The 72089-nt window shown below is 39.1% G+C and overlaps 2 protein-coding genes across 2 annotated transcripts; one reads left to right on the top strand and one right to left on the bottom strand.

Moving 5' to 3' along the window:
- The first annotated feature begins 31356 nt into the window (after positions 1-31356).
- Positions 31357-33524, top strand: LOC122034240 (DELLA protein DWARF8-like). Its single transcript, XM_042593398.1, has one exon. The coding sequence runs from the start codon at positions 31512-31514 to the stop codon at positions 33327-33329; it is 1818 nt and encodes a 605-aa protein (XP_042449332.1). The 5' UTR covers positions 31357-31511; the 3' UTR covers positions 33330-33524.
- Positions 33525-63109: 29585 nt separating this feature from the next.
- On the bottom strand, positions 63110-65694 carry LOC122035376 (transcription factor bHLH30-like). The gene is made up of 3 exons (XM_042594784.1): positions 64754-65694; positions 63797-64272; positions 63110-63424 (listed from the first exon to the last, which is right to left on the bottom strand). The coding sequence occupies exons 1-3, from the start codon at positions 65345-65347 to the stop codon at positions 63349-63351; spliced, it is 1146 nt and encodes a 381-aa protein (XP_042450718.1). The 5' UTR covers positions 65348-65694; the 3' UTR covers positions 63110-63348.
- Between the last annotated feature and the right edge of the window lie 6395 nt (positions 65695-72089).

The following is a 72089-nucleotide window of genomic DNA, read 5'->3' as shown; positions in this document are numbered from 1 at the left end:
AGGCCAGCGAGGGCGTTGATTCTTGGTGCACATGATGGACGAAATGACATGGAGGGATAAAAGGAGCGAGGAGGAGAGCCGAGGCAGGGGAATCAGGTGTGGTGAGCCTATTCCATCACCCAGATTAGATGCAGGAAGAAAAAGGAGGCTGGAATGAGGCTACTTGAAGGCCGAGCTTGAGGCTGGAGGCACCCTCAATTGGAGTTCTGCTGACAGAGGCCCGAAGGCGCCTCCACAAGGCGCCTGGTGCCTTAGTTGTGCCTAGAGGCACAGGTGCTGCTTGTTAGATTAATTAATCACCGACCGATTCATGGTTGCTAGAGTTTTATCCGCGCCTGCTTGAGATCATAGAGCGCGCCGGACTGTGTAGGGGCGGTGCTCGACTGAGATGAGAGTCGGTCGAGAGCGAAATGACATTCGAGAAACTATGTGAGCACTAAAAGAGGCCTCCGCCTACAAAGGAACTCTTTAGAGACGACGCTAGCATTTTCAATCTATTAACAAACCGGCTGACTAACTGATTATTTCAACAGCCTGTGGTTGTCTTCACTTTCATATCTGTTAGTGTAATTTCTTGAATTTATCTACTATTTTAATTGTTGCTCTATTGAAAATCCGGATATTTCACCCTCATGGGGACTACCTTATTACCAGCATCTGTGCCACCGGGTATACCTGAGCCTGGTATTTATTTAGCTAGCTTAAAATCGTTAATACTTTCGTTTTGCGCAGCATTCAGAGCCTCAGATGAGGTCGTACCCGGCCGCACCTACTACGAGCTATCACCGTATGACAGCTGAGTTAAAGTATTTCAGGCGATGGCGGGCCAGGCGAGCGACAGGTCTTTAATTATTCGGCGGACTTCGCTTCTACCACGGGAAATAAGGGATAACGATGGATTCGTTTTATTCTTTTATTTCTTTTAATGGGCGATTTCATTTGAGAGATGGGAGCGAGAAGAAGGATCAATTGGTTTCCTTGGAGCATTTCGTTGACGAAAGGCAGCACCCAAGAGCCGAGTAAACATGAAGTGTAGGTTAAGGTTGGTTGCAGTAGTCCTAAATCTTTATAAGAGATGGGTTTATGGGTTGCAAAGTTGACGTCCAATTGTGGATAACAAACCAGTCAATGTGTGTGCCCAAAGTGGACAATCCTACGTAGCTTCGAGCTTGGATCGGAATGGCTGTAGGTGCGAGAGCGGTAAAGAGCTATATTGATTGGCTCTATCCACGATCCCTAACCTCGAACAAAAGTGGGGCTCAAGATGACCTGACGGAGGGTGAAGAAGTCGCGCTGCGAGTCCTAGTGGCCTGTGGTCGGACAGAAGGAAGACACCGATGACCGGACTACGACGTGAAACCCTATGGTCCTTTGTTTGAGGGGATTGTTGAGGTTGCAGGTTGTAAATATAGTCCCGTATTAGCTTATGGGAAGGATCTGTGGGTTTATAAGAGAAAAAGATATCCTCCACGTTGACATGAAATTATTTTGGGTAGAGCCTAAGAGCAAACCATGAGGCTTAGGCCCCAAAAGTGGACAATATCATGTAATTATGGAGATATCTAAATTTTTTCGATCCTACACCCAGAGATGATCGGATCCCGGAGTACGACTCGCCCAGACCTTTAGGATAAATTCATGGGCTCACGAAGGCACCGAGTGAAAGCTGGCGGGCGTGACATCCTCCGGACTGGTGGCAGATCTCGGATGAACACCGACGAGAGGTGGCCTTGACTCAAGTGAGAATCAAGGGCGATACTGCGCAATGACAAATCTCAGCGAATGGGTATTAAATCAGTTCCATCGGGTTATGCACTGGCGCCTTCCAAGGACTCCCGGTGAGCGCCCTTAGTAGATGCTTACTGCATCTTTAAGGACTTTGGGTAAAGTGGTTTGAAAGTTTATTCTCTACCTTGAACTTCTGAGTCTCGAGCTTGCGAGCCTCGACAAATGAAAATCGAGACCTCGATATTGCCCTCTGGTAGAAAAAGAACAATCCATCCCAGCGTCGATTGGCCCAGAAGCAGAAGTGAAAACTCTTTTGGTAAGCGTTTCAGCCATTTCATAATAAATTATTAATACAAGTTGTGACGTGGCTTCCTTGACAGGTGGAGATTTCACACTTTGTATCGGATGAGCATATCTAAAATAGTTGCTATAATATGTGGCGGCCTAATCCACTAACACTGAGGTGTATCCGCTAATCTTGAGTTGCTACACATTATAGTAATTATATTTGAAGAAGCTACACCACAATTTGTAACATTATCTGCACTAACTTCTACGGTGGGCGAGTTACTCTTGAGCGCTACAGATTCAGGAGAAACTCCTTTGTCACGGATCTTGATAAATTTCAGCTTATAATTATCTTTTGTTGTTGTATTCTAACAACCGACCATTGAATTAGCAAATAGGGTTATAGTAATGTCGGCGGTTATTAGATTAATAGGATAGATTTGACAACCTTGTTAGTTATTATAGATCAATTTGAAAACTTTGGTCACCTTATCGATATCATAATAGTCAAAAAGTGACATTTTGTATGTAGAGCAGCGTATGTATATGATCCCTTGCCTATAATGAGAGATTAACTATTATAAAAGAACATTCACAAACATTTTCATTCCTTTTCTATTCTTAAGGCTTCCTCTTTTGATCTTTTAGACAAGCAAGATTTATTCATAAATCACCTTTTCCTAACATAATGAGATTGGTATGATTTCTCATTCTTGATTTCTACACTATTATTACAATATGTCGAGATGTCTTACATAATGCCTCCCTGCATATTGCCAGCGACTCACGGATAGATAGGCACTTCTGACATGAAAATCGTATGTTGTTGTACTTACGAATATAATTACTACAACATCAACTTAATTATAATTAAATTTCACCGACCCTATCAGTTGTTACATGGGTGTAGTAGCTAATACACTCTAACTGCTACAACGTAGACCTCATGTTCCTTGTTCATGAGTTTGATAATGGCTCATGAGTCCACTTTAATTTACCGCATCATCATATCACAACATAACTAAGAATTAAAAATCGAATAATACATTTATTGTCAATATGGAAGAGATTACATCGTAAGTGTAATATTGTCAATCAAAGATTACATTTCCCTTACATTGTAAGTGTAATATTGAACACAGTGATCATAGTGTTCTAAACCCCCATGACCGCTCACATTGGTCTCTTATTGTTTTCCATTTCCCTCGCATCATTTGATAAGGATGGGAGAAGTTCGTCTAGGCGAGAATCCTATGGTTACTCCATGAGGATTCCTTAGTGCATTCCCAAGGTTCTTTGTCATGAACATGGGATTTTGTACAGAATTTAGACCACTCCATAAGCAGCCTAACCTCATGCACGTACATTGATCAGGGCTAGACAATGATGTTCGTATTAAAGATATTTCTTTACGAATATAGAAGCTTACACTAGATCGTGGAAGTCAACATGGACGCTTTCTCATTCATTCTTTTAGAGCAAGAAACACTTGAAGATGTAGACTAGATGCCATAAAAGAAATGGTGAAGGTGGTGTCGAGAAAATGTCGCCAATCCATTTATAGGCTACTCATTTATCTTTGAATGTCATGAAATGAGCCTGGCTACCTCTGTTATATAAGAAAATAGAGGCGCTTACTATTCAATCTGGGCATAGTTGTATTCAAGCATCCATAGTTGACCTTTTGACAAAGTAGGTTTTTGAATTCTTCATGAGTCATGATTTATGACAGGTATGACCTATCATAAATGATGACTATGAGTGGTCATTCTATGGACGTCACGGATCAATGGACCAGATGTTGTAGGTCACCATTAATTAATTACATAAATTTATAATTTTTAAAATATATAACTGACCATTGAATTATTAATAGAGACTAGGGCTTGTTAGTTGCATCACCAGTAGCTGCTATAGCTTGTAGCAGCTCACATCTCTGGAGTAGCTGCTACAATGTGTAGTAGCAAATCCATAGCAACTGCTACATGTTGTGGTAGCACACGTCTCTGGAGTAGCAGCTACAATGTGTAGCAGCTAATCTGTAGTAACTGCTACACGTTGTGGTAGTACACGTCTCTGGAGTAGCTGCTACAATGTGTAGCAGCTAATCCACAGTAACTGTCACACATTGTGGCAACTCACGTCTTTGGAGTAGTTGCTACAATGTGTAGTAGCTAATCTATAGTAACTGCTACACAGTGTAGCAGCTACTCTTGAGAAGCTGCTACACGTTGAAGCAACTTCTGACAACTAGCTGCTACAAGGTGCTATAGTAGCTGCTACAACGTGTAGCAGTTTCTAACTATTTATACATTAACTGATACAACATATAGAAGCTCATTTAATTGATCTAAATAAAAAACTGAGATTGATAGAGTAACATCTTGTTGAGCATAAATGAAGAAAGACTTGGAGACTATAGTTGAGTTTGATATACATGAATAAAATAATATTAATATTCTAAACAAAGATAATAACATAAGACAAACAAGATCTTAAGCCAAAAAGTTATTACAAACTCTAATGCTATAATCATTTGATTTATAACATTTTCTAATGCTACATTAACTTGGGATAGTTATCGTTGCACTTGGACAAATTCAATTTGATTCTTTTTTTCTTGTAGGTGCAAAGACAGAACGAGAATGATATTTCACTCATTAATTTGAATGATATTTCACTCATTAATTTGCTAAAATTAACATAATAGATTTTGGGTTTGGTTCATTGGTTCTCGACAAAGACTTCATTTCACTATTCTCACTGATGTACGTGGCTTCTGGTTAGGGATAATATAATACTGTGGGCTTGGTGAGAGGATTATAAAAATTTATAAATTCCTATAAAGAAAGATATATATAATAGAAGAAGAATGGAAATGTCACAGAAAGAAGCAGCTGAGAAGCAGCATGACGAGTTTATAGAGATGGACTTTGAAAGGAAGAAGATATACCTATGATAGTCTTTAACACCACCGAGAGTAGGTGTCACTTTAAAGACATGTTTCTGACTCTGCAGCTCTACAATAAGCAAATGTATAAAGAGAACGTTGAAGAGGATATGGTTGGCATTTGCGAGAATTGGTCTAACATCATTAACTCTTGATAAAGAAGAGTTTCAGGCAGATCCAATAAAAAAGAGGTCATCATTGAAGATTATAGATGGTACACACATAAAAGTAAAGAAGTATAAAACAGGAACAAAGAACAAGGATAACCAATGCTGGCCAGTTATAGAGCCAGATTCTTCATCGCGCAATGATACTGGCAATAATCGAATCGCTGTCGCTAGAGTATACTATATTCGCTACATAGCTATTAGTAGCCAGAGCTATTATTCCAAATTTGCCAAAGTCGACTGCCATGGTGAATGGATAGGACGCCCTGACATAGTTCTGAGTTAGGCCCACTGAGAGCGCTTATTCTGTAATCGCAGCTGCCGATATGTAGTAATTCATGGAATTAATTATCTTTTTATCATGACATCCAATAAAGATAATCGACAATAGTCGCCAGATCCATAGCAATAGTCGTCGTAGGCGTTAGAGTCAGGTGTAGCGCCACTATAGTCCTCAGCTTCATCACACACTGCTATACTCGAAATGCGTAATACTCCAGTCAATTATCAATCTCAAGACTACAGACTAGCTTATCCATGAGCTCTAGGAGATAGCTCTAGCGACTCTGATTCAGCGAGCTCATGAGCACTTCTGCACTGTGGACTCACTAGCGTAAAGGATACCAATTAAAATTTACTCTCTCGTACTTCCCAAATTAATTAAAAAATCTTAAAGTCTGCGTCATAGATACGACCACCATAGTATTATATGTGATCTTGTCTCACTCTCTACCGTCTTCTGTCAAGGGCTGTCAGCAACTATTGGGCATGATTGAATATATTTTTATTCATATTGAATTGTATACATATTGTGTTCCTATATACGAGACTCGTCATGATATCGAATGGAAATGGGTAGCTTATTCATGGATTGCCGACATTTTCTCGACAACATCTTCGTCATTTCTTTCATGGCATCCACTATAAATCTTAAAGTGTATCTTGCTCCCAAATCAGGAATGACAAAGCGGTCTTGTTGCCTTCCACGATCTAGTGTAAGCTTCCATATTTGTAAAGGAATTTCTTTAAAGTGACCACTAGCATCTAGCACCAATGAGTGTATGTTGATGAGGTTAGGCCGCTCATGGAGTGTTTTAAGTTTGTCCAATATTCTATGTTGGCGACGAAGAGCCTCAGTAATGCCTTGAGGGATGCTCCTGGATTAGGGAGAGGATGATCGCCTCGACGAACTTTTCCCAACCACAACCAAAGGATGCGAGGGACATGAAAAATAATAGAAGCTGTTTGGTGTTCACAACACTCTGTATGTTGATCAAGGGGGATCGCTCATGGAGATCAAGACTGTGGACGCAGCTCGGCTAATATGAAAATGACGTTGTACAACTTATGAGAACAATGTGAGCGCTCATGGGGGTTCTGAACACTGTGTTCAATATTAAACTTACGATGTAATCGAAATATAAATTTATTGACAATATTTTGTCAAGAAAGGTATAAATGTATTTTATAACTACTACACCTTGTTTCTTACCTCACAGTTATTCATGAGTCTGAAGAAATTCCACGATGCCATCGCCATTTATTGAACAAGCAACTGCCAACTTGCTAACTATGAAATATTAAACACCATGTTAAACTTGCGAATTTGTTCTAATAAATCACCCAATATTATTTATATATATTATTAATTGTATATGGTAAATGTTAAAGAGGACTCAGAGTCTTGATCGTAGACATGGGGTCATCTTCTGTAGACCTCTATACACAGCAACTACTACTACTAAATCATTTCTAGATACACACAAGAGAGAGGGAAAATTCAATTTTAATCAAGTTGATGTTGTTAGTATTGCGCGATCATCAATTAACATCACGAAGCAGACTAAGCGCTCACTCGTACACTTTATCAAGTCCACCGAGTGTTAGAAAGCTAATATGATTTACACATATACTGTCTCTCATATAAGGTCAGAATTAGTCATTAGGCGAAGCTTGTATGCGAATAATTCGACAGCCAAGTAATATAGTGTACGGATCGCAATCCTAGTATCCTATAATTCAAATAGCAATAGCACACAAATCTGAATGCGTCGTGAAAGCATGGCAAAGCATAATGATTATATTAAACATGTAGGAGACTTTGTAATACTTTCAGATGATTAATGGACTAGTGTAAGGTGTATGTATCGAGGTAGATTAACAGATGGTAGAAGTTGAGAAGCTAGTTCAGTTTCACTCGAACACTTGAAACGCAACTGAAACGTAGCAGTACTATATTTATTGATCACCCTTTCTCGTATTCTCGCGCCCTTCGCTGACCGGCGCTTATTATCACTCATCGTATCGGCTCAGATAATGTCATCCGGGTTTGCTGCGCTCAGTGTTGGCCCTTTTCTGGTGAGTTTTTCATGTTATGTTGATGGTAGCATTTTTTCTTTCCACAACCAAGTGTTCGGTCACTAGGACCCTATTTCACGGGTAGTCTAAACCTCGAAGTATTGGGTTTAATGGAATGATCTGGTAACTAACCAAGTGGATGATGATGATCCTAATACCAGTATGCCCGTTTGATTAATGACCCACCTGTGTAACCAAGCTTTGCTGGATCTCGACTCTCTGACAGTTCTCATACCCGTCGTAGATCGGCTGCCATCATAATATGAGACAAAATATCGAGGCCATAGAAGCAATGGCAATCGACACCAAATACTGTCGATACGTGAATGGGCATGAATAGAGCGCCAAGAGAATATTGGAGCAAATGTCTCGATGACACAGAGTAATAGACGAGTAGTACATCGGCTTTGCAGATTGGCGTGTTACTTGTTAAGTGAAGGCCTAGTGGAATTACCGACGGAGATGTCCTCTATAATATTCAAGCGATAATAATATGAATAGGGGAGAGATTTACAATTTTAAACGACTACATAAGGTGTTATCATCTTCAGTACTAGACTTAGCGAGTCAGAAAGACTACGTTATAGATTATAGTCAGTACACTCATTCAGTCTCTAGACTCATAGCAAGGTGTACATCGTGTTCTAGTGTGTGATTAAGCAAGGCTATAGCGATTCTGCGATTTCCTACTGCTGATTAGCTCAAGCTAATGTAGGCCAAGTAAGGTCTAGTAGCTTTAATTCCACCTCGGTAATAATGACTCTCGAATCCTCTTGACGACCAACATTGAAGGCGCTTATTTCTGAATTTCTTCTTAAGCAAAACAGTATATCATTCTAGTAGTTGCTAGTAACAAACAAAGCGACTTGCAAGTAGCAAGTGAAATATTTTCGATAGTAACAAACTATAAGCGAGTACCTACCTCATTATATAAGCAAAAAACTAGTAGTATAGTAGCTGCTCAGCTTGCTCAGGCGTAGGATATATATATAAAATAGAAATGCGAGCTAAAATATAGACAAATGGAGAGAAAGATTTGACACAAATTTGCTGATAAATCTGAGCACTCTGATTGTAGCACTAGCATGCTCGCTATTACTGTGTCAGTTAGCGAGATGTTAGCAGAGTAGCTCAGTGTCGAACACAGAAAATGCTTGGAGGCGTAGAATAATTAATAGTTTACCACAGCGGCGTTGAATAAAGATATTCCGTATAAATAGTATATAATAGGAATAGGAGGAGAAATTCAACTTAAAATGAAGCTAGTATGCACAGATTGGCATGTAGTAGGCAGGTGACTAAGCGTGTTACACTATCAACTATCAACCATAGCTTAGCACATGATAGTTAACTATGGCGCCGATGAGGCCTACTACTACATTCTGTGGCACTGGTCGACTGACCGGGGGTTGTTCGAGTGACATGGTCGATCGGTGAGAACGTGACACGACAACATTAATCTGCCGTGCCGTAAAATTGTTGTGGTTGTTTAATTACTGATTAAGGGACAAGTGCAGAGAGTGCAAACTTCTGATTTTCGCATGCGGAACCGAGAGTTTTTAGTGGATTACTAACAAGTATACATGGACATGGGATCCTTTCTGTAGTAGGAGTGAAGAGGCCGGCCCAGACAGTATTATACACGTGTGTTTTACGCCTATTTTCTTATGCTACATACCGTCGGTTTTCAAAAAAAATAAGTTTTGAAAACCGTACCCCTCGCCTCGTCGTATGATCAGATAGTAGTATCGAACAAGCGTTATTGCGAATTCAATCGTGCAAATTAGATTATTTTAGATTTTTTACGTTTTAGTTTTATTGAATTTAGATCGTTTTTAAATATATCTCGAACACGCTTTCTTTGCTAATCAAGACCAAGTCTTGGTACTCCATTAGTTTTCTTTCTGTTGTCGGTCCCGCCATTATGACTGATGAACGAAGGATACACCGTCCAACCGTCCTCCCTATTCAATGGTGATGACTTCTATTATAAGGCCGGAAAGTATGATTGAATGAGTGGTTGTGTAGAGGTTTACAAAGGCTCGACGACATGACAACGAATCCTGGAGATATTAGAATCAGAAAATGAAGAAAAAGATGAAAGATCACTTTCGTCCCTCGACAAATATCGATAAAAGGTTGAACCCTCCAATCTGAGATATAGCCTACAAGACATGGTAAAATGATCATGGAGTAACAAAGAGAGATTTATTTTAAATAAACTATTTAATGTCAAAAATGCGAGTGGAAGGTAAGTCGTCTGTTCGATTCCTGCGTGAGGATAAAGGGATATCTCAACTTCTCGATTAGACTCGAGAACTGTATGTAACCTTAAAACATCATGCAATCGCATGTGCATCCATCAGTCGTGCTAAATTTTGAGAACATCACAACAACATTAAAATTAGATGAATTATTATGTGAATTAGAACTACACGAGTAATTCACTTTTCCCCTACCTTATTATATGATAGTTTAGGATTTAGGAGGTTAGCATGCCCATTTTGTGTTACCCTAGTAGGGATCCATGGCCCTCATTCTATATATTCTATATTACATTATTACATAGATAGTATCTGTTATTTTTTCGGGGGTGTGACTACCTGTGATTTAGGTGACTAGGGTCTTAGGGTCTAGGACTATATTCTCATCGTCCACTCATCCACATTTTGCCCGGACACATCTCGCGTGACGACGTGGCGAATAACCCAACACCTTCCACTACTGATTGTCTATACTATTGTTGACCGGACAGTAGCTAGAGAGAGGGGTGAATGTAGCGTTGTTCTCTGTTCTCTGTGACTTGAAGGTTGCACCAGTACATTACGCTAACTAACACTTGGAGGATAACACTTATGATATCAACCTAAAGGTGATCTACATCAGGATCACACACCTCTAATAAAACTTCACGTCGTGAAAGCGCGCGAAAGAGCGGCCTGACTTTGATACAAGAAGAAAGAAGAACACACAGCAGCTACAAGAGAGAAGTGCAAAAGCCTAACCTAACTCTCTTCGCCGCCTAGCCCCTCGACAAACAAACTTCAAATCTTCAGATCTGGCGTGGATCGAAATGCGGCTAGAAGGTGCACATTCGCAGAGAATACGGGCACGATACACGATTACTCTGACTGCTGACTATCATGATGCGTCGGGATCCCGATCGATCACGACAGAATCGAATCGCACCTCGATCTGCAATGGCCAACCATCGGGGAAGAAGCTATGGCTTGACTGCATTGTGAACAAGCGCTTCGCGCTTCATCGACGATGAGCGCCCAATCGATCGATCCCGTCGATCGCTCCGTCTTTAAATCAGTGACAGCGACGATGGGATAATACTCGCCGGGGACTCGCCGACTCCCGATCGACGGCATGATCGATGATCCATGATCGACGATCGGTGACGATTCAGATCGGTTTGCGAAAACCAAGTCCCCCTAACCATCCAAAACGTCTATGACACCGTTGGTATACACTAACTCTCGGTCAGCCTACCAACTTTGACCCACTTCTGGAACCTCCTGTCACTAAGTGTCAAGCCGCTAGGGACTTGGATTTTCTTCAGTCAATTCGCTGGCCAGCAGTATACTTGACTCTGCAGTTCTTCCTCGTGCGCCAAGTTGGTTCAACCTCGATTCCGGATTTTGCATCGACCGGATTCCGGTGATCATCGAAAGGTGCGACTGGTTCATTTCTTCATAGCATCACTTCTTGGATGTTCTGGTCTTCCTGACACATCCGGAGAATCACCTGTGCGTCTCACTACAACTGTGTCGATAGCGCTCAGTCTGTCTGCAACCAGGTAGCTCCCTAGCTACGCTCACCTAGTGGAGCACTTATGTGAACACGGTCTTTCACTCCAGATTTTCTTCTCCTTAGCGACTGCCAGACGGGACGCAGACCAGCTAGTTCCTTCCCTCAAGAGTCAGATGCCCACTTCGGGACTAGCTGCTCAACGGGGTTTTCCGTGAGTTCGCCTCCTTGCCTACGCAGCTTCCAGGAGTCAGATCCACCGACTTTGACTCACTTCCATCGAGACTGCAATTGCATTATAATCACGTGTTGTCCAACCTTGCATCACCTTGCAGTGTTGTGTATGTCTTACGTATCACACGTCATCAACACGAACATTATGCAGACTAATGTCACTCGATCTCCTCCATTCATTACCATTAAGTCGACTGACACGAAACCCTCCCAACACTGACTGGGACAACCAACAATCTATAAGATTGACACATATCATTATTACATTGATAATTTACTTTGCCATTCAGTCATGCTTTGGTTTATCATATAGATATTCTCATATTATAGCGTAGGGAGATACTGACTGTAGGCGTGCGGGGTTCGTCAGGCCCAGTCACGCTCTAGGGTAGCATTGCAAGGTAGGTGCACCCCAACCTGTGGCCCATTCCCGTCACACCGATAGTGGATTGGGGTGCCCGGTTTGGTGATAGCATGGTCGATCGAGGACCTCAACTCGACCCTTGACTTCTCTCGACTGCCGAGTAGGAACCGAACTTCGACTTCTCTGTGGGGAGTGAACTCACTCGAACTTGAGGAGTCGACTCGGACTGAGTCACCGCCGAGCGGACTTCTGCGCAACGGTGCCTGGGGAGACATGACCACTAGGAACCCTCCGACGGACATCCGACACGAGATTCTATGTCGTCTACTAAGTGCGCGCGGACCCACTACCACCACTGCGATGATGTTATGCACTGCCAACCATCAACCATCACATACGTATCCGATCCGACACATGTTCTATCAGATATATCAGCTCACTATTTTCAATTAGTTGTTCTTCAGTCTGATTATTAAATTAGGGATGTGTTTATTAGACTAGAATAAATATTTTCAATATTATTTTCAACATTTCCAAATTCTAGGGCAAAACTCTTTACTTATTTTTTTTTTTAAATTCTCTTATTTTTAGAATTTTCAAAATCAATTTTAGCCTTAGCCTAGATTGAACCCATAAAAAGCATGTTTCTATAGATTTAGGACTTGAACATCTCACCAACACATTAGGGTTACCTTGTTTGTGTATTTCAAACTTAGAAAGGGGTGAGATGCATAGACAGCTTGCTTGGACTTAAGATGCTTATATCAGTGCATCAACATAAGTCTGGGCGTAAAAAAAAAAATCAAATCTACAACAATCAGGTTAAGAATTCTAGGGTAATCAAACACTAACTGGATACAAAGACCTAACTTGACTAACCAAGTGAACTCTGTTATCTTCTGATAGTTTGCTAGTAACCAACGGTTAGACAATTAAGGACAATTTATAGCTGATTAGATTATTTTAAAATAATGTTAGGCTCAGGGGGAGGAAAAATAAGTCAACAAAATTTTTGAAAATATTTCATTTTTTTCATTTTATTACATGTCTTGAAAAATTATTTTGAAAACTGTTTCAATTTTGTTAAACTACTTTAAAACAAGTTTAAATATTGCAACACTTAGCATTTTAACTTTTTATTTTTAAACTTTTAAAGTTTTTTTTTGGAAAAACATAGCAAACCTTAAAGTTTCCAAATTTAGTAGATTTTAAAAGCATTTTCAACTTTATCACTCTTGTAAAAATACTAATTAATTTTTAAAATACATTTTAAAAGTTCTTTAAAATATTTTTACTAAGTCAAACAAAACAAATGCCGAATATGTCTTTCCAAACTCATTTTTCATGAATTTTAACATTGTCGTTTCTTATATCTAATTGAAAACTGGTGGTTTTGAAACTTTAATTTTAAACACATTACAAGTTGACAAGGTTATACATAAAGGTTCCCTATATGTTTTTTTCCTGTAAATCTTTCCGCCTCGCCGCTTCCTAGTGTTAACGCGTTTTCCTAGTTTCATTGGTTTGTATCATGGGTAAAGTGCTTTGAATCGGGGTTGTGATGTTCTATAAAATCAAATCAATATTAACTGGTCTATGTATATGTGTGAGATTGCGCAATACCGACCACCGTCAACAGGTTTGATAAATGATACAACAAACAAGAATGATTCGCGGAACCACCATCGAATTAAGTGTGCGTTTCTAATCAACGGTGTGTGGGTGACGGCGTGGTGAGTGGTACAGTCGAGTAGACCGACCGTGAACAATTGATCGAGAGGATAACAAGATGGTGAAGTTGTCCGCTTGTAATCTGAAGGTCCGTACCCGTTCAATTGACGAATGGGGTAGGCAATATTGAGACCAGTCCAGAAGTCTACGTGACCATCCGTCGATTACGCACAAGTGTGTTGTCCAACCGTGATAGCCAGTCCGTAGCAAGAGTCAAGTACCTTGTGAATGACATTAGATCGGAGGAGAGGATGCCAACGCTGACGTGTTGGTTGGAAGATACGTGACGTTCCAAGAACAGATTATAAGGTTGTTCATTCCAGATTTTGCGTTATTAATGTGAACCTTTGAAGTTAGGCGGATCGCAGTTAAGAGTATGCGGAACGGAACTTCCAAATGTTTCCAAATTTAACTTATAATCTTAACATAACAAATTGTATGGTTTAGATTTGAGACTTAACACTATTGATTCAAATCCACCTCTGTTATTATTAATTTATTAAATATTAATTTCCAATTCCATATGACATATGTACTACATGAGCACATTCTATGGGCATCCACAAGCGAAAGCCTAAAGCCTTAAGAAATCTAATATTTAATTTTTTTATTATATAACTCTAGGTTTAACCAAAAAAAACAAAGATCACAAAATCAAAACACAAATAGAAACACAACTTTGAAACAAATCTAGAAAAACTAGAATCTAATGCCTCTTGTGTTGGAATTCACAACAAAAAATAATAAAGTGATTGATGGAATAAATTACTACTAGTTATACTTTTCCTTTGTAACATTGAGATCTCCGTGTTGCTATTCTCGCCCGCTCGCCTGGCAGTGTGTAGTGGGGCGATCCTCCAATGAATACCACTTGACCTCCTCTTCCTTACCGATACAACACCACACGAGGAACTAAAGAGGGAAGGAAAGGAAGGGAGGGAAGGGAAGAGATCAGCCCAGACGGACAGAATGATCACCTGATAGTATAAGAATAGATGACCCTCTTCTTTTCTCGTCTATTCTCGATAAAACACCATAAGTGAGTGGCTAGCATGAGAGAGCAGGGTCGGTGGCCCAGAAGACTAGAAAGAAGAGAAAATAAATTGATTGCTCCATGAGAGGCCTCTCCTCCACTTCTTTTATATTTGCCCAAGGCAAATAAGAAAAGAATATTTTTAAAAAATTAAAATCTTCCTCTTGTTTTTTCTTTCCCCTTTATTTTTCCTTTCCTTTCTCTCATTTATGCTAAATTCACCAAATCAATGATTGGCTTGATTTAATCTTGGCCGACCCCTTGAAAGTTCCATAGAAAAATAAATTTTGTAAAAAATTATTAAGCTCTCTTTTAATTTCTTAAAGTGGATGTTAAAAAAGGAAAGTTTTAAAAATTAAAACCATGTTTAAAATTTAAAATTCTTCTATCTTTTTTTTTTTTTTTTAATATGGTTACAAAAATAGAAAATTTAATTTTAAAACTTCTCTTTTTTTTTTAAAAACCAAGAGGATGGTTAAAAAAGAAAAGTTTCAAAACTTTTAAAACTCTCTATTAAATATGACCTAATTCAAATAAGAAAAGTTTTATATTTTAAAAACTCTTTAAAATTTATTTTCTATAAAGAGAAGATTTTAAAATTCAAAAACACCCCCCTCTTTGAATTAATCATTCGGCCCCTCGTTGGTCTTGAGGTTCACAAGTCGACCTAGGAGATAATGGGGCTTGCGCTTGCACTGGAGATTGGAAACCTCCTCGGACACCAGATGGGCTTATATTTGGATGGACTTGAGGCTTTAATAAGACTACGACATAGACCTAGAGGAGAAATTGGTTTTGCTCTCCCGATGAGCTTGAGCTTCCTAGCCCCAAACACTCAACTCGAGTTCATCAACAACTAACGTTCCACTATGTTATTTGTTTTCGCAACCCAAATCTCCAAATTTCTTATTGGGCTCTCTGGTGTTAGTCTCAAAGTTCCACTAATTAAGTTCGACAACTCACTTAAATATGACTAGTGTCATTCGGACTACCACTCAACCTCATAGTCATGTCAGACACCTGAGGGTTTAACATGACAATCCTTATCAAACTCCTCTTGACACGGGATGTCATAACCTAGATAACTACCAACATTTCTTTTAAGGGTGAGTGATCAAAGGAACCTGACTCACACTATCCTGGCGGCATCAACAACTCACTACGTCGTACGGTGTACTATGCCTTAATTGCCTTATCTTATCGAGGTTTCAGTCGCACCCATGTGTGTACAAAAATATAATGGAATGGTACAGTTTCAAACTCTACGACGATGTTATATATAGGGTCGATTTGCCTTTCTAAGATGGCTCCGTAACGTGGAGTGGTGGAGTCTGGAGCACTACCTATGTTTTAACACTGCCATGTAGTAAACTGACTGACTAAACCCTTCATAGTGTCTCAAGAAAGTCAGTTACGGCAATCTCGGTTCGTGTCAGGGAATACCTTTAGTTACTTGAGCATATCTCACTAACTTATATAACCACTACAAGCAGAAGACTGGTGTCGGCACGACCGCATATATACACCAACACAAAGTAGATCCAGTTTCGACGACACATCGCTATCTCGGTCTATTCCCAGAAACAGGGGCGCTTATTCTATCTAAAGGTAGAAAACCTTTCTTGAAGTCTTTATGAAGCGAGCAAGAAAACCTTTTCGATGATGAATGAAACAGCAAGTATGCAAAATATTCTTTTTCATACTGATCCTTTATTACTTGATCCCAAGAATATATTCTTCCAAGTCCTTCATATCAAATTATTTGGAACAACCAGTTATACTCCCCACTTGATATTGTTTCCGAAACCAAAATGTTATCTATAGAAATCAGAAATACCACATATTTCCATCACACTTTTGTAGATACACAAGACTCATGGTTATTATTAAATAAATCCAGAGTCGATTACTTTATTAAGCTGGATGTTCCAAGACCTTGAAACTTTGCGATCAGAGCCATGAGCTGTACCTGACCACAAAATGCTCTTGCTGCCGCTACGCTTCCACGTGAACCCTTTGGTTGCTATATGGATATTTTCTTCAAGACTTCCATTAAGGAAATATGTCTTGACATCTGCCAAATCTCATAGTTCATATGAGTAATAATAGATAAAAGAATCCGGACAGACCAGTGAAAAAGTTTCCTTTTTCACAAGCCTTGCTTTGAAAGTTTCCACCTTCCGCCTTCCCGTCTATCTCTCTTTTCCTATTGTAGACTTAATTTCACCCAATGGCTTTTACACCATTCGATGATTCAAGCTAGAAGCTCCTAGACTTTTATTATTATTATATCTAATTCAGATCATTTCTGTCAAGATTTGCATTTATTTGAGCCCAATGCCACATGAATAATCCGTCCGAATTATGTTGGCACCTTAGAGGACATTGACGACTGACCTTAGTCGAGTCCTGACTCGCTGTATTTTGATGTTGACGACGAGAAAAGAAAAGTTACAATGATGTTCGTTGTGACACGAAAGAAGTTATTGGGTGGTTGTGGAAAAATTGTATGTATGTATATGTCTCGGAATGCAACGACATCGGGATTTGGTAATCTTTGTCGAGGCTCAGTTGAGGTTGACGTTGACCCGTGGTCGATGTGGAAGCCAGTGAGAGTGAAAGTCTGAAAGTCTGGTGAAAGGACTGGAAAATCCCCGTACAAACAAAATCTGTTGTGGAAAATCCCAGTAGGAAAGCGGGCTGTTTGGAGTGTCAGCCGACTGTAGTGAAGCCGGAGAGAGAATCTGTGTGAGTCTGGTAAGAAGAAGCTGGTTGACGCGGCTGGCAGGGCCAGTGAGAGAAGGCTCCCCGGAAAATGGAGAAAGTCACGGTTGGAAATGCACGGTCGCAAGGTGAGGAGGAAGGCAAGTCAAGTGAGGTGGAGGCCGAGGTGAAAAGTTCAGTATGGAGACTTGGCGCAGAAAAGTCCCAAAGTAGGAAGCATGGGGTGGGAAGCTCTGGTAGCTAGCTCGCCTCTCGGACTAGGTCCAGAGGGTCGAGGAGCCGCCTTAGCGCGCTACATACGAGAGGATGAGTGTCTGTGTTTGGATTCAATCGGTCGAGGACCGATGACAGTGCAACCGGTGCGATCGACTGGCGAGACCGAAATCTGCATGACAGGTAACCTACGGCCTGAGAATGTTTACTAACAAGCGGTTAATACGTAACAGGTGGGTGGCGGCAAGAAGCAAGGCCGTATCTGAGGCAGAGACCGATGAGGCAGGCCGGACCGAATGCCGGAGGAGAGATTCCCCGACCGATCCCGACGATATGCACTGCACACCTGCGATCCGGGCGGATTCTGCGAGAAGCCACTCGCTTGTGCCGCGAGGATCCGAGGATATAAAGGCAGTTGCAAGGCCTCTACAAGGATAGCGAAACAACCTCTGAAGAATAAAACTGAAGAAGAAGCGCCTGCTCTAGCGGTTTCTTCTTCTGACTTTCCTGCCGAGCGGCCGAGCTCTTCTGGTGAGGCAGAGGTTGCGGTCTTTAGGACTGTGCTTTGCTTCATTCGTGACGGACAAGCGGAGAAAACGTCTGTTTCTTAATTTCTTGGAGGCGTTGCTCTCCTCAAGTTTTCGTCATCATTTGTGTTTACAGTTCTCCTCTTTGTTTCCTCTATTGGTTGTACTCCTCTGATGTCGTCGGGGTTATCAGTCATCCATGTGGAGTTGATAGGCTTTGTCCACCCACTTAGCGTGGGTAGTATCTCCGACTCGCATCTAACCTCAAGAGGTTTGGTTTGAGGTTTGATTTTCTAGCTGCTCTATTATTTTTATTCCTGGCTTTATTTCAGAGAAGAAAAATATATAATAAAATTGACTATGGCTATTCATTCCCTCCTAGCAGCATCGAAGTCCCAACAAGTATGTGTGGCAGGTTGCTCATAGATTAACAGGGAGCACAGAGAGAGAATGGATCGACCGGAGAAGACATCACGATTCAATCCTTCAGGTGCTCAGCAAGATATTGGAAGGTAAGAATGAAGTATTTTCTAATAACCTAGTAAATTGGAATCAGGTGTGGGAAGGTTTTATTCTCCTATTGATTGGATAAGGGAGAACTTCAAGAAAAAAGGACGATTTAAAGAACAACCACTAACTATCAACATCCATTTATTTGTAATGAAAATCAATTTTCATTACCTAGTGATATCTTGTAAGATAGGTGGATACAACAATGCAAGGTTGTGGAACCTCGCTAAGTTCCATGAGGCTCATTCAAGTCATGAAGGTGAGCCAAGCTCATCGTGGAGGTAAGGAATTAGTTGAGGGCTACTCAACATCTATGGAAGAAGAGGAGGAGAGTTCTTCTTCAAGATTGGTGCAAGAAGAAGCTTCTACCTCCGGAAGGGATGAAGAAGAGAGCTTACATCCATCCTCAACCCTAGGTAACTCAAGCGATTTAATTTCAAGTAAATTTCATATAATGTTCTTTGAGTGTAGGGAATATGGGCATTACAAGAGTAAATGTCCAAAGAGGATTACGAAACGCAAGAGCAAGGAGCACGTGGTGTGCTTCCAATGCAAGCGAAAGGGACATTATAGAAGTCAATGTCCGAGGGGGAGGCAACCTCACAAGGACAAGAGACCAAGCACATCTATAGGGGGAGCTAAGGCAAACCCTAAGGTATCCTTTAAGGCACATTCTTGCAATCCTTATAAGACACATGCTAGTAATTTTATTTGTCAATAATGATAAGCATGATAATCTTAGAAACCGATACATGTGCTTAGGTGCAAAACATGTTAGCCTAGATAAGAACAATACTAGAAATGCCAACCCTAGGACTAACTCATCTAAGGTTAAGGAAAACCTAGGTAGGAATCCCAAAACAACTAGACAAGAAAAATGATTAAAACAAATTGAAAACTTGAGTATTGAAAAGGAAAATCAAGTCCGAAAGAACACTGATGATGAAATAAAACTTGAGGTATAGGCAAAGGAGTCTTGAAATCAATCGAGACTTGTCAGAGAAGTAAAAACACATCAATAATTAAGGTCCATGTTCGACATGGCCTAGGGTCAGACACTTAATAATGACCTATGGAGCCTATGGAGCTAGAAGGTATCTAGAGGGAGCTACCCTAGATGTCTTGAAAAAAAGCTTTAAAGCCTAAGCCTAAGAGAGGGTTTGAGGGTAGCTAGAGTTGCTATTGCTGGGAAGTCGTATTTAATATTAAGTGTTGAACTGATGAGTGAGCTAGACAATTGAATAAGGTTGAATAAAGTGGACACTGGCACTACAGCCTTGAAAATGAAATTAAGAATAAAAATTATTCCTAAGGTGATTAGGATGTGCCAACCACATTTGAGGAGTTTTCTAGGGTCAATCTAATTGGCACATAGTGATCTAAAAATCTTGAGTATATGTTTTTAGGTCTATTACACTTAGGAATATAGAATTCATGGCAAAATGATCAAAACTATCAAAAATGGCAACTAAGGCTAGAATTAGGTATTTTCTATACCTTTATATGTTATTTGCCATATGCCATATCATGACATCATATCTAATTTACTATCATTTGAAATGTCATGATAATGCTTAGGTTAGTTATATGTCATGCCTTATTTAAGTTTCATATTTTATGCCATGTCATCATCTCTTGCATTTATGATCAATTAAATTGATTTAAGGATAAAAAAAACTCAATTTGATATGGAAATCAAATTGTTGTTTAGAAAATGCATGAGAACTTAGCTTAAGATGACCTAAACCCATATCTTACATCAAAATTGACTTGGATGTGTTTGATACACCTTAGATGTGTGTGAGATATTAGGATGATGAGTTAGGATCAAGGTGCATAGTTCTTGTACCTAGATGAGCCTAATTCGAAATGAAGGATCATAGGGAAAGCTTGTGTACAAGTCATGTACACTTAGCCCTAAGATAGTGGTCCTAAATTGAATGGTTTAAAATCATTTCAAAATTGATTTGAAAAACCTTTATGAAGCTTTTCTAGTGATAGCATTCATCATTGAGCAAGTTGATACAAAGTTGAGGTAAACTTGAACTATTTCAAAGTTTTTAAATTTTGTATCAAGATTTGAAAATGGAAGTTATTTTCATAGAAAACTATTTTTCCATGATAGTATATGGTATGAGGAATGTATCCTTAAATTTTATAATTTTAATTTTACTTTTGTAGGAGGTTTCGAATTCGAGGGAATGGGATATCGAGGTTCAGTGATCGTCGAGAGTTCCCCGATGATCAGTGATTCAATCCGGATCGGACCGATGAACCGATTTTCCGAGAATCTTGGATCGAGCTGAACTATCGGTCGCAACTGTGTGATATAAGTCGTAACAGCAAGCCCTCAATATACGATTCTGATTGTTTCAATTTGTGATTTCAAATTTCAAAAGTTAAAACAATTTGGTTTTGATTTCTTAAAAAACTCTGACATTGGTGTGCAATGGTGAAATGGGATTGACCTTTGGAGAGTTTTACCTGGTCGGCGTTGACTTTAGGGGGTTTTTACTCGTCGATCAGTTAGTGATTGAGTGATGAGGATTATCACTAAGTTGATTGTTGACTTTAGTATTAATGGTTTCAATGAAAGGTATGGAACTTTCATTGAAGAAACTCTTGACCTTGTTCACTCTTTTTGATGTGTGTCAAAGAGGGAGAAAATACAAAGAATGTTCAAGGAAGAACATTAGAATTTGGGGAGAATGTTCAAGGAAGAACATTAAAAAACCTAAGTTAGGTTATCTACTTGATTATCGACAAGAGGGATTGAGCAGAATCAGACAAGGACGGACCGTGACTCGAATGGAGTTGTTTCTGATCGTAGAAAAGTTGAGAATAGACGAGAATATCTATTTCGAATAGTGAGAATTCTATTAATTCGGTTTGACGAGGAATAATTAACAGAATTGACGATCGATTCGATGTTTGTGAAATGACTTGAGGTCTTGACTGTCAGTTGACCGGTGGATTGGGTGACTGGTTGACTGACTGTGACTGTCGACTTTGTGATTAATCCTAGTGAAAGGGTGGGTGTGATTAGTGGTGATGTCACAGAAAGCCGCTTGTGTCTGGTAATGCGCGGATGAAAGTGAAGGCACGCAGTCACGTGAAGGCAGGCGGGTCTGAAAGGAGTCTGGAAGAGGCGAGGGAGCGAAGAAGGTGGACCCGTGTGATAGCAGGAAGTAGAGGTTGAAAGTAGGTCCAGTGAAGCCGGGCATAGTATGTCGGAATAGACGAAGGATCAAAAAGTCTAAGCCAGTATAGCATTCAGTATGGATCACAAGGCTATGGAGCGGAGGGCTCGTTGCGATTGCGGGAACTGCAATAGTTCCTAAGCTCGTGGGTCTGAAATAAAATGCCTTGAGCTCTTCGGCCGAGAGCTAAATTTGATCGTATACGGTCCGATCGATGTCCAAGTGGCGTATGACGATACCGCTATCACCGATCGCGGGCTCCTGACCAAGATGGGATATCCGGCTTTACCGGGTCGTCAGGATGCAAGATGACCGCGATCGGCGGCAGTCGTGTTACGTCGAAGATATCGGGGTGTGCATCCGATGATAACGTGACGACGGAAGGAAGCCCTGAGGAAGAGTGGCTCGATTGGATCGTCACTTAGTCGGGGAGCGAATCGACACTGACGTGACCCTAGTCGGTCAGGGGATCAACGTGCTCAGCAGCCCCTGCCCCTAACCACTCAAATCCATGTTTGGAGGGATGATACCCGCCTCTACGAGAACCTTGGGGAAACAGCATTCTACTTCTCGGGCGTCCATGCTCTTCTTTGAGCGAGCGCCGTTCGGTCGGTACGTGAGTTTAGCGTCGCCGGTGAAGTGATCTTATGGCGGATCTCACGAGAAAGGCAAGCTTCGTCTTTGTCTGATATCTGTTGGGTAGGTCCTTGTTTACTCCGCTGTTGACTCTTTGGGGTAGGTGAAAGCGGGGAGCCGGTTAATCAGCGGTCAGGTCGGGGTACCCGCCGAAATGAAACTTAGACATTTAGGACGGTAGGAGTATCCGGGGTAGATAGGAGGATCTTGGGAAGGAGTGCGTTGTTGCCCGGTCTAGGCCTCTTCTCGCTTTCATTCTCACCAGGAGTCTAGGTATTCTGCGTTCCTCGTCGCTAACCTGCGGAAATTGCGCTAACCTAGTAGCTATTCACCCTCCCTTGCGGACATACAGTCCATCGGTCGTTCTCGTTTCTATTATTTTATTTCCGCTTACATCGATACCTAGGTTTGATCTTCTAAGAAAATAAAAATTGGGGTTTCTATGTTTCATTGCGCTAACCTAGTCGTAGGAAGAAAATAAAAAATTGAAATTCAGTACCACTTACCCCTCTCTGCTTCCGCATCTGAAGGTCCCCAACATTAAGTTCGTGTTCACGAGGGGATCGAGTCAAGACTCTTCAGCTTATGAATATTTAGGGGATTCACTAACAACCCTCCACTATGACGAGGAACTTTACTGCCCAATTGTGTATAAATACGTGATAAATGTTGCGATTTTTGTGATATTTAATCTTATACGATTGGTATTAGATTAGGCGTATCCGGCTATTATTTCATGAAACCAAATTCTTTTGGGCTTATGGTTTTTGATACGTAGTCCTCTTAAAATCGGGCGTTGGTGCTTCTTGGTATTATGATTTAGGACTATAAGCTTTTATCCTTCGTTTCTCTAGGATAACCTCTGAGCAAGTGAACTCCTGTCGACTTATCGGTGTCTCTCATGTGCTAGATACGAATCAGAATATCTTGGACTGAAGCTTACCCGTTACTGCGATTACATGGGAGTAGAGGTTCGACTTGGAAAGGTACTATGTTCACTTCCGTTTCGATTATATCCTCGAAAGCGATTTTGGTAGTCGGGCTAACTTCGTGATCCACTTATTTCCGCTAAAGTCCCGTACGTTCGTTCTCTTTACACCGTTCATTTGAGGTGTACGGTGTAGTTAGTTGAGATTGAATCCGGAGCTTCTGATAAGTGACTCCTAAACTCTCCCAAGGAATTGCTTGTCACTCACGATCTCGTGTGGTGTGATACTTTACCTTGGCGTTACTCGCATCGACTGTGCTCTCTGAACTTATCAAGCCTTGGACTTTTACTTGACGTCCCAGTAAAATGTACTGGTTATTTTGAATGGTTGTCTATAAAATAGATGAAATATTGAAACTACCTCTTTCACCGGATATTAATGAATCACACATATCAGAATGAATCAATTCCAACCAACATCTTTGGCTCTATACCCTTAGACTTAAAAGCTTCTAGGTTATTCTTCCTTCCAAGTTGGAAAGGTTTCCACTACCAATGAACCCAAAGTTCATTGGCTATTATCCAATGAATCCTACTTAAGTTAATATAACCTAGCAGATACCAAAGATATGATTGGTTCATTCGGTTGTCTTTCTTATTATTATTAGAAGATATGTTATTAATTTCCATTTGTTGCATCGTGGGAGTTATTGGGTTTTAAATTACCAACCAACATACGAGGTGAGATAACTTCTCCTTTTCTTGATAACAACTTTGTTATTAAAAGAGAGAATATCGTTATTTGAATAGTTTAGAAAATATAGTCCTTTCTAAACTTGGTATGTAAAGAATTTCTAAAATCCATGTTTATTCCTATCGGAGGATAAACATCTCCCATCGCAATAAGCTATGCTAGTGCGGTGCCCATGGTGATTTCCTCTTCATATCGTTGGATTCCTAGAACCCACGCGAGAAGAATTGTAGACATGACGGTGGCTCCCATATCACATACACACACAGTGCGGTAGATAACACCACTAATCATGTTTCAACAACTAATGAATAAAATACACCTATATTGTTCTTAGTTACGAAAGCGGTCCATCTTAGAGTCCAGTATTGTTTCCAATCATAGCGGGACCACAAGTCTATATATAGTATAACTGACTAGGAGATTGACTAACATTTGAAATCCTAAACAAAATATTTGGTCGAGACTAACATCTTAAAATCTCCATGAATTTTGTATGCGATAGTATGGATGTATACAAAATCAAAGAGGAGAGATTTTATCCATTAATTTTATTATCTCGTTTAACTTTATGACAAATAAAATTAATAGTTGGTTTATCTCTGATCAAATATTTGGTCAAAACTTAATTTAAAATAATATTGATTCCTCAAAATAATATCATTTAAATTCACCAACACAACATGAATTTTATATACAACGATAGTGTGGGCGTATACAAATTGAACATTTGTAAGAGGAGGTTATACCCATTAATAACCTTGTCAACTATCTTTATGACAAATAAAATTACAACACAGTGAATATTGTATGCCACGATAGGTGGACGTATACAAATTCAAACCCATTAATTTTATTATCTTGTCAACCTAACAAATAAAATTTTAAACACTATGAATTTTGTATGCCACGATAGTGTGTATACAAAATCTCAACATTTATGAAAGGAGGGTTATAATTTTATTATCTTGTCAACCTATCTTTATGACAAATTAATAGTTGATTTTCTTTGGTCACATAAATAATAGCAGTGTCTACGATGGGGAGAGCCTAAGTGTATACCATTACTTGATACTTAGTCCATTAAATATGCTTCTTCCGATTACACGCTCTTAATTAATTTCCTATAACTATCCAAAATGGAAGTTTGATCTAGTGATCCGCCAACAAACTCATCCGATATGGAGGAAGGCACTGAGCCAATGCACAAGTTTGTTTGCATCACTTACAAACCGAATGGAGACCGTGAAATTTATTTAAAATCTCTCTCCCACTTAGTTATTTAAGGTGGAATTTTAACCTATGCACATCACATGCACACACAACGATGAATAAAAGCAATAAATTTGGAAATTAATTTTCCAACTATTAGGCCCCTTTCCATCTCAATCTCGCCCCTGTGCATCTTTAGCCACCGCCATCATGTCTCTTGTTATACATCTATCTTGTTTCTTATTCATTGCGCCTTTTGGTCCTCGATAGCACCACACCTTGCAAGGATACGATCCATGACAAATAAATTTTATTGATCTTATATTCCAGAAAGGAATGTACATGTATTCTAGATCGAACAAAATAAAATTCTAAAACTAATACAACTCCTACTGATTTGATTGATACAATCATGCACACACAAAAATTGACATGCCAAGGGTCCAATCACACATAATATCTATATGCCATAATATTTGGAGCCAACCACAAAGTTAGCACATCCAACTATTGCCTAAATTATGTATTATGTATAATTAATTTGAAAACAAACAGAGGCAAACCCTAGCTCATACCAATTGTTGGTTGGTCCTAGGAAGATCGGTTTCTTTCCACAAAAATTTTGTACAAGTGTCGAAACCTTCCTTGCAACCTATTATGTTCTTTAGAAGTTAAATTAGGAATCACAGGCAGACTTAACATCATTGATTCCAAATTTAACTTATCTATTCTTAATGGTTTAGATTTGAATCAAGTGAAACTTAACACTATTGAAATCCACCTCGTTATAAATTTCATTAAATATTAATTTCCAAAATTGGCTTCGAGAATTGCATGGCGAGGCACATGACCTTCTTGGGTATGGAGCATCCACCCTTAAAACCTTTTAAGGAAAGCTAATATTTAATTTCCTTATATAACTCTAGGTTTAACGAAAAGAATAATCGAATCACAAATTCGAAAAACAAAAAACAAAGAAAACAAATCCGAAAAAACTAGAATCTAATGCCTCTTGTGTTTGGAATTCATACAAAAAAAAATAACTAGTATGATGCGGAAAATAATTACTAGTTATACCTTTCCTTTGTATCTTAAAGATCTCTTACCTTCGCCTCGCCTTGGGCGTTGTGTGGGCGACGATCCTCCAAGATGAATACCACCCGAAAAGCTCCTCCTCCTTCTGGTACTCGACCACCAGGAACGAAGGGAAGAGATCCCACCACAAGAGAGAGCACAATCAATAGTATAAGAATAGATGCATACCCTACTTCTCCTCTTCTTCTCCTTCTCTTTGTATCCGACCATAAAACAACCACATAGAGGTGGCCAAAAAAGATATTGATTGCTCTATGAGGCCTCTCCTCCCCTTCTTTTATATTACTTGCCCAAGGCAAATAAGGAAAAACTTTTTATAAAAATTAAAATCTTCCTCTTGTTTTTCCTTTTCCCCTTTTATTTTTCCTTTTTCTTTCTCTTGATTGAACCAATCTCCAAATCAATGATTGACTTGATTTAATCTTGGCCGACCCCTTGCTTGGGCACCAAGCAAGGGTGGCCGACCACTATAAGGAAAAAAATAATAATTTTTGTAAAAATTTTACAAGCACTCTTTTAATTTCTTAAAGTGGATGTTAAAAAAGGAAAGTTTTAAAAAATTAAAACCATGTTTTAAAATTTAAAACTTCTCTTCTAAAAATTTCCTTTTTTAACATGGTTACAAAAATAGAAAATTTAATTTTAAAACTTCTCTTCCTTTTTTTCTAAAACCATGAGGATTGTTAAAAAAGGAAAGTTTTAAAACTTTTAAAATTCTCTATTAAACCATGTGACCTAATTCAAATAAGAAAAGTTTTATATTTTAAAAACTCTCTTTTAAAACTTGTAGTTTTCTATAAAGAAAAGATTTTAAAAATTCAAAACACCCCTCCTACTTGAATTAATCATGGCTTGGTCACTGCTTGCACAAAAGACCCCACCCATAGGAGGAGGATGTCAGGCCCTTGTCCACATTGCACTGACCCCCCTTCTTGGACACCCAGTTGACTTATATTTGGATGGACTTGAGGCTTTAATGAGGCTACGATAGGGACTTGGTTTGGCCTTCGAGCTTGAGTATCCGGCCACAAGACACAGTTCATTAACAATAACTCATTCCACTAGAGTTGTTGCCACGATCCAATTACATTATGGGCTCCTTTACTGAGTGTGTTGGTCTCTCCATTGTAACAAATGTCCACTAATTAAGTAGACAACTCACTTAATTAATATCTAGCTCAGTAGTACCACTCAACCTCATTGTCATCGGTAAGTCCACCAGGTTTAACATGACAATCTTTATAAACTCCTCTTGGGCATTCTCAAACCCAATAACTAGGGGTTTCTTTACCAATACACACTATAAGTAATATCATTTCCCAACTTATCGCCTATTGATTTATCGAGCTAAATCTCCTTGATAAGTTAAAGAAATAAATACTAAATATATGTGTTGTATTATATTAGGATTAAACACACACTTAATAAGGTCTAGTTCTTTTATTAAGTCGGTATAAAGAACTTACCTAATATGGTCTTATTCAATACACTTAGAGTGTATAGTGTAATTTATTAGTCAAGATAAACTAATACTCTATCAATTCCAATGGTTTGTTCCTTTTCATCTTAGTCGAGTGACAATTTATTTATTGATCCTATGATTAGATTGTGACACACACCATATTAATATAAATTAATTGAACAACTACACTTAACAAATAAAATGTAGACATTTGGTCAATGTGATTCTTTTATTTCATAAATAAATGTTTACAAAAGCTAGGCTTTTAGTATACACTGAGACTGACCTTAGTTGAAGGAGACACGGTAGCGGTCCGGTTAGGTCCGTTTGGGATCCCTAGCGAGACCTTGACTAGTTCAGAGTCAGGCTTTATTATTATTAAATTGTCCTAATACTTGTCTTGCAGGGTATTTTGCACTAACATTGCTTTGCAGGGCAAAAGAAAGAAAATTGCCTTCAGATAAATAGTGTCCAAAGGCGCCTTCAAACAGTGAAGACGTCTTCGTACTGTTCATAGAAGGCGCCTTCCATGGCTATGGAAGGCACCTTCCGCAGGATAAATGTTGGCCGAAGTCATGGATAAGCACCGGACTGATCGGGATCGATCTTGCCTCATTGGAGGCGCTTTCCATGCCTTTTATAAGGCTATCTTGAGGAGGCATTGAAACACAATGACTAAACGAGCTACTATGAGTTCTTTTGAGATTCCGACTGCTCCAAGCTCCTGCTACGACTTTGCTGTGAAGCTGTTGGGCTCGACAATTGCTCTGAGGAGTTTCGATTGCGGCCGGCAGACCGATATTGACACGAGCACTTCAACATCAATCTCTAAGTATCGGTAAAATTTTATTTTGTGTATTTAATTACTGCAAAAGGACAAGTGTAGGGTGTTGCACTTGTTCTAAACTTCTTTGTATTCGATTCCCTCTTCTGGAGGTATCGGAAGAGGTTTTTAGTGGATTACTAGACGATAGGTCCGCGGGACCTAGGCCTTGGAGTAGGAGTCGTCGAAGGCTCCGAATCAAGTAAAACCGCCTGTATTTTCTTGTGCTGCTTCATTTTTTTAATTTCTGCTGCGCGCACTCGTGTTTAAAAAAAATGTTAAAATAAGTTTTTAAAATCACGTGATTCACACCCTCTCTCACATGCATAATCGATCTAATAGCTACAACGTGTAGCTAGCTATCGAGTTAGCTGCTACATCATTGTAATAGCTATCATTCCAAGTAGCTGCTACAATGTTGTAGCAGCTAACATTCCAAGTAATTGCTACAATATTGTAGCAGCTATCTCGACGGTTAGTTGCTACACCGTTGTAGTAGCTAACCGTCGAGTTAGCTGCTACAACGTTGTAGCAACTATCATTCCAAGTAGCTACTACAATATTTTGAAAAATGAAATGACTTACCAAGTAGTTGCTACAAAGTGAAATATTTTCTTCTGATAATACAAAAAACTATAATACAAGTTACCTACCAAGTACCTACAAATTATATAAGCAAAAAACTGATAGCATAGCAGTTAGGGCTTGTGTTTGTATATATATATATATAAAAGAAATTGTATAGAGCTGAAAAATAACTTACGATTGAGAGTGGAGAAAGGGGGGCTTTTACACCAGGGTTGCCTTTGTATTTGACGCACAGTTTGGGGAGCTTTAGTCAGTTGCGACGGGAGACGGCGATGACGAAGAAGGAAGGAGCGAGAGAGAGAGCGGTGAGAAAAATTTAGAAATTTCGCTCGATGATGTTTTGAAAAGAAGACCGAAAGAGAGAGAGAATAAATGAAATATTTTTTATAAAGAAATAGAGCTGATAACGCTACAACTACTTATTGCTTATGGTCACGTATAAAACATCACTTAGCATTTCAAACTTCATATATATATATATATATATATATATATATATATATATATATATATATATATATATATATATATATATATATATATATATATATATAAAATCCCATCGAGTTTCAATGTTTGTCAACTTTAATTTAATCTGGGCTATGCAATCTCATGTCCATATCACACAGTAGGTATGCTAATACAATTCAGGCCAGTTCGAGTACAGATCGTTGACGTAGCTTCGTCGTCTTTTGGAAACGAAACGGAAAAGATATGACCACACTGACGTGCCACGTGTTGACAAAGGCGAGTGTTGCTTGAAACATTGTCCAAGCGGATGGCGAATCAGAATCTTGGCGAGCAAGATGAGATACACACGTGTCGAGGCTGAGAAGGTTGGGTGGACTAGTAATGATCAGAGAATAAGGGAATAACAGTTGATTATAATTTTTTTTATCTTCTACAAAATTTTCTTTTCCATATTTTCACAAAATATCTAGATTCCTTAAAGCAAGACTGACAATCGGATAAAAAGGTCGATTGAGAAATGACATCGATAGAATACTCGCCAAGCATTATGTTTACTTAACACAATCTCTCTATATAATTAAGTGGCTTAATATTAGATTAATACAAGCATTGATATAAGCGGCTTAATCTTAGATTAAATAAAAGATAAATGAAGATTTTATTAAATCATGTAAGCAAGTAAGTCAGTTTTGATATTATTCAGATCATATTTAAATAATGTATCAATCTATATTAATTTAGTCTAAAATTAACTGATAAATCCAGATAACTCTCAATCATTTTAAATTAAGATTAATATACGGTTAGAAACCCTTTTAATATATTTATACTTATCGGATCTACATTTAATAGTATAAATTAAATTAAATTGAGAGTATATCTCTAAATTTATAATTTATCAATTTAAAAATTTATGGTTCTCAATTTATGATACTAAATTTAGATATGAAAGTGTGATATATTAAGGAGATTTTCATGAATACATTACTTTTGATTTGTAATGAATAAGAGTTTCATGGATCTACGACATTTAAAAATTTAGAGGTTTGATATTTTCAATGAAGGGATTCTTAAGAATCCATTGATGATCCTAGGCATTATAATAAACTTGCTATAAATTCAATCGAGTCTTCATAAATTTAAAAATTTATTATTCTCAATTTATATGATTAAATTCAAATATAAATGCATGAATACATTAGGGAGGCTTCAAATAATATATTAATTTTGATTTAAAGTAATTTAAAATTTTTTAAATTTAATAATTTAGTTTAGTCTCTGATGGACTATTTGTATATATTAGAAAGTGCTCACGATTGTTCTGGAACTACTAATGTTTTTAAGTTTATTATCTACTGACTAAAGTTTTTAAGTTTATTATCGCAGTAGAGAAAAATAATGTAGAATATGTGGTAGCTAAAATTCATATCTTAAAATGTTTGATTTAATATGATATATGATTTGGATATTATAAAATTGAGTATACGATTTAGATAATATCAAAATCGTTTATTCTTTGTCCGTGGGCAAGAACAACCGTTAACGTGTATATTCCTACAAAGATGTAAAGTAAATTCATGAGAATATTGTTTTCTTTCTGGCTTTTGTTATTATTGTTAAAATAAATAGATGCGGAGTCGGTCTGGCCCGGCCATCTGCCTGGGAAATGCTGGCTTATCACCAGAGGAGAAGAGGAGGAGAGGAGAGGAGAGGAGAGGAGCAGAGCAGTGAAGTGAATCCAGAAAGGAAGTGATTAATAAGCATGAAACGAGAGCATGAAGACGCCGGCCGAATGGGAGGCGATGACCCGATGGCCATGGGGCCGGAGATAGCGAAGGGGAAGATGGTCCCGGTGATGAGGACAGGCGACGAGATGGAGTGCGGCGTGGACGAGCTGCTGGCGGCCCTCGGCTACAAGGTGCGGGCGTCGGACATGGCGGACGTAGCTCAGAAGCTGGCGCAGCTGGAGGTCGCCATGTCCAGCGACGACGCCTCTCATCTCCCACAGCTCGCCGCGGACACCGTCCACTATGATCCCTCTGATCTCTACGCCTGGCTCGATAGCATGCTCTCTGAGCTCAACGCACCGCCTTGCGCTCAACTCCTTCCCCCGACCGCCACAGCCAGCAGAGGCAACGGCCACAGCTCCACTGCCGCGAAGCCCTCCGCCGCTGCTCCCCCACGGGCATCCGCCCTACACGACTTCAAGCCGGTCGTTTCGGCCGCCTCCGTTGGGCGAGTTGTCTGTGACACGGAGCAACAGTCTGAGAAGATCTTGTCTCCGAGAGATCCGAAACGAATGAGGACTTGCTCTTCTTCGTCATCGTCTTCGTCAGCGAAGGAGGTGGCCTCGTCGCTGAAATCGGCAACGGAGGCGCTTCCGGTGGTGGTGGTGGACACGCAGGAGACTGGGGTCCGCCTGGTGCATGCCCTGCTTGCGTCGGCGGAGGCGGTGCAGCAGGAGAACCTCAAGGCGGCGGACGCCCTGTTGAAGCAGATCTCTATGCTCGCTGCCTCCCAAAGCGGCCCAATGAGGAAAGTGGCCGGTTACTTCGCTGAAGCTCTCGCGCGCCGAATCTACCGACATAGTCCCCTTCCCCAGGCGGATCGTGTCGCCCTCGACCTCCTCCACTCGCACTTCTACGAGAGCGCGCCCTACCTCAAGTTCGCCCACTTCACAGCCAACCAGGCCATCCTCGAGGCTTTCACCAGCTTCCGCCAGGTGCACGTCATCGACTTTGGGCTAAAGCAGGGGATGCAGTGGCCGGCGCTGCTCCAGGCGCTAGCGCTTCGCCCCGGCGGGCCACCTTCGTTCCGCCTCACAGGCATCGGCCCGCCGCAGCCGGACAACTCCGACGCGTTACAGGAGGTGGGCTGGAAGCTGTCCATGCTCGCAGAGAGTATCGGCATCGACTTCCACTTCCGCGGCTTTGTAGCCTCGAGCCTCGCCGATCTCGAGCCCCAGATGTTGCTCGAGCCGGAGGGCAAGAGGCGCGACCGCGATGGAGTGGAGGAGGCGGTGGCCGTGAACTCAGTGATGGAACTTCATCAGCTGCTGGCGCGACCGGGGGCGATGGAGAAGGTATTAGGGACGGTGAGGGCTTTGCGGCCGCGGATCGTGACGGTGGTGGAGGAGGAGGCGAACCACAACGGCAGGACGTTCCTGGAGCGCTTCACGGAGGCGCTGCACTACTACTCGAGCATGTTCGACTCACTAGAAAACGGCGGTGATTCCGGGGCCGATGGGGAGCTGGAGGAGCAGCAGCGGCACCGGGCGATGGCGGATGCCTACCTAGGCCGACAGATCTGCAACGTGGTGGCGAGCGAGGGCACGGATCGGACCGAGCGGCACGAAACGCTGGGGCGATGGCGAGGCCGAATGGCGCAGGCCGGGTTCGAGCCCGTGCACTTGGGATCGAACGCCTTCAAGCAAGCGAGTATGCTCCTCGCCCTCTACGCCGGCGGCGACGGATTCCGAGTGGAGGAAGCGGAAGGCTGCCTCACCCTCGGCTGGCACACCCGACCGCTAATCGCGACCTCCGCCTGGCGCGTCGGCCCCGCCGCCGACTTCGCTCTTTGACCAAGGTCACTGTCGCTGTCTCTGTCGCGCAAGCATCTCCGGTCCTATTCGTGCGGCGCCACCGCGTCGGGTGGGTCCACACTGTCCTTGTAGTTATTGGCGGAGTATGGCAATGGTTGGTGGCGTGTCTGTTCCGCCTTCCGTGCCTTTTTTTTTTCTGAAAACAATAAAAAAAATCAAAATTGCTTTGCCGTTCGGAGTGCTTGTAAACCTCAACCTGGAATTATAATCGTGTACATTACGGCAAGGAGAGAAAAAAAAAATGTGTGTTTTTTTTTTAAATATACTCTCGGGATTATTTAGATTTGGAAAATTTTTAAATCACGCATCATTTGAAATTTTTTGGATGGGCTTTCCGTTCTATTATTTTCATCAATATTAATTTTTTGCAGGTTGATTTTCAATTCATCCCAATGGCATTTGAAATTTTAAAATAATTTTGATGATACTAATGCATGCAATTTCTCTTTTTAATCGTGGAAAGTAAATTTGTTTCTCCGATTTTTACAACTGCCGATTTATATAATTTGACTTTTTTTTTATTTAACCACTATAGTCAAAATCCATATTTGAACTCTACTATTTTACGTTATTATAAATTCTTCGACCATTTCTCAAATAGCTTATCTAAATTTTTTTAATTTATTAAAGAAGCGTACATTATTTACTATTTACCAAAAGGGGTATTTTTATAATTACAATTTCCATTTTATCGTCTTGACAATCTGATTTTTTCTAATGATTTTTTTCTATCATTTTTCTCTCTTATTTCTTCTCCTTTTTAAGAATATATAAATAACATTATATAAGAATTAATTAAATTTTTAATAATATTTTAATATATTTAAAAAAGTCAAAATAAACAATGGATAACATATTTAAACACCTTGCAATCTCAAAAATTCACTGGAACTGAAATGAGTATAATCGGAGCTCTGTAGGTCCATTAGTGGGTTTCGATCAAAATTTATTGATGGACCTAGATAGCTCCGATTGCACCCATTTCAGTTACTATGGATTTCTGAGATTTGAAGAAGTTTAAATATGATATCCATTAGTTATTTCGACTTTTCAAAGTTGTTAACATGCAACAAGAATGATCATAATGCATGAGTATCTTTTGGAAATCTGTGAACATGAAAAATATGGTCTCAATGCTAATTGTCTCAATACATGTTTTAAAATGCTTTTAAGGAACGAATTAATATGATTCTTTGAAGATCTATAAAATAGTGATTTGGTTGATCTAGAGGAGTTTATGTGTGGTTTTAATGACATTAATCTATTATTCTTGTGAATGAATGTATTGAATCTGTCTATATTGTTTAGATTGATTATCTTAAAAATTGTAATAAATGTTCTTAATTTTAAATAATCAATATTATGATCAGGCAGAGAGAACAAAGAGAGAGAAAAATGGTAGAGAAAAGAAAAAACGATAGAAAAAGTCAAGATTGTAAGGAGGGTAAAACAGGAATTACACTTGAAAAGGTGCATCCTTTGGTAAATAGTAAAGTAACATATGTCTTTTAATAAATTTTAAAAATTTAGGTACGATATTTGACAAATTACCATAAATTCTTAGAAATTGAAGTAGTTTAGATGGATCATTAGATTTTGATTAAATCTCAATCGACTTCAAGAACTTTGATTATTTGCATTTTAAGTTTTATAAGTTTAATATTTTTAATATGCAATCAATGTCACATTAAAAATAAAAAATTACTATTCTTTCCACAATCAAAAAATTTCTATACAATATTTTTTAGATCTTACATTATTAATTACATATTTTTATTTATTATTTTTTCATTTAATATCTCTATATAATTTTTACTTAATATTTTAAATAATTCTGATCTTTTATTTAATTTAATTTATTTATAATTTATAATTACTAAATTAATTAAATTATAATTTATAATTTTCATTTAATATTTAATTAATTTATGAATTTAAATTTAATTATAGTCATTTGAATTTTTTTAACTTATCAAATATATTTATTTTTAAAAGGGAAAAAGTATAATTTTAACCCATCATGAAATGAAATATTATAAATAAATGCTTCATAAAATTATTTTTTTAATTAGTTAAAAAAATAGTAAATATGTACTATTATTTTTTAATGATTAATGGCTCTATCTCCAAAAGAGAAAAAAATAAGTTTGAAAAATCAAATATGCTATTGAACTAAAAACCCTAAACCTCACCTCCACTCATTGAAACTTTTTTGTTGAGCTTTTTTAATTTTATAAACCTTTTAAAAAGCTTGCATTAGAGATGCTCTTAAATATGACATCTTTATTATTTTCAAACTTCCCTACTAGTGTTAAGGAGAAAAAAGTTTTCAGCTAGAACGTTTGGGTCTGGTCTCCTAGATATTAGGACCATGTTGGACTTGATCTGAGTGCAAACGAGGATTAAGTTGGGCCTGATATGGGGAGGCTAGACCCAACTTGATCTTGGTATGTGATGTGCGTAGGTTATATATACTTTTATACATGTTTTGACGTACATCGACTTGTATTTCATGAGCATAATTTATGTTTATTGAACCTTATTTCATTATAATGTTATATTTCCACTCCTTTGGTTTGTAGATATACTTTTTACTTGTTTTCATTAATAGGACATAATTTGGAGTGATAACGGAGCAAAAGACGCACATTGGAGTAACTTGTGAAAATCAAGCTTAGGTCGTGTGAAACCATATGACTGTGTGTTCTTTCCCATTGTAAAGCAAGCTCAGGCCATGTGAAACTACACGACCGTGCCCCCCACCAGAGGCAAATCAAGCTCAGACCGTGTGAAACCACATAGCCGTATCCCTTCTCCTGTAGCTAGGCAGCACAAGGTCGCGCCAAAAGGCACATTCGTGCCATTCTTCCAGAGCTGAGAAAGACCTTGGCCACGTGATTTCACACGGTTGTGTCTTTTATCCAGAGAAGAAGCAGAGTCAGGCCATGTGAATCCACACGGCCGTGTGAGATATCCAAAAACCAAACAGACCTTGGCAGTGTGGATCCACACGACCGTGGCATGGGTTGTGCCTAGCCTGTGCCAAGTGCTATAAAAGGGGGTTTTCTCCCCTTTTTGAGAAATCTTGGAATCTTGGATCCATCTTGGATCTTGGGGAAGGGTTCTCCCCCTCGGGGGAGCTCTAGGCTTCATTCTCGCCGATCTTCACTGATCCGTCCACCTTCGGAGCAAGAGAATGCCTCTAAGGACGCTAGGCTTCAAGGATACACATTCTCTTCTCTCTTAGTCCATGTTTTGAGTTGTAGATGCTATATTTATTGTCTCTTGGTTGTATCTCCCTTGTAATGGACTAGATTTCTAGATCTAGGATGTAGAAAATAGTTATGATGTACTGTGATTTATGAACTATGTTTGTGGATATTTTTTTATGCAATGATGTGTTTACTACTTGATCTATGTGTTATGCCTTTTATATGTTTGACGAAATGTGTGAATGGTGTAAATATATAGATGCGAGAGGTTTGTCTCTATGTTAAGGTTACTACTAGACTAGATAACTGGGGGATCCTTTGTGACTGATGATATCCATTCAACTGGACATATTATGCCCTTAGTGACAGAGGGCATCGATACTTACTTACTTTCTAGAGTCAAAAGATCTTAACATAGGTACTAATTCTTGTTAAGATATTCTAATTGGAGTAGATACTCTATTGCTACTATTAGAAAGTGATTGTGTAATTTAGAAACATATGATCGGGGGTCCTAGTGACAGGAATTTCCTCTTAACTAGACTTCCTAGGTTACCTCTATATCAGCAGGACCATTTGAGCTTGTTTCTTTTATCTGATATAAAAGACAAAATCTGTTATTATGGATGTGCGTACTCTTAATCCGATATAATAATAATATACTTAGTATTTATTTCTTTAATTTATCAAAGGGTGAGATTTATTTAGTTAAATGAAATAAGGTTAGAAAATAATATTATTTATAAGTGCGTTGTTGATTATAAAAGAAACTATGTCCTAGTAATTTAGGTTGATGATGCCTCGAGGAGTTCATAACGGGTTGTCAGTCGCAGTGCGTCGACATATGATCAATGAGAGTGGTACTACTCTTGGGTATATTAATTGTGAGTTATCAATAACTCATTAATTAATGGACATCGATATCTTAAACATTAATGTTACTCATAATAAGAAAGAGTCCATAATGTAATATGGGATTATGGTTCAATAATAACTCTTTAGTGAGTATTATTGTATTAAGTTAGAGGTGAGTGTTACGAAGCTCAGAAGCTCACTGAGACATCAATTCCTCCTCTCGGTCGCCGTTCTATAAAACCTTGTATCCTGAAAGTCGTCCACTCAATACTCCTTGCGAGAGGAGCCCAAGCGAGGGGTTAGCAGCATTAGGTTGCTAAGAGCGGCTTGGTGCCCAAGGCCGCCACATTAAAAGAGAGATTTTATTTTTTGATTAAAATCTTTCCTTTTATAGCCATCCACATGATTTTAAAAGAGAGTTTTAAATTTTAAAATCTTTCCTTTTATAGCTATCTACAAAGGTTTAAAAGAGAGATTTTAATTTTGTTAAAATCTTTCCTTTTTTGTAATTATCTATAATATTTAAAAAAAGATATTTTAATTTGACAAAGCTTTTCTTTTTTGTAACCATGATTTAAAAGAGAAGTTTTAATTTTAATATTTCCTTTTTTGTAGCATTCTACATTGTTTAAAAGTGAGAGATTAATTTTAAAACTTTTCTTTTGTAGCCATCACAATAGTAAATTTAAAAGAGAAAGATTTTAATTATTATTAAAATTTTCTTTTTTACGATGACCAAGGATTATAAAAGAGAGATAGAGGATGCCTTATAAAATACACACATATCTCTTCAATTTCTCTCCTCTTTTTTCCTTGTTGGTCGGCCTCTCTCCCCTTACTTTTCCTAAGGCCGGCGGCACCTTGTTTCTTCTCTCCCTTTCTTCTTTATAAGGCCGGCACCCATCTCTTCTTCGTGGTCGAAACTTGAAAGAAAAGAAGGAGCACTTGGTGGCCGGTTGCTTGAGAGGAAGAAGAAGAGAAGAAAGTTTCCTATTTTGGCATTCTTTGGTGATCGAAATTTCTTGGAGGAGAAGAAGTGGTTCGGGTGAATTTCATTTTGGTAGATCGTCGCCCACACGACGTCCAAAAGGAGGAGAAGAATACATAAGAAGATCAAGAGGTCTTTGTTTACAAAGAAAGGTATAACTAGTTCTTAATTTCTCAGTGAAACTAGTTTTTCTTTGTATGGATCCTGAAATACCAACACAAGAGGATAGCGATTTCGTGTTTCATTTTTGTATTTTGATTTAGTGTTTTGATCTTATGCTTCTATTGAGGTCTCTGTAATTAAACCTAGAGTTACTGTAAGAAGTTTAAATATCCAATTTTTTTGAAAGGCTTTGTCTAGGAAATGGTGGATGATCCCATACCCAAGAAGGCTGAGTGCCTCGTCATGTTTAACCTGGAAGCCGATCCTTGAAATAGATATTTAATCAACTTCTATAACATGGGATGAACTTGGATTAATAATGTTAAGTATCGTTTGTAATCCAAGTTTTAACTACTGAAGAACACATGAGTTGAACTTGAAGTAAAAATGTTAAGTTCCGTTTCCAATTCAAGTTTAACTCATAAGGAACACATAAGTTGTTAGGAATGTTCCGTGCTTGTACAAATTTTTATATAGGGTAAGCAGAACAGAATTCCAAGTAGCACCCAACAGATACCCAATTAGAGTAGATACTCCAGTGTTACTATTAGAAAGTGATCGTGTAATTTAGAAACATATGACCGGGGGTCCTAGTGGCAGGAATTTCCTCTCAACTAGACTTCTTAGGTTACCTCTCTACTTAATGGCATTAGAACTTGGGTAAACTCTCCGATGCAACCTATGCGAGGGTTGCGTTGGGCTTTAGTTAGAATCCCTAAATGAGTATAAGCATGAAGTTAGGTAGATGAATAATGCATAGGGACATTAACTAGCATTATAACGAAACTGAAATCCTAGTATCTATCATCCATCCACTTCCAAGATTATCTCTTATTCCTTCTCTCTCTCATTTTCTTTAATATTTCTCTTACTCTCTCTTTTCCAACCAACCTTTTGTTTGTCTAGGAAATTCGCTGTACGAAGTTAATTAGTGCTTAATCAACAGTCCCTGTGAGATTGATATTTTTATTGTTGATGACGTACCCATGTACTTGTGGTTCGTAATAAGTTTTTGGTGTCGTTACTAGGGGCTGTTCACATTAGCATTAGTTGATTAACATATGAGTTATTCTAAACATTTTTTTTTCTTTTACTTTTTACATTTTCTTTCTTATTTTCATTATGCATTTTATTTCTTGTCTTTAAATTCTGCATTTATTTATTTATTTATTTATTTATTTTAAAAAATTAAAATAAAAATTGGTTGAGTGTCTTGATTATTTTATATCTCCTATATCCATGTGCTATATGATGATTACTCACTGTGTCTTGTGAGTTCAGTGTTATTGTTTCAGGTGAGACTAAATTTTTTTTAAACCATGGATAAGTACCTTTCTTAGCAACCTGGAGGCTTAAATGCAAAGTATAATTTTGATGATGAGCAAATGTTGAACATCTGCAGTGTATATGATAGTCAAACCCATTCGAGTTCCATATACCACCTTTTCCAAAATGAAGCTGGTCCTTCTATAGAACCAATTGATGATATCTGCATAGTTTGTGGTAGCTCATCCCATTCAGCTGTTATATGTCACTTCTTCCAAAGAGTTGCTACCTTTTCCATGGAACTTCATCTATTCCAACCTGTATATCAAGACATATATGATTCAGTTCTTGTTACTTCTAGATATGACTGGGAGATCAACAAACTCAGAACTTTCGACCCCAGCACACTTATGAGGAGAATGAGTAGTTAAATCCATAACAACATATCCACGACTCACCTTAACACTTCAATCCTACTCCTAGTCAGATGAACACCAAAATACAAGAATTAGAAGAACTCTTGATGCAAGAGGGGATCTTATTTCTTCGATCCCTACAGCAAGTTGATGAGTCAAGTATCTGGAGCTTCAGTAGAATGATGTTTTGGAGGGGATGGATTGTGAAGCTGATAGCGTCTCTGCTTATGATTCTATAGTTGTACAGGACTCCTCTACTACTTTGCATGAAGATAGTATTTCTAATGATACTCTGGATGTTGATAGGACTTTTGATGCTTGTTTAACCAATTTTCCTGTTGTTCTTGCTGCAACTTTTGATAGAACATGCTTTAGTGATGATGGGATTATAGAGGAAGCAGATGTTAATATTTGTATGTAGCCCTCCGGGTGGGAAGTGGTGGAAAGCCGGAGACTCCAAGGCTGGGCACTCCCACCTTTGCCTATACTTCACTTTCATCAGAACAAGACCTCAACATCAACTGTGATCACCGTGCTCTTAGTCTGGGTACTTTAAGTGAACCTTCTCTAACCATCAAGAAGAATCTTTAAGGAGACTAAGAAGGAGAGAGAAATTCCTCTAGATGTGATTCCCATGATGAAAGTTTTATCCGCATTTTGGGTTATAAGCCAGAAAGTCTAGAGGTATCTAACTCTGACAAGATCATGATTTAGATGAGCCTAATAAGGGGTCGAGCTAAGGACATTCAACAAATGCTTCTTGAGAGGTAATCTAAGTTCAATCTTGTTTACATTTTAGTTTTAGTTTGCTTTTAGTTTCTTTTCTTTCTTCGCAATAACCCTAATCCCTCTACTTAATTTTTCATATCTATTTCTTTTTGTAGGATTCTAAGTTGTGCAGGAGTGCAAATCACATATAGGGAAGAATCTTCAGAATATGAATGTCTCAACCATTTGGAGTTATCACTTAGTAACTTCTCTAACTTCAAAAATCTCTTTCTAATTTTCATTAGGGTAATAAAAAGTTTAAGTTTAAGGGGATGTGTTAGGTTGTAGTTTAGATTTTGCACAGTTCTTTTTGCATAATAAAATTTTACTAGTTGCATCATTCATCACATTATGATTGTTTGTTCCCTTAATATAAAATATTAGCACGCTTGTTCTAGATTTCATGTGGCTTATTGGTTACTCATTATTCTAGTATGTTTAGTGATTTATTTTTTTCTGTCTATGTTACCATGAAGTGATCAATGGTTTTACTGTAGAAGTTTGAGTATTGACCTTATTTTAGGATCTCTATACACTTTGCCTAGTCTTGATGGTAGATAACTCTGAAAATAGTCATAATTCATAGAATTTGATTATTGCTAGTGTTTCTATGGTGATTTCTCAAACTATATTTTAGTTACTAGATGAGACTAGAATCATGTCAGCTCATTTGGAAAAACCAAAATATCCCAACATTTGTATTTATGTGCATTTGTGTTCAAGTGTTGTATATTGCAATCACTTGAAAAAAAATGATGTTGAAAAAAAATGAATGAATAAAAGATATAAAAAATAGTTGTCATGAGTGGACACTAGCAAGTTACCCCTTTGACACCGAGTTAGGTTATTAGGAAAATAATTGTTATGTTTCTCTTGATATCGAACACGCCTTTGAGACCATGGGTAGATTGAGGAGGATGAACTAAGTATGTGGCAGATAAGTGCCTATCGCCAGAAGTATAAGGAATACAATTTTATGACAACTTGACTAGGCTTAGAGATTGAAACTTGAAAAACTTAGGTCACTATTGTGCTGAGCATATATATATTTCTTAGGCTATCCTCAAACAACTTTTCATTTTTTCATCAATGAAATTATTCGATAAGATTAGATTGACTTGGTAGAGATTATGATGCACTATTTAATCACATAAGTTTAGATATAGTTTTTACTTAAGTACAAGCAAAGGTTTAAGTGTAGGTATGTGTTGTGCGTAGATTATATACACTTTTATGTATATTTTGAAGCACATCTACTTGTATTTCATGAGCATAATTTATGTTTATTGCACCATATTTTATTATAATGTTATATTTCCACTCTTTTGGTTTGAAGATATACTTTTTGCTTATTTTCATTGATAGTACACAATTTAGAGGGAAAACAGAGCAAAACACACACATTGGAGTAACTTGTGAAAATCAAGCTCAGACCCTGTGAAACCACATGACTATAAGTTCTTGCCCGTGGCAAAGCAAGCTCAGGCCATGTGAAACCACACGATCGTGCTCCCCACCAGAGGTAAATCAAACTCAAGCCATGTGAAACCACATAGTCGTGCCCCTTCTCCCGTGGCTAGGCAACACACGACCTTGACAAAAGGCATGGCGATGCCACTCTTCTAGAGCCGAGGAAGACCCTGACCGTGTGATTTCACATGGCTGTGTCTTTTATCTAGAGAAGAAACAGAGTCGGGCAATGTGAATTCACACGACCATGTTAGATTTTTTGAAACCAAGCAGACCTTGGCCATGTGGATCCACATGGTCGTGGCACGGGTCGTGCCTAGCCCGTGCCAAGTGCTATAAAAGGGGGGTTTTCTCCCCTTTTTGAGAAATCTTGGAATCTTGGATCTATCGTTGATCTTGGGGAAGAGTTCTCCCCCTCGGGGGAGCCCTATGCTTCATCCTAGCCGATCTTCACCGATTCGTCCACCTCTGGAGCAAGGGAACACTTCTAAGGACGCCACACTTCAAAGATAAACATTATCTTCTCTCTCAATCCATGTTTGAGCTGTAGATGCTATATTTATTTTCTCTTGATTGTATCTCCCTTGTAATAGAGTAGATCTCTAGATCTAAGATGTAAAAAGTAGTTATGATATGATGTGATGTATGAACTATGTTTGTAGATATTTTCCTATGCAATGATGTGTTTACTACTTGATCTGTGTGTTATACCTTTTATATGTTTGACGAAATGTGTGAATGGGTGAGAGGTTTGTCTCTATGTTAAGGTTGCTACTAGACTAGATAACCGGGGGTTCCTTAGTGATAGAGGATACTATTCAATCAGACATATTATGCCCTTAGTGATAGAGGACATCGATACTTACCCACTTTTTAGAGTCAAATGATCTTAACACAGGGACTAATTCTTATTAGGGTATTCTAATTGAAGTGGATACTCCAGTGCTACTATTAGAAAGTGACCGTGTAATTTAGAAACGTATGACCGGGGGTCCTAGTGATAGGGATTCCCTCTTAACTGGACTGCCTAGGTTACCTCTACTTAATGGCGTTAAAACTTAGGTAAATTCTCTAGTGCAACCTATGCGGGGGTTGCATTGGGCCTTAGTTAGAATCCTTAAACGAGTGTAAGCATGGAGTTAGGTAGATGAATAATGCATAGGGACATTAACTAACATTATAACAAAATCGAAATCCTAGCATTTATCATTCATCCCCTTTCAAGATCATCTCTTATTCTTTCTCTCTCTCATTTTCTTTAATATTTCTCTTACTCTCTCTTTTTCAACCAACCTTTCATTTGTCTAGGAAATTCGCTGTGCGAAGTCAACCAGTGCTTAATCAACGGTCCCTCTGTGATCAATATTTTTATTACTGACGACGTAGCCGTGCACTTGCGGTTCGTAACAGTATGTTCTCATATCAGGACCAATGTGGTCTTAACAAGATTTTGAGCTAAAAGTTCACATAATACTGGAGCATCTATGAGAAATCTAAAATAAGTAATGAAAGACACCTTTGAACTACTTATAATTTTAGAAATTCACATGACGTAAAGGACTATAATTTGAGTTCTTTAGATCTATCAGTAAATTTTAACTGAAACTTATTGATAGACATAAGTTATTTAGATTTCTATAAATTTGTACCTATCTAGTAGGATTGAGTAAGAGGAATATAAATATAATATCTAAAGAATAAATAATGCGTATCTAATATTGAGAGATCACTCATCTTGGTTAGGGCTGCAAACGAATCGAGCCGGCTCGAAAAATATTCGATTCGTATTCGAATTTATCGAATTCGAGCCGAACTCGAACATGTTCGAACTTTTTCTCGAGCCGAACTCGAACCCAAGTTATATTGTTCGAGCCGCTCGCGAGCCGCTCACAAGCCTTAATATTTATTAATATAAGTTCGCGAACATGTTCGAATATTTCGAGCCGAATTCAAACACGAACCCTAATTCGAACCGAACTCGAACCAAACATTTTAAAATTTTCGAGCTTCGAATCGAGCTCGAACTCGAATATACCTATTTCGAGTCGAATTCGAACCTTAAATTTTTCAACATATTCGACTCGATTCGATTCGTTTACACCCCTAATCTTGGTCCGATCTACACCTAGACATCAGGATCATGTTAAACCTCATATAAGAGCAAATCAGATCAACTTCAGCTTAGCGGACCTAGTGTGGGAAGACAAGTCAACTGTTCCTTATCCGAATCACACCAGATTTATATTCGTCACTCAATCCACTGGCAGGAGGGGTAGGAATTGAAAGTGACTCGAATATTTTAAAAATAGGAATTGAAATTTACGATTGGTAGGAGGGATACGACGGAAAACTCACCTACATTAATATGCTTTGGTATTCTCAAAGTACCGTTCTCAAATCTGCTGCAGTCCTTTGTTAGATTCCCGTTCCTTATATCACTACAGCTTTCAAAGTCAAAAGAAAAAATGTCAACGAATCAGTGACCCACCGGCGACGAAATGAAAGGATAAACATCAGGAGCAAACACAGGCGCAGGACATGCAAAGAGGTACAACGACCGGATGATAAACTTGTTACTTCCACAGACACATCACCGAAGAAAGCTCGACGTGCCAGATCGTCCCTGCCACGGTATCGATTATACTGGTCTTCCATGTGTGAACGGAGCATGCGATCTACCTAACGATCCGCCCCCGCCTGGTGTGGACTTTCAGCTAAACAACGTGCCGTTTTCTTCCTAGCTGAAAGTGACGGAGAGATGAGGCGCAGCGAGCGATCCACTCGTGCAGGAAATGCATGCATATCCACACACTTCCAATTTCCGCCGAAAACGACAGCTTGCCCTTGCCAGTCCTGGCCTCAGAAGCTAAAGTCGACCAATAAGAATCGATGTTGTTCTTCGACCATCTTCGACGCTGAATTTTTAATAATGCTCGATCGGTTATTATCCCTGTGTCGTTATCATCGACAGCGTCCCGGCGCCGGATCAGGATAGGCCCAAGAGGGCGGCCTCCTTCTCGGGTCTTCCTATATAGAAGAACTAAAAAAAATATATATCCAATTATATGGGGAATGAAAAAAAAACTCTTAAATTATAAATTGTAAATGATGTGGAGGTTTCTTTCAGCATTTACTTATCCCATAGGTCAATATTTTGGTCTTATTTTTTTAGCTCGCACAATGATAGCATTTTAATTGACGTGGAGATGATATAAGCATCCACTGAGGTAACGTTACGGACTTCTTCCAACTTCTAGCTAGCTCCACTAGGTACTATCCTCCTCATTTGTTTTTCTTAGATACCGTTCGAATAAATCTTAACTTAGACTATCAGAGTGACCTCGGAATCCATCCTACGACCGATCTAATTCTCAGTTCAAGTGTATTTTAGGTCTCCTCATCTTCTTCCTTGGCGATCCTCGATGAGTGAGTGCATCAGTATGTTTGTTGACTGATGGTTTGATTGTTCATGGTATTTGACCAGAGCAAATTAACGCTGTTTGTGAAAAATCTAAACAAAGACACTACAATGGTTAACACCAAAAGAATTGCTAATAACTGTGACTCAGACGAGGGAAGAATTCATGACATGTAGCGAATAACTAAGAACATCAATGACAATGATTCGCCCACCAGGCCTATGAGCAAAGTATATACAACAAAAGTGGCAGATGAAAGCTTGAGGATCCTTTTGAGATAGCTCCTCGAGATACTGGGCATAAGAAACACCAGGAGAAGAAGGCTCGGGAATGGTATGCCCTTGGTCCTTGAACCATTTTAGATCTTTAGCTAATTTTTCAGACCTTTCCAAGCCAGTACTCCTGAACTCAGCATCTACAATACAATGGTTATGTATATACTGAACTATGTTCCAAATACATAACACTAGTAAATTGCCACAATTTTCCTGTTCCTATAAATAAAATCAAATTTTCTTTAAAATATCATAGATGGTAGTTTATCTTATTATTTCATCATTAGATCCAAAAAGCAGCTACCGTGCAAGCACAAGCGTGTTACTGATAGAAACTAACAAAACCAGACTATCAGTTAGAAAGCAACAAATGCCCTGTTTTATTCCAATTTCCTATCCTTATTTTGCAACTACTTGTAGCATCCATCAACTACTAAATTTTAACATAATATAATTTACAGGCGACGCAACAACAAGAGGTCACCCACTGCCTTCATTTGGTTTGGATTGGGATGGATTTTTTTGACAGTCCATACGGCTGAATTAATAAAAGAAAATTCAACGGATACAGACAAACTTTATCCTATGTAGAAGTGTAGCTGAACCTTTCTTGTTGAGCCAAAGGATTTATAAAAATGATGACTTGTATACTTGAAGTAAAATCTAAGTAGCAGTAAATATAACAGCTTTGAACGGTCAACGAAAACTTTAGCTGATGATGTTCAATTATTATATCTCAAAAGCTAAATTTGTCTGATTTCCCAAGCATCTGATGAAAACTACTTTTATAAAATTTAGGCGAAACCCCTCTCGGCGCTGGACCGTGGACCGACCACTCGGCGGCGTGCCATATCAGCTTGATGACGCTTTTTGAGTTCCGGTACAAATCGAGCTCACGGGGCCAGGACCAACTTTCGAGCGTCCGGACCCGGGCACTGACCCTTCGGCACGGATCAGCTTTTTCGGCCCGCCATTTTACGCAAAAATAAATTCAGTCGGGCATAAAATTAATATATATAAAGTAAGTTTGACAACCTCTGTTGTCCAGATTCTAATTTTGAGTTTTGTCGAAATTCTAGAGTCGAATCGGCGCCTCTGTTCACTCTTGAGGAGCGTGTCCTCCTTACTCCTCGGGAGAGTTTACTGTGCAGTTGATCCTCGGACCAATTGGTTTTGCTCGGTCAAAAGCTTGGGTCTTCATGGGCCGATACACTTTAGAAGCGGTCAGGCGGAATGGCATGTGGCGGGGGCGGGGTGGGCCGACGTCAACAGGCGGGTTGAAATTTCAACCAACCCAATCTAAAGCGGGTTGCGGGTTTGACCAACTTGGCGGGCCTCATTTTTAAAAAAAAAATTAAAAATCTTTTATATTTTTCAATGTTTTACTTAGGAAATATTTCATCAACCAAATGTATCCATAAACATGTATTTTATATAAATGAACACAAGCGAGAGTAGTTATGTGGGATAAAAACATATTTTATTTCAATTATAAAAGAAAGATAATAAATTGGCGAAAAAACTTAAGCTTACATGTTTCTCAACATGATAGCAAACCCATCGTGGGCCGACCATGTAGTCGCCCAGACCCTAAGCGGGTCGGCTCGTAAGCGGGCTTGGGTTAAATAAAAATTCGACCCAACTTTCTTACGGTGTTTTGGTAGGCGGAACCAGCAGAATAAAATAATACAATTGATGGCTCTAGTACGCTCGACCCGTGGACTTCCACCCAGTTCGCGACATCGATTTCAACTAGAGTCCCAAACTAGGATTTTTATTCGAAAGTCTTCAGCCATGGACTTTCTCACCGGGTTTACCACCTCATAGGATCTAGGGTTACCACCCCTAGGGGTTTTCACCTGTCTAACCGCAGCTAGGGCTTTTGCCTAAGAATCCTTAGGACTTTCCTGCAATTTCATTCAAACTTGTTAGATAACAAGTAACCTTAACTTTGAACCCTTTGCCATTATCAAAATACAGGTTCGATCGTGTGATGCTTTCCACACTAACAATCTCCCCCTTTTTGATTATGAAAACACAATTCAAAGTTAAGTAAAATCATAAGGCAATAAAGTGATAATAAGGAAGAGAAATCCAATCAAGAAATGTAGCTGAAATGTAAATTACAACTTGTTCAAAAATGTAAATTGCATTTAGTACAACTTGTTATAGCTCCCCCTTAACCACTTAACTTTCTCTTTTTCTTAACTAACTTTCTCTTTTTCTTAATTTTAATCTTCTCTCCCCCTTTTGCATAAATAAAAAATAATATAAAACAGAGAGAAGGATGTCAATATAGGAAATTTATCCTTTTTTTATTTTTTAGCTCCCCCTGAAAGATAGTTCATACTTGAAAAAATATTGGCTAAGTTCGTAGTTTTGAAAGTAGACTTTAATTAAGAAGGAAAAACTTAGCAAATTTTTAAGCTTTGAAAGTGACTTAGGGTTTACAAAAAACTTAGTTAGATTTAAGCTTTGAAAATGACTTAGCTTAGCTAAACTTAGTTTTATAAAGGTTTTGAAAAAGGCTTAGTTAAAAGTACTCAACTTAAAAAAGATTTTGATTAAATCTTAGTTTAAAAAATTTGATAAAAACTAAGCATTTAAAAATATTTTGATAAACACTTAGATTTAAATTTTTTGATAAAACTTAGCTTTTTAAAAATATTTTGATAAACACTTAGATTTAAAATTTTTGATAAAAACTTAGCTTTTAAAAATATTTTGATAAGCACTTAGATTTAAAATTTTTGATAAAAACTTAGCATTTAAAAATATTTTGATAAACACTTAGATTTAAAAATAGTTCAAGTTTTTCAAAGAAAAATAGTTTAACTTTGGAATTTTAAAAAAGAATTAATGCCAAAAAATTTAATTAAGTTGTAAGATATCGAAAAATTTTAAATAATAAGGTTATTCGAGAAATAGCCTTATGGGATTTTTCAGGAATTTTTAAAAAATTTCTGGAAAATTTTCAGAACTCGTACGATGAGTTTTGAGGGGACGAATTGATGGGTTCGGATAAAGCCTGTTTGAGATACCCATTTAAGTGAGGAAATTGTTTAATTATAAATTCCTTTTCTTTTGATTTTTCTTCCCCCAAATTGTCGTTTCCTCCTCTCCACACGACTCGACCTTCTTCCCAATCGCCTCTTCTTGTCACTGAAGCTTCGCCATCTTGCGTCGCCGCCGATCACAACCGCCTGTGCCAGTTGTCTGACCGTCGGCTGAGACCCCTTCTGATCCAGTATGCTTCTCCCTCTCACTCCGATCTCTCTGTTCTCTCGCGGACAAATCGAAGTCGAGGGACCTTTGGCGATCGTTGATGTCGCTTGCTTGCCGAAGATCGAACAAGGAGCCTCGGATCATCCCGATCGACACCTCATCGCGTCTCCTTGCGCTGACTGTCGACGCCATTGGATTGAACCAGATCCACCGATCGCCGGGGTGAAAAGGCAGTTAGGGCTCCGAGGGTAAGCGACCGAACCTTCCTCTTCCTATTTCTCTGACTTGTGCCTTAGCTTTGAGCCTTCTTGTTAGATTCTTGTTCGCTTCCCCTCAGATTGTCAGCGATCCCAGATCAGGTCTTGGACCTCTTCTTCATTGTGGTTGATTGAGGTCTCGGTTGAGGTAAGGTTAGGTTGTTAATTAGGTTGTTGTTTGAATTTGGGATCTCCACTTCTTGATGTTATCTTAATCTGATCAGTGGGGAAGAATTCCAGCAGGTTGTTGTTCTGTGAACTTTCTTGGGCTCCAGTGGCAACTACCTTTCCTAGCAGCACCATTTCTTTGTGTGGATCAACAGAAGGGGCTGACCTTGAGGTATGTATAGGGATTTTGATACATGATGTCGATGAAATAGGTTTATGTGTGAATTAGGTATGTTTTGGATTACATGATTAATTGTTCATGTGTGGATTGATTTAGGTTTGGATTTCTAGTTTAATGGATGATTAGGGATTAGGTAACTAACCCTAATTAACCGTTGGATGTAGTTTAATAGGCTAATGGGGATGTGATTAGGGTTTTACCCTAATTTAGTCTTAAGGATGTTATTTAGTTATTCATTTGAATTTTAGCTAAATAAAAACATAAATATTGTTTGACACAGACTCTGATTTGAGACGAGTGTCTCGACATCGGATTTGACTTGATACTACCTTCTATTTGAGGCGGGTACCCTTTGACTTATATTTTTGATATTGTCTTATGATATGTGTAGTATATATATAACAAGTGGTAATTGGTAGATTTATCACTTCCCTGATTTTAGTTTATTCGATACATGTTATTTGCTTCTATTGTTATCTATTATACATTAGACTTGTATGCTCTTATCTTCTGTCATGCGTATCTATGTTCATAGAGATAGATTTATTTAGTGCTTCTGTATACTGGATTAATTGCTAGACATATTGGATATGTGATCTTAGATTCATGTTGCTTATATCATTGTTATATATGTGTTTATCTTTCTGGCACATATATATGGATGAGGATATGTTCAGGTATGACATATTGTAGCATCATGCACCATCCCGCATGATTGCATGCTTAGCGATTGACGACTCCATTATTGTTGAGCTCGTCGGTAGGCTGTGGGCACACACACAATGCATTTTCATGGGTGGTGGCATAGCATCAGGGTGTGTATAGCGATTTGCTCTGTTAGGCTCAGATGCCTTTCATGGGTAATATGAGCTGCGGCGTGGTAGTGGCGAAGATCCTCCAGGTGCTCGCATCACGGGAGTAGGCATTACGCTCCCTCACTTATGTTTGAGGTAGGAGATAGGTGTGCCAGCGGCATCCGGTCCTCGGTCACTCTTCGAGGTAGTGATGGCGGTGCAGTTGTAAGTAAGCGTGCCACTCGTCTCACCGCGCCAGCGTGTGAGATGGGCGTTGGCGTCGAGGGTATTTATGTCATATTGCATCATATGCACCAATTACATTTATTGTAATTGCATATTGGATGATGTATTTTAGTTCTTGCATATGATTGACATGCATACGGAATATATGCTTATTTGCTCACGACTATCTTTATGTGTATGTTTACAATCGTTTGTAAGACTAAATGGTGGTCCCCGGTTTATTTTCGATTGCATTTTCTTATTATTCTTACTGATGGTATTACATGCCTATTATTTGGTTACTCACAGTTTATTCGGTTAACCATACTTATATTGTTTGGGAGGCTGTACTATGGGTTATTCATAGGTGGTTATATTGTTCTCACAGCTGTGGAACATGTCCTCACCTCTCCTCTTGGGTGGGTTTGTAGTAGTAAGAAAAAGTGGTCAGGCCAGACCTTGAACTTCTTAACAAATGGTAAGCTTTAAGTGGTATGGAATAACCAATGGCCCGAGTGTTGTTAGAAAAGGAAATGGGTGGTGATTGGTGGGAAGATGGCAGAGACACCTTTTTCTTTCCTGGGGCAAATAAGTGATGAGAGAGAAAGCAAGAGAATGACAGTTGTGTTCTTCCCTTCTTCCTTTTTTATTTAGAATAAATAGGAATAAAAGGAAAGGGAAAGAAGTTCATTCTTCCTTCTTCTTTTCATTAGAATAAATAGGAATAAAATGAGGGAAATTGGTTTCTCCTTCCTCCGTCTTCTCCCCTCCACCCGAAACCCTAAACTCCTTCTCTCCCATTTCCGAATTCAAGCTAAAGGTTCCTTCCTAGGAAAACTTCACAAAGAGAAGTCCTTAAGACATACTTCTTTTTACAAGCAAAATAAGCAAAAGGGAGTTCTAGAAGCGAAAGTCTTCTTCTTCTTCTCCACCAAGTGCTTTTTCTTAGTAAACCAAGTAAGAGGGGTAAGTATCTCCCTCACTGCCAGTACAAGTAGTTCTGATGTTTGTCCATGTTTAATGTTGGCAAAATCTAGGATTTGGTTTGTTTTGTGTTAGGCCATGAATGATAAGGTAAGGTTTTATAAGCTTTTTAACTCTCAAGATTTAAAATTATGTGATAAAGGATGTGCTATGTGAATACCTAGTTTCTCTTTAATAAGACTTCTTTGCTAGAATTAGGGTTAGAAACTCTAAAATTCTCATATGTCCATGTATTGTGTAATATTAGTCTATATGCTTAAAGTTACAAGAGAAACCTTGTGTTTAGTAAGGTGTAATATTAGTCGTAGACCATGATTGTGTATATTAGGGTTAGAAATGCTCATCTAAAGCAGTTAAAAGTAAGATTGTGTGATATTAATTTAAAGTTTCATGCTTAAAGTTACTTAAGAGAAACCTAGAATCATGCTTTATAAGTTTAAAAGACTTTAGAATTCTCATTGCTACCATTAGAAAGTATGTATGCATATTGTTGCTGTAGAAACATATGTTATGCATGCTATCATGCTTTACCAAGATTGAATGCCAAGATTAGCCAATTTAAAATTAGTTGCTAGAATGTTTACTCATCTATGCCATATTCTACATGTCCATGCTTAAAGCCAGTATTGATATTGGTTTACTCCACTGTTTAATTTCCGCTTTAATGCTCCAAAGCAAGTCAAAGCGCTCACATGGTTTAATGAACTTATTGTGTGGTTTAAAGTCAATGGATATTAAAGAACCAAGTTCGGTTCGGTATCTGTGAGAAGAAGGGTCGAAGCTGCTAGCGAGCAGATTGAATTTATTGGAAAAGCCCAAGAAAGTGAGCACAGAAATTTTTCACACAGGCACAGAGATCTGAAAGTTACATGTTCGCACTGTTCAAAATGAGCGGATCATCGTTCAAGACAATACATCAAGCAACGAACTAAGCCAACCGAACACTCGTACCTCGACAACTATCAGAGAGGTTCCGATCGATGAACCGGCCCCTGAGCCCTCGATAGATCGACTGGTATTGACACTGATAGAGATTGAATTTGAGATCCGGATCACCTCTTGACAGATGACGTAATTCCGTCAGATCTAAATGATTGAAGCACCTTACCATGATGGGATGGCCGCCTAGAAGAACCTCTGTGGATGGCGAATGGACGCCTCTACTCGATGTGATGCTGTCACTGTTGAAGAAGCTTTGTGTGAAGAAGGAAGGATGGTGCGACGATGATAGTGAAATAGATTACCGTGCTATTACCGGCGATAAACGCGGGTGAAATGGTACATGACGAGATGATGACCTGACCGTCTCGATATAAGGTGCCACCGTCGTCTCGTTGACTGAGTTATCACAGAGGATATGAAAGTAAAGGGAGACTCTCCGAGACAAGGCGACTGTACCAACGGACACTGAATCTTCCATGCCAGACACTGTTCGTGTGCTCAGAGTGTAACGGCAAGCAGCTCACGCTCGCTGTGTATGTTTAACAGGACACTCGGTTGATTCTGCGAGAGATTCGACAGAATTTGTGATCGTCATCGATTTATATGATATCCTCATCTATTCAAGAACCTAAGAAGAGCATGCCGAACACCGAACTATATTACATATCCTGCATATGCAAAGCTCTCCAAATGTGAGTTCTAGCTCGATCGAGTATCATTTTTGGGTCATGTTACCTCCAAGGACGGAGTAATGGTAGATCCAATAAAGATTGAAGCTGTAAGCAACTGGAATAGACCAAAGAATGCTAGTGAATTCAGAAATTTTCTGTGAATGCAGTAAAGAGAAGACTTCTCTAATTGCACGTTGCTTAGCTTCCTTCTCAGGAAAAACAAGAAATATGAATGGACGAGAAGAAGAGCTTTACTGAATTGAAAGGAGACGACGGTGCTCTCCATCTTACTCTTCAGAGAGTAATGAAAGTTCATAATGACGCGACGCCATACTAGGACTGTCAGAGTCAGTACTCAGAATCGTATCATTGCCGCCTCTAGACAACTCAAGGAACATGAAAGGAATTACCCACTCATGACCTAGCAGTCGTGGTCTTTGCTCTCAAAACATGGAGGCATTACCTATATGGAGCCCAAGGTAAGATTTATACAGATCACCGAGTTTGAAATTCAGAAAAGATCGACACATGAGACAACGCAGATGGCTCGAGCTAGTCAAGGACTATGAGATCTTTTACCATCCGGAAAAGCGAACAAAGTGGTCGATGCACTCAAGCAGAAGTCCCGTACACCTTAATGTCGCTATAAGCATTGTCCTGGAAAGTATGTTACAAAATAAAAATACCCAGGAGCTATTCTAAATTCGGACGAACTTTTTAGAAGGTATGGGGATAATGAAAAAAAAAAAAGTGGTCAAGGCTTGAACCTTGAACTTCTTAACAAATGGTAAGCTTTAAGTGGTATGGAATAACCAATAGCCCAGGAGGAAGTGTTGTTAGAAAGGAAATGGAATTGGTGATTGAAGGTGGGGAAGGTAACGAGACACCTTTTTCTTTCACCAAGAATAAATGAGAGTGATGAAGAGAGAAAGCAAGAGAATGACAAGTTGTGTTCTTCCCCCTTCTTCCTTTTATTTAGAATAAATAGGAATAAAAAGGTAAGGGAAAGAAAAGTTCATTCTTCCTTCTTCCTTTCATTTAGAATAAATAGGAATAAGAGTGTAAGGGAAATTGATTTTCTCCTTCCTCCTTCTTCTCCCTCCACCGAAACCCTAAGCTCCTTCTCTCCCATTTCCGAATTCAGGCTAAGGTTCCTTCCTAGGAAAACTTCACAAAGAGAAGTCCTTAAGACATACTTCTTTTTACAAGCAAAATAAGCAAAAGGGAGTTCTAGAAGCGAAAGTCTTCTTCTTCTTCTCCAACAAGGGTACTTTTCTTAGTAAACCAAGCAAGAGGAGGTAAGTATCTCCCTTACCTGCAGTACAAGTAGTTTACGAGTGTTTTGTCCATGTTTTAATGTTGCTTAAAATCTAGGATTTGGTTTTTTGTAAGTTTCGGCCAAGACATCAAATAAGGTTTGAAGAGAGTTAAAAAAATTTGACCATGCTTGCTTATGATTTCTCATGATGTGTAAGCTATTATGTGATAAAGTTTCATGCTTAAAGTTGTTTAAAAGAACCTAGAATCATGCTTTATAAGTTTCGGCCAAGACTTGAAATTAGGGTTAGAAACTCATCTATGCTTGCTAAAAGTCTCACTTGCTATGCCATGTATTGTGTGATATTAGTCTAAAGTGTCATGCTTAAAGTTACTTAAGAGAAACCTAGAATCATGTTTTATAAGTTTCGGCCAAGACTTGAAATTAGGGTTAGAAACTCATCTATGCTTGCTAAAAGTCTCACTTGCTATGCCATGTATTGTGTGATATTAGTCTAAAGTTTCATGCTTAAAGTTACTTAAGAGAAACCTAGAATCATGCTTTATAAGTTTCAGCCAAGACTTAAAATTAGGGTTAGAAACTCATTTATGCTTGCTAAAAGTCTCACTTGCTATGCCATGTATTGCGTGATATTAGTTTAAAGTTGCTTAAATGAAACCTAGAATCATGCTTTATATGTTCGGCCAAGACTTGAATTTAGGGTTAGAAACTCATCAATGCTTACTAAAAGTCTCACATGTTATGCTATGTATTGTGTGATATTGGTTTAAAGTCTCCATGTTTAATGACGCTCAAAAACCTAGGATTTACCCCTTGGTATATTTCGGCCAAGACAAGAAGTTAGGGTTACGAAGCCCATCTATGGTTGCTAAGTGTCTCACATGTTATACTAAGAATTTCGAGATTTTAGTTTAATATTTTCCATGCTTAAAATAGCTTAAAACCTAAGACTATGCCTTGTGTATGTTTCGGCCAAACCAAGAAACTAGGGTTAGAAGTCCTTTTATATTTGCGAAAGGTCTCCCATGTTATTTTAAGTACCATGTGATGCTAGTATGATGCTTTCCTTGTTTTAAAGTGGCTTAAGACCTAAGACCATGCCCCTTAAAAGTTTCGGCCAAGACATGAATTAGGGTTTGTAGAAAGTTCAAAACCCCAACTATGCATGATAATGACTCTCTATGATATGTTATATGATATGTGAACTTTATGCAACAATGTTATGTTTATGCAAGACTTATGTATGATGAAATGTATAAGAGTTGCTTCCTTATAAGTTGGGATTAAGAGCACTCTTTATGATATGACAAGTAACATGATATGCTATTTTACTTTTGTATGGCTTGTACCGAACCCTAAGCAAGGTCAAGGGGATGGGCTCCTACGTCGCCCCTAGGTCGAAGCACGGGCCTAGTTCCCTAGTAGGTTCGGGATTAGCTACCTCGGATTTATTTAGGGGTGCGCGCAAATCATGTATGTGGTACAATGTCGGGCCCTCATGTTGAGATTTATGTTTAAGTACCTATATGATATATGTTTTCAAAAGAACATCTTGCATATACTTATTTCATGCTATATGATTATTATGCTTCAGGAAGATGCTCTCTTGTGATATGTTTATGATGTCTAGATGAACATGTTACTACCTTATGTTTATGCTCTCGTATGCTAGGTTTATGATTTGCCCAAATGAATATGACACTACTTTATGCTAGTATGCAAGGTTAAATCTATATGTTGGTTAGATGAACATGTCACTACTCTATATTAATTCATGTTGTACGTTTTCTTTTGTGAGTAGGAAAGGATTTTACTAAGCCTATGTGCTTATAGTTTTACTTTTCCTTGTACTACAGAAAAAGGTAAAGAATGACTAAACTAAAGGGAGCAGTAGGAGGGGCAAAAGATGTGTGTGGCAGTGACATGGTGGAAGAGATCTGTTTTATATTTCGAACTTATGCATGCCCCAAGTTTTGCATGATTACTTGCTTTTCTACTTGATGCTTTTGATGGTTTACACTGAATGTGAAACTATACTCTCTCTTTTTATTATTTCCATGAAATCTTGAACTAATAGGCACTTGGTTTAGTTAAAGAATTGCTAAGAACCTTCTTATCATACTTGAATGTTAAGTAAAAGGTAACTAAACTATGCTTGAATTCTATGTTATGTTTCAGTGACTAAATATTTAATCAAGTTACACACATGAATGCTAAGCATGCTCACATGTTTAATATGTTTACATGATTATATTGTTCTCTATGTATGTTTTAAATTTAAATTCTTCCGCTGCAACGATCGCACATGTATGTATGTTCGCGTAGTGCCGCCCTTTCGAGACTTCAGGACTTTCACCTAGTGTCCTCGATCCTAGGATTTTCCACTTGCTGTCTGCAGCCCCCAGGACTTTAACCTAGTGTCCTCGACCCTAGGATTTCACTTGACGTCCTTGGCCTACTAAGACTTTGCCCTGTCCCATGGAGCAGGATTTCATTGTGTAATCGTAACTATGACTTTCCACTTGCCTAGTGTCCACTAAGACTTCTTTGCCTAGCCTCAACTAGGACTTTCATCTTGCATAAATTCACTTAGGATTTTCTTGCACACCCAGTTAAACTTGATAGAACAACAATAAATCTTAACTTTGAATCCTTTATCATTATCAAAACCAGGTTTGATTATTTGTTGCTCCATGCACCAACAATTCAGCTCCGTAGACTCACTTGAAAGGCTCTGCCTGAGCTAACTCGCTAACCTTATTCAAAAAGACAAGGGTTGACCTGCTACTATTGGAACCTCAAGGTAGTTTTGATATGATCAACCAAGTTAGGTTAGGTCTTGTTATATTTTGATCCCTGTGTCTAAGTGTGCAGGAGTTTAGGAGCACAGGAAGTCTAGTGGAAGACATGGCTAGCGAGAAGGATGGCACGGGAGAGAGCCGACGGTTGACCAAAATTACCCAAGCGATCGGTGTAGTGGAAGAGCTAAAGTGGAGCTATGGAGCTGCTAGAGGTGCCTTCAACTCCTGTTGAAGGCGCCTCCGCTACCTTCAAGAAGAAGGCACCTTCAATGGCTGAAGGCGCCTTCAACCAGCCATGGAAGGTGCCTTCGACCAGGCAATTTTAGTCGTTACGGAAAGGATAAAGTTTTATCCTTTGGCCTTTCTGGAGGCGCCTTCTAGTCCTATCGAAGGCGCCTTCAGCCTACGGATAAGTTTTTCCAGGGTCTATAAAAAGATCCCTGGACCTAGGAAAGATGTAACAACTTCTGTATTCAGTTTCCTAGTCATTTCTGAGCTTTCACTGTATGTAAAAGGCTTCTCCATCTTCAGGGAAGGAGATTCTTAGTGAGCTTTCATCTGCCTTGGATTAACAACCATTTAGATTGTAACCAAGTAAATAATGACCTTTTACTCATTTCTTTTAAGTTGTTAATTCTGTTTTAATTGCTTTATTAATTTGAGTTGAAAGTCAAGAAAGGTGTTTTGTTTTAGTATTTTAGGCAACTCAACCCTCTCTAGCCAGCTACCCGAATCAACAAGTGGTATCAGAGCCTAACAGCTTCAGGAGGACTAACCGTCAAACGAAGCACACGAGATGGCCGGATCAAACATTCACCCACCAAAGTTCGAGGGGGATTTCACCAACTGAAAAAAGAAGATGGAGGTATTTTTCAAAACTGATTTCAGTTTATTTTTAATAATGGATTTTGGTTTTGTAGCACCCGAAGGTAAAGAAAAATACCACTGGACCAAAAAGGAGCAGGCTGATTTCGTGGCAAACGACAAAGCAGAGTTCTATCTACTAAACGTGCTACCACCACAAGAAGTCAATCAGATCGGAGCCTACGAGTCTGTGAAGGAGCTCTGGGAAAAGTTCCTGGTTGCTAAGAAACCAGATCAGCAACATTAAACTAGAACAAGGCGAAACCGTTGCACACCTTTATTCAAGGGTCAAGGAGCTCATCACTGGACTCACGAATCTCAAAGAAAAGGTAAGTAACCAAGATTCACTAAGGTGCGTGCTTAACACATTCCCTAGAAATACTGAATGAGTATCATTAGTAGATGCTTATTACATATCTAAGGATTTAGATTCAACTATTTTAGAAGAATTATTTTCTACTTTTGAAGTCCATGAAACGAGATTTGCAGATCCGAAGGAGTCAAAGCACAACATTGCCTTTAAGGCAACGATGGACGTACAAGATTCAGAATCCTCTCTTGATGACAACGAAACGATAATGATGGTAAGACAATTTAAAAAATTATTTAAATCTAGAAAATCTAACCATCTGCAAGGTAGAAAGAAAAGAACAATCAGATGCTACCACTGCAATGAAGAAGGACATGTAAAATACAACTACCCTAAATTGAAGAACAAGGACAAAGGTAAAGACAAGAAGCCCGTCCAAACGAACAAATACAAGACCCTTAAGACGACATGGGATGAAACGTCATTCAAATTAGAGGTCGAAGCCATTTCAGGACTTGTGTTAATGGTAAGTCATCAAGAAGATGAATACGAAGAAAGCTCATCCAAAATGAGCATCGAGAGCATTGATGAAGGGAGAGCTACATCAGAAGAAAGCAGCAGTTCAGGGAGAGCTATGGATGATGAGATCGATAAGGTAAGTCAAGTACGATCTCTTCCACTTGATAAGTTATTAAATTTGTTAAATTCTTATCAAAAAACTGTTGCAAGTTAGAAAAAGAAAATATAGATTTGAAAATACAGTTATCCAAAGCATGCCCACTAGAATTATGTGATAATTTGAAAATAGAGAATGACAAATTAAAAATAGAGATAGAATATCTGAAAAATCGTGCATGCTCATATAATAAAAATATTAGGAAATATAACAATATGAATTGGTATTTTAATTACCACAAGGGGCAAATTAGGAAAAATTCTCAAAAAGATATTCCTAAAAGATTTTTAATTAACGTAGTTGGAAAGAACCTATATTGGGTTCCAAAATTTTTTATAAGTTAAACTTTAATTAGACTCAGAGCTTTCAGTGAAAAGATTAAATATTTAATTTCCTTAAAAAATTTTATCTAGAAAGTGGTTACTGCTCTAATAACGAAGAAGACATAATGTCTCGCCATAGTCTAGAAGCCAATTAATGAAATAAAGTATTTAATTGACTAACTGTTAAGTATTTAGAAATGCATTAAAATTATTTTTCAGTTAGAATTTTTTTTAATAGTTAAAAGAACCCCTATTTTAATGTGATCAAAAGGGGGAGTAGGGAAGAACAAGTTTGACTCGACTTACAAATTTTACTTAGAAATTTCTTTTTACTTGCAAGTCTCACTTAGAAAATTAAGTTTTTTTTTTGTTAAAACTTATTTTTTTTACCCTTAGATTTTTTTTGGTACCATATTTTTTATGTGATCAAAATGGGAGAAGAGAATGTTAAGTCTAGGGGGAGGTAGTAGTTCAATTCAAATTTTAAATTTAAAAATCTTTTCAAACTTTATTGCATAATTTTATCTATACTTTATGATTTGTTTACCCTAACTTAACTTGGGTTGCTCACATCAAAAAGGGGGAGATTGTTGGAACCCCAAGATAGTTTTGGTGTGATCAACTGTTATGTTTTGATCCCTGTATCTAAGTGTGCAGGAGGTTAAGAGCACAGGAAGTTGAGTGGAAGACGCGGCTAGCGAGAAGGACAGCACGGGAGAGAGCTGACAGGCTCAGTGCGTCCGGGGGACGAGATGCTGCGGAAGAGTACACCGGTGGGCGAGAAGGACGTGTGCGATGTTCGAGGGACGAGAAGCCAGAGCAGAAGCCTGCTCGAGGAGAAGGCCAGAAATTGAGTTCGGGTGAGTCCTATTTCGATTGACCAAAATCACCTAGGCGATCGACGCAGCGGAAGAGCTAAAGTGGAGTTATAGAACTGCGAGAGGCACCTTCAACAGGAGTTGGAGACGCCTCCGCTACCTTCAGGCAAAAGGCGCCTTCAATGGCTGAAGGCACCTTCAACCAGCCATGGAAGGTGCCTCCGACCAGGCAATTTTGACCGTTACGGAAAGGATAAAGTTTTATCCTTTGACCTCATTGGAGGCGCCTTCTAGTCCTATGGAAGGCGCAGGCGCCTTCAGCCTGCAGATAAATTTTTTTAAGGTCTATAAAAAGACCCCTAGATCTAGGAAAGATGTAACAACTTTTATATTCAGTTTCCTGGTCATTTTTGAGCTTTCACTATGTGTAAAAGGCTTCTCCGCCTTCAACGAAGGAGATTCTTAGTAAACTTTCATCTGCCATGGATTAACAACCATCTAGGTTGTAACCAAGTAAATAGTGGTCTTTTACTAATTTTTTTAAGTTGCTAATTTTGTTTTAATTGCTTTATTAATCTGAGTTGAAAGTCGAGAAAGGTGTTTTGTTTTAATGTTTCAGGCAACTAATCAACCCTCTCCAGCCAACTATCCGGACCAACACTAGTATCCTTAGCTCGGCCACGTACGACCCCTACACCTTGGCCACGCTAGATCTCTTTAGCTCGACCATGTCCGACCTCTATAGCTCAGCCACATCTGACCTCTACATCTCGGCTAGGCCAGACCTCTTCAATTCAGTTACACTAGATTTCTGCAACTCGGCCACGCCCGACCTCTACATCTCGGCCAAGCCAGACCTCTTTAGTTAAGCTATTCTAGATCTTTGCAGCTCAGTCATGTCTGATCTCTACATCTCATTTAGGCTAGACCTCTTCAGTTTAGCTACTACACCTCTCCAACTCGACCCCGTCCAACCTCTCCAATTCGACCGCGTTCGACCTCTACACCTTGGCCACACCAAACCTCTCCAATTCGACCACGTCTGACCTCTACACCTTGGCCACACCAGACCTCTCCATCTCGATTGTGTCCGACCTTTTGCTTGATCGATTCTGGATACCTTCGGAGGCGGTCACCAACTCCCTCCCTTTAATCATGTTGAACGTGGGAAACATGCGTACCGTGATAAGTAGAGAACATTAGGAGATTGAGGGATAGGGATAAAGCACATGGATCTATGTGACAACCTCTTGATCTAAACGTGAGATTCATACCTCTCTCATGAGGGATGTTATAAAAAGGGAGTCTGCTTTCACGGGCACAGGTACACGTACATACACCCAAGATAACTTCTTCTACTTTCTGACTTCTTGAGCACCGAACTAATTTAAGCATCGGAATAACTACACCATGGGCCGCTTTGGCGTCATTCTAACCTCTCTTGCCGAGTTCTTGAAGTTTGTCAGTTGGCCCTCTCCTCGATTGTAGCACATCCTTCAATGACTCAGTCATCCATGATTTCTGGCCGCAACAAATAGTAAGTGGTTGTTGATTCTTCTCTGCCTGTAGTTGATGTATGGGTCGAACTAATTACACTTGGATTTAACTTCTTTTGATATTTGTGTTGAATTATTGGACTGTGATGCAACAAGTGTTGTATTGCTAATCTTCATCATCTCCTCTTTTGAGTAGATTTTGGCATCTATACTCGCCTGAACTAAAGTGCTTATATATTTAGGATTCACCTGCTTCCTTTTCAAGTACTAATAAATTTAGGATTGCCATTCTCTCATGTATTTATGTTTCAGATGGTAATTAGCTCAGTGCTTCAATTAAATTATTTTTTGGCCCATTTCTCCCTTCTTTGAAAGCAGCATAGTTACAGTTATTTGTAAGCAATCTTTCTTTGAATATGAATTACTCCTACACCTTCTTTGGTGTCTCTGTTTTTCTTAGTCGAAACAATTGTTCAACCAGAAAAAGGTTGCCAACAAAGGAAATGTCCATCACAATGGAATGTGGCGATGAGTTGAGCTCAAATATTCTCAAACTTATTTATAAGAAAAATAAAAGAACAGCCGTTAGTGGCAGAGCTAAAGTGAGTGAATATATATCAAGTGGGATCTGTCATATCTAACATCACCCACTCAAGACTCATCACATATCAAATCTCACATAGAGTTTAGCGTTGACCTGTAATGACATGAAAGATAAATATATAAAAGCAAAAAATCATTCTCACATAATAAAATCATACCACAGTTTGTAAATCATAGTAGTAGGCACGATCATTATAGAAATAGTATATATTGTATATCAATGACAGAAATGGTGAAGTGCAATAAACACAGAGAAAATTAAGCTAAAGAATATTCACTTGACTGTGCAGATTAATTATCAGAAGCATAGGTAGGTCAACACTATGTACCTTCTCTAGTGGTTCATGGTCGTTTTCGTCTGCGGAACAGAATATAGTACATACTTTTCCTATCACCATTAGTCTGAGAAGTCAGCAAGCCTTCTGTGGCCTTATATTATTGTCATCGAACTAACCCATGAAGAAGCTTGTGGACCTACTACAAGCTCCCCCTTTCTATATAAATCTCCATAGATGCCGAGAATAATTATAGCTACAGTAGCCTGTACTTGCTAAGTTCCCTTCAGCTTCAGCATTTGTCTTTCTCTAGCTCCACTTCCACTGTCATTTTCTCCCTTTGTCACCTCCCTAATTAAATTTGATATATTTGTTATTAACATATTCAGCACGTAGAATTAGTTCACTACTGCATGGATTATTGTTTTCTCCATTCTCATCCAAGGTCATATTTGAACTCGAACAAAAATTAACAGAGGGAGGAAAAAAATAATTCAACCCGTAGTATTATAATAATAAAAAATATAACAGCCACTATTCCTTAGTTTCAAAATCAAGAACCTTAATTGCATAATATCAGCAATAGGTGTCTAATCGAGATAACCGATATGTATAATGAAATAGCAGTCTCGAGATAGAACACACTAGCTAGCCGCTGTGCTGTGTATGATTACAGTTGCATGTTATTGATTTATATGGTCTCGACGGAGTTATTAAATCGACCTGTGATCGAGTATGGCGGACATGTTGGTAGGCGCCGTCCTCTGCCGCTTGATCCCGGCCGCCGCGGCCGATGGCGGCTCGTCGACGGGCGTTCTTTCCATGACCGCTTTCAGCGCTTCTTGGATCGCTCCGATGGAATAATGCGGCAGCTGGGCGGCGTCGTCATCGCCGTCGTCCTCGCCGGTTACGACGAGCACGTGCTTGATGCGGCCGCCGAGGGTGGTGATCTCCGCCTTGAGCGCCCGCAGCCGCAGCGCCTTGAGCGCCTTGATGAGGTCCGGGAGGAGGTCGGAGCGGTCGTCGCAGCATAAGGACGCCCGCGCCATGAACCGCCCCTCGGCGTCGTCCGCCGCGTCCACCGTCAGCTCATCGGTCTCTGTCGGAAGCGGGCTCGTCTCCTCCGCGATCTCCGACGTCTGCCGCTTCAATTCTTTGACGTGCTGTATCACCTCCGCCAGCAACGACGCTTTATCCGTCTGCGCCGGAGCAAAAACTCATGACTCAATTAATTTTAATCGTAATAAAATACATATGAAATTGTGTAGTAGTGCTCGAATGCACGCTTCCACAAGGGAGAATGGAATTAGGGTTGGTGAATGGTGAATGGTGATGGAGAGAAGAATTAATTAATTAAATTATTTAATAATATGTTCTTTAATTTATCTGACAGGAGTGCGCATGATTGTCTCCTCCAGGCTTCGCCGTTCTTCGGCAGTAGCAATCTCCAGAAAAGCCTTATAATTTTGGTACTCTGAAGAAACTGCAGGTTAATTTCTCTTTATCATGCCATGCCAATAAATATTCGATCGAGTATCGACAACAATTTACCAGGATTCCCCGAGCATGATCCCAATTTCAATGTGGAACTTTGCCGGCGAGTTTTTCATTGATATGTATAAAGTGATTGATTCTGTTAATAGAGTACGTGCGATGCGAAGGTTTGATGCTAGTAATTACCTTTGTGGTGCTGGGGAGCAAGCTCCGCAAGCGGGCGAGATGGGCGTTGATGCGCTCGCGGCGGCGGCGCTCGGCCTCACTGTGGCTTTTGGAGGCTGCGAGCGCCTTGGCGTCCATGATTTCCTGAGGCGTCATCCTGGCAGTGCCGGTGGCCACGGCCAGCTCGGCGTGGAGGCCGCTGCCGAAGGGGAACGTCGACGAAGACGGCGAGCACGCGCTCATCATCATCATCCCGAGCCCGCGAACCAACCCGTCGGCGTAATTGATTCCCGCCCCCGAAGCCATGAGCCCCACCAGGGGATCCGGCGGCGCCGGCGGTCCCATATACGGGTCGTGGTAGAACGCCGGCGGCGGAGGAAGCGGCGGAAGCGAATTAGGAAACAAGAAGCCGCGTTCTTGCACGTGATTGCGAATCGAGAAGGGCGGCTCCGGCACGTTCAGAAGCGGCGGCCAGGGGAGATTAGTAGTAGTAGAAGACGCAACAGAGGAATTAGCTGCGCCGCCGCCATCCGTGGTCATGGCCACTGCTACGATTTGGTTTTCTTGCGGATAGTTCGGGAGTTCATGGGCGTGATGGAGGCCGGTGTCGTCCATTTCTGGAATGATATGGAAACCCAGATGGTCCGGCGACCCGAGCGCTACATATAATTAGCTCTTGTGGCATGCTACAATGATGGATTTGGAAGGGATGATGAGCTTTTTGTCTTCTAGGCTTTTGCTTGCTCCTTGAGAAAGCAGAGATTTTTTTTACTTTGCTCTTACTCTAGCTACTGTTGTCATGTTCTCAGCGGCTCCGCCCCCTGCTCGACGTATCATTGCCCTTCTATCACGAGAGAGAGAGAGAGAGAGAGAGAGAGAGAGAAGGGAAAGGAGAGGGAGGAAGAGAGGAGGAGGAGGAAGAAGAAGAAGAGATGGAAAAGTGGAGAGAAGGGAATGGGAAAAAAGGTAAGAGAAAGGGAGGAGAAAAAAAAACTATTAAAAGGAGGAGGAAGGGCCCACACGGTCAAGGCCCACGTTCTGGTCCTTTGCTTTCTTATTCCACGCCTGGGCTCGCGGCCCCCTCCAAACGATGTAATCATTGTGTCTTGGAATGCATTCCAACTCCAAGATCTTGATACCAACAGGTTTGAATAAAGCTCTAAATGAACTAAACGTGAATAAATTTAATATTCGGTAAAAATTTATTTATGTTCATTTAATATATATAAGATTAATCAAATAAATAAATTTGAACAATTGGTTAAGTTAAATAAATAAGCTTGAACACATATCTATGTTCAACTCGTTAACGTTTGTGAATAATGTCTTGAACAACATTCATGAACAATGTTCACGAACCATATTTATTAATAAAACTCTTTTTAATATATTAAATAAATAATAAAATAAAATAAATAAATTTAAATTATCAAGCTCAATAATTAATCAAACAACTAAAAGTTTCAAACAATCAAAAAAACTTGAATTGAGAGCTTGATAACATCTAAACGAACCAAGCTCAAACCAAGCTCAAGCTCAAGCCAAGCTTGAATTGAGAACTTGATATATAACATCTAAATGAACCAAACTTTTGAACACTCATTTCAAAAGTTTGATTCATTTTAAGCTCGGATCAGCTCGTCTTGATTACCTTATCAAACAAGTTTGAACACTACAAAGTTCGATTCGGCTCGATTTGTTTACAGCCCTAGGTTTGAAGAGGATTCTGTGAAGCTAATGTTAAGTAATTTGATTTGTATGCTTAGGAAATGAATTAAGCCCGCAGCTGTGGGGGATTCATTACGATCCTAAACAAACCCTGATTAAGTCAAGTATATATATATTGAGCTTATTCAGGAATAAATATAATAATAACGGCTATTACGTGAACCACTATTTCAACAAAAAAAAAAAAATGATATATCATCATCCTTTTTATGTTTTACCAAGCATCGATGCACCGTTGTTTAATTTACATTAACACATTGTTTCAAAGGCATGATCCTCGACAAACAAATTGTTTACTCCGTTACCATAACCGTGTTTGTATATACAGCAGCGTTCAGCAAACAGTAGTTCTCGAGTTTAGCAACGGCTGATCCTTTGCTCTCGAAACGGAGACAACACGAGTTTCCATAAACGTTTATACGTTAGTTTCATTATCAGTGCTTTCCCTAGCTAGCTCATCTCTCTATCTATATCTGTTTTTGTTCAACTTTTTAATTTAAAGACTTAATGAATGGAAGGTCGGAATTTATTCCTCTCTTTTTTCAGTTAATTTTCAGTATGCTGTATGCTCTTTGTTTCAGAAACCGTGATCTCTGCTGCAAATTGTCTTAATTTGCTCCTGCACCTACACCTATACACCTACACCTTCCTTTGCCACCCCACTGCATGGTTTTCTAAATTCTAACAACTCCCTTAGCTTTCCTTGTTATACATGTCTTTTCTTTTTCACCTGGCACTGGCACTACCACTGCCACTGCTACTGCCAGAATTTGGATTGGGTTTTTGGACTTGTTTTTATTTGTAAAAAGTTGTGGGACTGATCAGAGCGGTGTTTGCGTGCAGTGAGAGCTGCCACTACAACATGCGCTTGAGTTGGTCCCCCTGAGCTGGCCCTTTCCATCGCCTTTTCCTCGCCCCATTCAAGGATCCAAATGATGCCTCCACCACAATCCACAGCACAATTCTGCACAAGGAGTCAAGGGGGAGAGAGAGAGTGAGAGATGATGATGATGATGTCAGTAACACCATGGCCTTACGTAGGTAATTAAATGGCTGCATGAATTCACCTATATAGATATATGCAGACTCTTCGATTGAAAGACAAGATATTGTCAATCTCAGATGCAACATTTACTGATATATATGCTCAAGGTAGTGCATTCTCAGGGGTAGCTAGTTCAGACAGTTTCTGCACTGACGCAGTTGATTTGCCTGTGTGCTCCAACACATGTATATCAAGATCCTCTAAAAAGGAGCTAGAGATCTCAAGAGTTACTAGATCGCAGCATTAATTCATTCCTCTTTATTGATCTGTGCAAGTTGAGAAAAAAAAAGTTGCAATTCTTTGCGTCCAGACGATCGAGGAAGAGAAGACATGATGTATCCTTTTGGGCAGGCACAGCAAAAGAAGGTAAAGCCGATGAAGTACGAGCAGTCAAAGACATCCATTGCGAGTTAAAGCTAAAAAAATCCATTAGTGCAGACCAAAAGCTAGAAAGATATAGTGCTCCGAATGAATTTGCTACCTGGAGAAGAGCAGGTGATAATAATATGTAATTATTATTGTAACTTTGAGACTTGTAGAAAATATATACAGATGAAATTAATAGATAGAAGAAAATAATAATGATATAAGAAAAAACACGTATGTATGAGTGACTGTTTGAAGCCAATATTCTGCTAGCTTCTATATATAAACAGCTCTGCTGAGATAGATTTTATAAATCTTGCTGGCTGGAAGATGGCAGCTGATAAAATTTATGTGACCATGTGAAGGATGCATGAACTATCATTTGCATATGAATTAGAAAATTAAACTAAAGCGAGATTGCTACAATAGATCCTTCCTCGCACCATGCATGGATCTTGGTATAACTAAATACGAATACTTTATTATTAAAATACTTGCATTTTGCATTCTACTTAATTTTTTTTTATCAAAATAAATACAGCTGGTAATTAAATAAAGATATATAAGCACAAGTAATCATAATATTTAGTAAATCTAACTTTAACGATATTTGGTTCTAGAATATCTCTTAAAGATTTAGTTATCAAATCTACTAGTTGATAATTGAAGTTGATAAATGAGTTAAAGTTCACATGTTGTTAGAATCATATAGTTTGGCTTTGCATTTGTTGTTGATCTAATTACTATAATAATCTGCTTCTTACTCTTCTAAAAAATAGATTACCTCTTAATACATCCATAGAAGTATGGATCAGTTCAGTTAATAGCATACTAACTTTTATCAAGCATCTAAAAAAATGTTTTATTGATTAAATTCCACCATAAAAAAGCTCTTTAGTGACGGATTTACCTGTGGCTAATTGAACATAGCGACCGATTAATTTTTGATTACTTTCATTGTTGTGATATTGATTGCTGACATCATTTAGCAATGAAATTAAATATTCAGTCACTATTAAAGATAGAATTTAATATTCGTCTCTAAATTTAGTTACGGAATTAATTAAATAGGTCATCGCTAATCTAACGACAAAGATAAATAGTTTGTTGCTAAAATAGAGACGGAAGTTTATTAATCGATCATTAATCTTAAAGATGAATATTAAATTCTATCTCTGGTAGTGATAGGATATTTAATTTTGCCACTAAATTCATTAACGGTATGGAAAAAAATCATCTCTAATTAGCGTCAGAATTTTTAAATTTCATCTCCAAATAGCGATCAGATCATAAAATTCCATCACTAATTTTCAAAAAAAAAAAAAACCCAACCGCAACTACCTATTTTCACATTTTCCCCTACTTACATATATATCTATTATATTTGAAAGATATAGTAAGATAATGGTTTTAATTATGAATGCATTAAAATATTGCTTAGTCGATGAATGGATGAGTTTGGACATACGTGTTATATCTGTGTCTTTCTGTCCCTCAGTCCACCCGACCTACCAGGACGTCCTTGCCTAGTCGCAACTAGGACTTCCTTGCCTAGTCGCAACTAGGACTTCCTGCCTGGTGTCTGGCACTCTTGATTTGAACATAGGATCCCCCACTTTCTTTGTTCGAGGTCAATATTGTACCCACATGACTCAATCAGACCATAACTCTTGTGCACAGTTGGTGGTGTGCGGGCTCTGATATCAATTGTTGGATCGAAAAGAATTTAGATATCTCCACAATAGCATGATATTGTCCACTTTGGGCCTAGACCCTCATGGCTTTGCTCTTGGGCTCTCCCCAAAAGGTCTCATACCAATAAAGATATCTTTTTCTCTTATAAACCCATGATCTTTCCCATGTGTTTTCAATATGGACTATGTTTGCAACCTTGCAACCCCAACACAAGTCACCTTAGTCATGGAAACTTATACTTTGACATCTTATTCCGGTAAAGAGCGATCTCGCTCTAATACCACTTGTTAGGGTCGTTTGGTGCTAGAGGGGGGAGGGGTGAATAACTCGTCACGCGCTCGTTGTCTTGCTTCGTGATGATGGTATGTAGTAGAATGAACTCAAAGCAAGCTTACAATGCTAACACAAAAGATTTACTTGGTATCCACCTCAAGAAGAGGTGACTAATCTAATGATCTACACGCGACACACACTCCACTAATGAAAACACTCCTTTACGGTAACTACCGAAGGTAGAGAAGCCTTACACAAACTCTCAATACAACAAGAAAAAAAAATAAGCTTATACAATAGAAATCTTACAAGATTTACAAAACCCTACCTTGCTTTTCTCCTTGTGGAATGCCTCTTGACCTTGGAAGTGCAACAATACTTTGCTCCAAGAAAACTTCAAGAACTGGCGTGGATAGCTGAGAGTAATCGTGAGAAGTGGAGAGGAAGATATGCGGAGAAAGACGCTCGCCAATGACTTTATCCTGTGCAACGATTGCCTCCCAATCGATCGGTTGATCAATTGGGGAGGCTGAATTGATTGGCTGATCGATTCAACCTTCTTCTGTGCTCTCTAGAAAACGTCTGAATTGATCGACCGATCGATTCAGGCTTTCTCGTGATCGTGCGAGAAAAATAAGCTCCCAACTGATCGGTCGATCGATTGGAGGTGGCCAATCGATCGGTCGATCGATTGGAGGTGCCCAATCGATCAGTTGATCGATTGGGAAGCGTTCTGTGCCTATGACAAAGGCTTCCAATCGATTGACCGATCGATTGGGTCGCTGCTTGCCGCAGCATAGTACCAATCGATCGGCTAATCTATTGAACCACTGTTCAATTGATCGGTTGATCGATTGGTCTCCCCTTGACTTGCTTAAACCAAGTATAGGGTCCCCAAGTCCAACATCCAATCAAACGTGACCTGATGGAATCTCATGCCTAGCATCCGGTCAACCTTGATCTGCTAGGACTCCTTCACCAAGTGTCCGATCAATTCCTTTCACCCACTTGAACTTTTCTCCTCGTGCCATGTAAAATACCAAAAATGGACGAATAACCATAAGGAAATTTTTCGGAAATTTTTCGGAGCTCGTACGACGAGTTTAAGGGGATCAAATATTGGGCCTCGGGAAAGCCTGTTTAGGTGACCCATTTAAGCGAGGCAAAGTTTAATTTTTTATTTTTATTTTTCCTTTTTCTTCATTATCACCATTTCCTTCCCCGTGTGTCGAGCCCTCACCCGACGATTTCCTTCTCCCCAAAACCGTCCTCCTCCTACTACTTCTCTCCCGATCTCTTTATCCTCTCCCAAACCTAACCTTCTCCTCATCTCCCTCGTGTGCACGCCCTCACCCCCTCTTCCGCCGGCGACGAGAGCCACCTCTCCTCTCCTCTTGCCGATGTAGACGCTGACTCCTCTCTTCTCCCGAGCATCGGCCGTCGGCTAATCTTCTTTGCCCTAACCGTCGCAGTGAGGGGGGAGCCGACCGATTTCCACCTCTTTCCCTTCCTACTCGTGCCTCTGATCTGGAGCGATTGCTACCTTGCTTCCGCCCTGTGCGCCGGCCGCCTCCACGCTATGCCCTAGTTTCCAGATGCTGAGTTCTTCTCTCTGATTTCCGGTGATCTAGAAGGTAAGGGTTACTTAGTTGGAATTTGGGATCTAATTCTATACTTCGGTTGGATTCTTGATCTCCTTCCATTCTGGTTAGTGTAGGATTTCAGTGAGTGAGGAGGGATGTTCGATGAATCTAGATTTGGGGTATTTACTTGGATGACAGTAGATCGACACACATATATTGGTTAGGTTTTGGATGATTTGATCACGGAGAAGGTGTCAAGGTCAGTGCTACTAGTAAGTTTCTCAAATTAGGTTTTCTTTATGTTGCCTTGATGAATTTGGACCTTCTGTTCTTAATTGGAGCAGTAAGGGTGGATTCCAACCAAGTGTGGTGCGTTGTGGGGAAGTTTGTAGCAAGAAGATCTTGTTGTGGTATACCTTGTTTCCAGCCAGTAATCAACTCATTTTGTTCTGTGTTCAACAACGAGAGAGCTTGAGGTATGGTGTAGGAATTTGGATACGTATTGTAGTTAGATGATCATGTGTAGATTAATTCTTATATATAGGATGACGGTAATATGATTAGAACTTTATCCTAAATTAGTCGTGAGAATTTTATTTAGTATTCATTGAATATTAGCTAAATAAAAATGTATATATTAGTGATACAGGACTTTGATTCGAGACGA

Source organism: Zingiber officinale, chromosome 11B (assembly GCF_018446385.1).
Source record: "Zingiber officinale cultivar Zhangliang chromosome 11B, Zo_v1.1, whole genome shotgun sequence".
Lineage (NCBI taxonomy): Eukaryota > Viridiplantae > Streptophyta > Magnoliopsida > Zingiberales > Zingiberaceae > Zingiber > Zingiber officinale.
The sequence above is the reverse complement of the archived record's forward strand: the minus strand, read 5'-3'. Positions and strand labels throughout refer to the sequence as shown.

Coding starts and splice junctions, on each gene's coding strand:
- LOC122034240 (XM_042593398.1), top strand. CDS start 31,512: ATGAAACGAGAGCATGAAGACGCCGGCCGAATGGGAGGCGATGACCCG.
- LOC122035376 (XM_042594784.1), bottom strand. CDS start 65,347: ATGGACGACACCGGCCTCCATCACGCCCATGAACTCCCGAACTATCCG. Junction 64,273..64,753: donor TGCTCCCCAGCACCACAAAG/GTAATTACTAGC, acceptor GCTCCGGCGCAG/ACGGATAAAGCGTCGTTGCT. Junction 63,425..63,796: donor TCCGCCATACTCGATCACAG/GTCGATTTAATA, acceptor AAATTTAATTAG/GGAGGTGACAAAGGGAGAAA.